This window comes from Pagrus pagrus (assembly GCF_965226575.1).
Source record: "Pagrus pagrus genome assembly, contig: HAP1_SCAFFOLD_31, whole genome shotgun sequence".
In the NCBI taxonomy this organism is placed as follows: Eukaryota; Metazoa; Chordata; class Actinopteri; order Spariformes; family Sparidae; genus Pagrus; species Pagrus pagrus.
Window position 1 is genome coordinate 118344 of NW_028175432.1, and position 72089 is coordinate 190432.

The 72089-nt window shown below is 42.1% G+C and overlaps 1 protein-coding gene and 1 long non-coding RNA gene across 5 annotated transcripts; one reads left to right on the forward strand and one right to left on the reverse strand.

Moving 5' to 3' along the window:
• Positions 1-22810: 22810 nt before the first annotated feature.
• LOC311253673 lies at positions 22811-26603 on the reverse strand. The gene is made up of 3 exons (XR_014621782.1): positions 26532-26603; positions 24949-25092; positions 22811-22968 (listed from the first exon to the last, which is right to left on the reverse strand). It is a non-coding gene; the product is annotated as an uncharacterized lncRNA (long non-coding RNA).
• LOC311253672 (uncharacterized protein) lies at positions 25790-53390 on the forward strand. 4 transcript variants are annotated; one of them, XM_084384172.1, is made up of 4 exons: positions 48913-49354; positions 50506-50651; positions 50774-51827; positions 52190-53390. In XM_084384172.1, the coding sequence occupies exons 3-4, from the start codon at positions 51732-51734 to the stop codon at positions 52715-52717; spliced, it is 624 nt and encodes a 207-aa protein (XP_084240298.1). In that variant the 5' UTR covers positions 48913-49354; positions 50506-50651; positions 50774-51731; the 3' UTR covers positions 52718-53390. The 4 variants fall into 4 exon arrangements, 3 of the variants coding, with proteins under 3 accessions (XP_084240297.1, XP_084240298.1, XP_084240296.1); XM_084384171.1 differs by lacking the exon at positions 48913-49354 and adding an exon at positions 25790-25802 and having other exon boundaries at positions 50506-51827; XR_014621781.1 differs by having other exon boundaries at positions 50506-51884.
• Positions 53391-72089: the final 18699 nt, after the last annotated feature.

Genomic DNA, 72089 nt, shown 5'->3' on the forward strand with positions numbered 1-72089 from the left:
ATTTTTGACATAAGCCACTTTTCACCTTTAATGAATGAAATTCCAGGTAAAAACTCCTTTGCCATGAAGAAGATCCAAATTCAACCAGTTCAGGCTAGTAAACCTGTTTGAAAGACCTTTTTTCAGTGAAATGCAGCTTAGTGCAAAAACAGGCTGCTCTCGCTCTGAAACGCTCATTTTTCACATAAGCCACTTTTCAGCGCTAAAACAGCCTCCAATCGCTCTGAAACGCTCATTTTTGACATAAGCCACTTTTCACCTTTAATGAATGAAATTCCAGGTAAAAACTCCTTTGCCATGAAGAAGATCCAAATTCAACCAGTTCAGGCTAGTAAACCTGTTTGAAAGACCTTTTTTCAGTGAAATGCAGCTTAGTGCAAAAACAGGCTGCTCTCGCTCTGAAACGCTCATTTTTCACATAAGCCACTTTTCAGCCTTATAGGCGACTGCACAGTGCAAAAACAGCCTCCTCTCGCTCTGAAACGCTCATTTTTCACATAAGCCACTTTTCAGCCTTAGGCGACTGTACAGTGCTAAAACAGCCTCCTATCGCTCTGAAACGCTCATTTTTGACATAAGCCACTTTTCAGCCTTAATGAATGAAATTCCAGGTAAAAACTCATTTGCCATGAAGAAGATCCAAATTCAACCAGTTCAGGCTAGTAAACCTGTTTGAAAGACCTTTTTTCAGTGAAATGCAGCTTAGTGCAAAAACAGGCTGCTCTCGCTCTGAAACGCTCATTTTTCACATAAGCCACTTTTCAGCGCTAAAACAGCCTCCAATCAGTCTGAAACGCTCATTTTTGACATAAGCCACTTTTCACCTTTAATGAATGAAATTCCAGGTAAAAACTCCTTTGCCATGAAGAAGATCCAAATTCAACAAGTTCAGGCTAGTAAACCTGTTTGAAAGACCTTTTTTCAGTGAAATGCAGCTTAGTGCAAAAACAGGCTGCTCTCGCTCTGAAACGCTCATTTTTCACATAAGCCACTTTTCAGCGCTAAAACAGCCTCCAATCGCTCTGAAACGCTCATTTTTGACATAAGCCACTTTTCACCTTTAATGAATGAAATTCCAGGTAAAAACTCCTTTGCCATGAAGAAGATCCAAATTCAACCAGTTCAGGCTAGTAAACCTGTTTGAAAGACCTTTTTTCAGTGAAATGCAGCTTAGTGCAAAAACAGGCTGCTCTCGCTCTGAAACGCTCATTTTTCACATAAGCCACTTTTCAGCGCTAAAACAGCCTCCAATCGCTCTGAAACGCTCATTTTTGACATAAGCCACTTTTCACCTTTAATGAATGAAATTCCAGGTAAAAACTCCTTTGCCATGAAGAAGATCCAAATTCAACCAGTTCAGGCTAGTAAACCTGTTTGAAAGACCTTTTTTCAGTGAAATGCAGCTTAGTGCAAAAACAGGCTGCTCTCGCTCTGAAACGCTCATTTTTCACATAAGCCACTTTTCAGCCTTAGGCGACTGTACAGTGCTAAAACAGCCTCCTATCGCTCTGAAACGCTCATTTTTGACATAAGCCACTTTTCAGCCTTAATGAATGAAATTCCAGGTAAAAACTCATTTGCCATGAAGAAGATCCAAATTCAACCAGTTCAGGCTAGTAAACCTGTTTGAAAGACCTTTTTTCAGTGAAATGCAGCTTAGTGCAAAAACAGGCTGCTCTCGCTGTGAAACGCTCATTTTTCACATAAGCCACTTTTCAGCCTTATAGGCGACTGCACAGTGCAAAAACAGCCTCCTCTCGCTCTGAAACGCTCATTTTTCACATAAGCCACTTTTCAGCCTTAGGCGACTGTACAGTGCTAAAACAGCCTCCTATCGCTCTGAAACGCTCATTTTTGACATAAGCCACTTTTCAGCCTTAATGAATGAAATTCCAGGTAAAAACTCATTTGCCATGAAGAAGATCCAAATTCAACCAGTTCAGGCTAGTAAACCTGTTTGAAAGACCTTTTTTCAGTGAAATGCAGCTTAGTGCAAAAACAGGCTGCTCTCGCTGTGAAACGCTCATTTTTCACATAAGCCACTTTTCAGCCTTATAGGCGACTGCACAGTGCAAAAACAGCCTCCTCTCGCTCTGAAACGCTCATTTTTCACATAAGCCACTTTTCAGCCTTAGGCGACTGTACAGTGCTAAAACAGCCTCCTATCGCTCTGAAACGCTCATTTTTGACATAACCCACTTTTCAGCCTTAATGAATGAAATTCCACGTAAAAACTCCTTTGCCATGAAGAAGATCCAAATTCAACCAGTTCAGGCTAGTAAACCTGTTTGAAAGACCTTTTTTCAGTGAAATGCAGCTTCGTGCAAAAACAGGCTGCTCTCGCTCTGAAACGCTCATTTTTCACATAAGCCACTTTTCAGCGCTAAAACAGCCTCCAATCGCTCTGAAACGCTCATTTTTGACATAACCCACTTTTCACCTTGAATGAATGAAATTCCAGGTAAAAACTCCTTTGCCATGAAGAAGATCCAAATTCAACCAGTTCAGGCTAGTAAACCTGTTTGAAAGACCTTTTTTCAGTGAAATGCAGCTTAGTGCAAAAACAGGCTGCTCTCGCTGTGAAACGCTCATTTTTCACATAAGCCACTTTTCAGCCTTATAGGCGACTGCACAGTGCAAAAACAGCCTCCTCTCGCTCTGAAACGCTCATTTTTCACATAAGCCACTTTTCAGCCTTAGGCGACTGTACAGTGCTAAAACAGCCTCCTATCGCTCTGAAACGCTCATTTTTGACATAACCCACTTTTCAGCCTTAATGAATGAAATTCCAGGTAAAAACTCCTTTGCCATGAAGAAGATCCAAATTCAACCAGTTCAGGCTAGTAAACCTGTTTGAAAGACCTTTTTTCAGTGAAATGCAGCTTCGTGCAAAAACAGGCTGCTCTCGCTCTGAAACGCTCATTTTTCACATAAGCCACTTTTCAGCGCTAAAACAGCCTCCAATCGCTCTGAAACGCTCATTTTTGACATAACCCACTTTTCACCTTTAATGAATGAAATTCCAGGTAAAAACTCCTTTGCCATGAAGAAGATCCAAATTCAACCAGTTCAGGCTAGTAAACCTGTTTGAAAGACCTTTTTTCAGTGAAATGCAGCTTAGTGCAAAAACAGGCTGCTCTCGCTGTGAAACGCTCATTTTTCACATAAGCCACTTTTCAGCCTTATAGGCGACTGCACAGTGCAAAAACAGCCTCCTCTCGCTCTGAAACGCTCATTTTTCACATAAGCCACTTTTCAGCCTTAGGCGACTGTACAGTGCTAAAACAGCCTCCTATCGCTCTGAAACGCTCATTTTTGACATAACCCACTTTTCAGCCTTAATGAATTAAATTCCAGGTAAAAACTCATTTGCCATGAAGAAGATCCAAATTCAACCAGTTCAGGCTAGTAAACCTGTTTGAAAGACCTTTTTTCAGTGAAATGCAGCTTAGTGCAAAAACAGGCTGCTCTCGCTCTGAAACGCTCATTTTTCACATAAGCCACTTTTCAGCGCTAAAACAGCCTCCAATCGCTCTGAAACGCTCATTTTTGACATAAGCCACTTTTCACCTTTAATGAATGAAATTCCAGGTAAAAACTCCTTTGCCATGAAGAAGATCCAAATTCAACCAGTTCAGGCTAGTAAACCTGTTTGAAAGACCTTTTTTCAGTGAAATGCAGCTTAGTGCAAAAACAGGCTGCTCTCGCTCTGAAACGCTCATTTTTCACATAAGCCACTTTTCAGCGCTAAAACAGCCTCCAATCGCTCTGAAACGCTCATTTTTGACATAAGCCACTTTTCACCTTTAATGAATGAAATTCCAGGTAAAAACTCCTTTGCCATGAAGAAGATCCAAATTCAACCAGTTCAGGCTAGTAAACCTGTTTGAAAGACCTTTTTTCAGTGAAATGCAGCTTAGTGCAAAAACAGGCTGCTCTCGCTCTGAAACGCTCATTTTTCACATAAGCCACTTTTCAGCGCTAAAACAGCCTCCAATCAGTCTGAAACGCTCATTTTTGACATAAGCCACTTTTCACCTTTAATGAATGAAATTCCAGGTAAAAACTCCTTTGCCATGAAGAAGATCCAAATTCAACAAGTTCAGGCTAGTAAACCTGTTTGAAAGACCTTTTTTCAGTGAAATGCAGCTTAGTGCAAAAACAGGCTGCTCTCGCTCTGAAACGCTCATTTTTCACATAAGCCACTTTTCAGCGCTAAAACAGCCTCCAATCGCTCTGAAACGCTCATTTTTGACATAAGCCACTTTTCACCTTTAATGAATGAAATTCCAGGTAAAAACTCCTTTGCCATGAAGAAGATCCAAATTCAACCAGTTCAGGCTAGTAAACCTGTTTGAAAGACCTTTTTTCAGTGAAATGCAGCTTAGTGCAAAAACAGGCTGCTCTCGCTCTGAAACGCTCATTTTTCACATAAGCCACTTTTCAGCGCTAAAACAGCCTCCAATCGCTCTGAAACGCTCATTTTTGACATAAGCCACTTTTCACCTTTAATGAATGAAATTCCAGGTAAAAACTCCTTTGCCATGAAGAAGATCCAAATTCAACCAGTTCAGGCTAGTAAACCTGTTTGAAAGACCTTTTTTCAGTGAAATGCAGCTTAGTGCAAAAACAGGCTGCTCTCGCTCTGAAACGCTCATTTTTCACATAAGCCACTTTTCAGCCTTAGGCGACTGTACAGTGCTAAAACAGCCTCCTATCGCTCTGAAACGCTCATTTTTGACATAAGCCACTTTTCAGCCTTAATGAATGAAATTCCAGGTAAAAACTCATTTGCCATGAAGAAGATCCAAATTCAACCAGTTCAGGCTAGTAAACCTGTTTGAAAGACCTTTTTTCAGTGAAATGCAGCTTAGTGCAAAAACAGGCTGCTCTCGCTCTGAAACGCTCATTTTTCACATAAGCCACTTTTCAGCGCTAAAACAGCCTCCAATCGCTCTGAAACGCTCATTTTTGACATAACCCACTTTTCAGCCTTAATGAATTAAATTCCAGGTAAAAACTCATTTGCCATGAAGAAGATCCAAATTCAACCAGTTCAGGCTAGTAAACCTGTTTGAAAGACCTTTTTTCAGTGAAATGCAGCTTAGTGCAAAAACAGGCTGCTCTCGCTCTGAAACGCTCATTTTTCACATAAGCCACTTTTCAGCGCTAAAACAGCCTCCAATCGCTCTGAAACGCTCATTTTTGACATAAGCCACTTTTCACCTTTAATGAATGAAATTCCAGGTAAAAACTCCTTTGCCATGAAGAAGATCCAAATTCAACCAGTTCAGGCTAGTAAACCTGTTTGAAAGACCTTTTTTCAGTGAAATGCAGCTTAGTGCAAAAACAGGCTGCTCTCGCTCTGAAACGCTCATTTTTCACATAAGCCACTTTTCAGCCTTAGGCGACAGTACAGTGCTAAAACAGCCTGCTATCGCTCTGAAACGCTCATTTTTGACATAAGCCACTTTTCAGCCTTAATGAATTAAAGTCCAGGTAAAAACTCCTTTGCCATGAAGAAGATCCAAATTCAACCAGTTCAGGCTAGTAAACCTGTTTGAAAGACCTTTTTTCAGTGAAATGCAGCTTAGTGCAAAAACAGGCTGCTCTCGCTCTGAAACGCTCATTTTTCACATAAGCCACTTTTCAGCCTTAGGCGACTGTACAGTGCTAAAACAGCCTCCTATCGCTCTGAAACGCTCATTTTTGACATAACCCACTTTTCAGCCTTAATGAATTAAATTCCAGGTAAAAACTCCTTTGCCATGAAGAAGATCCAAATTCAACCAGTTCAGGCTAGTAAACCTGTTTGAAAGACCTTTTTTCAGTGAAATGCAGCTTAGTGCAAAAACAGGCTGCTCTCGCTCTGAAACGCTCATTTTTCACATAAGCCACTTTTCAGCCTTATAGGCGACTGCACAGTGCAAAAACAGCCTCCTCTCGCTCTGAAACGCTCATTTTTCACATAAGCCACTTTTCAGCCTTAGGCGACTGTACAGTGCTAAAACAGCCTCCTATCGCTCTGAAACGCTCATTTTTGACATAAGCCACTTTTCAGCCTTAATGAATGAAATTCCAGGTAAAAACTCATTTGCCATGAAGAAGATCCAAATTCAACCAGTTCAGGCTAGTAAACCTGTTTGAAAGACCTTTTTTCAGTGAAATGCAGCTTAGTGCAAAAACAGGCTGCTCTCGCTCTGAAACGCTCATTTTTCACATAAGCCACTTTTCAGCGCTAAAACAGCCTCCAATCAGTCTGAAACGCTCATTTTTGACATAAGCCACTTTTCACCTTTAATGAATGAAATTCCAGGTAAAAACTCCTTTGCCATGAAGAAGATCCAAATTCAACAAGTTCAGGCTAGTAAACCTGTTTGAAAGACCTTTTTTCAGTGAAATGCAGCTTAGTGCAAAAACAGGCTGCTCTCGCTCTGAAACGCTCATTTTTCACATAAGCCACTTTTCAGCGCTAAAACAGCCTCCAATCGCTCTGAAACGCTCATTTTTGACATAAGCCACTTTTCACCTTTAATGAATGAAATTCCAGGTAAAAACTCCTTTGCCATGAAGAAGATCCAAATTCAACCAGTTCAGGCTAGTAAACCTGTTTGAAAGACCTTTTTTCAGTGAAATGCAGCTTAGTGCAAAAACAGGCTGCTCTCGCTCTGAAACGCTCATTTTTCACATAAGCCACTTTTCAGCGCTAAAACAGCCTCCAATCGCTCTGAAACGCTCATTTTTGACATAAGCCACTTTTCACCTTTAATGAATGAAATTCCAGGTAAAAACTCCTTTGCCATGAAGAAGATCCAAATTCAACCAGTTCAGGCTAGTAAACCTGTTTGAAAGACCTTTTTTCAGTGAAATGCAGCTTAGTGCAAAAACAGGCTGCTCTCGCTCTGAAACGCTCATTTTTCACATAAGCCACTTTTCAGCCTTATAGGCGACTGCACAGTGCAAAAACAGCCTCCTCTCGCTCTGAAACGCTCATTTTTCACATAAGCCACTTTTCAGCCTTAGGCGACTGTACAGTGCTAAAACAGCCTCCTATCGCTCTGAAACGCTCATTTTTGACATAAGCCACTTTTCAGCCTTAATGAATGAAATTCCAGGTAAAAACTCATTTGCCATGAAGAAGATCCAAATTCAACCAGTTCAGGCTAGTAAACCTGTTTGAAAGACCTTTTTTCAGTGAAATGCAGCTTAGTGCAAAAACAGGCTGCTCTCGCTCTGAAACGCTCATTTTTCACATAAGCCACTTTTCAGCGCTAAAACAGCCTCCAATCGCTCTGAAACGCTCATTTTTGACATAAGCCACTTTTCACCTTTAATGAATGAAATTCCAGGTAAAAACTCCTTTGCCATGAAGAAGATCCAAATTCAACCAGTTCAGGCTAGTAAACCTGTTTGAAAGACCTTTTTTCAGTGAAATGCAGCTTAGTGCAAAAACAGGCTGCTCTCGCTCTGAAACGCTCATTTTTCACATAAGCCACTTTTCAGCCTTATAGGCGACTGCACAGTGCAAAAACAGCCTCCTCTCGCTCTGAAACGCTCATTTTTCACATAAGCCACTTTTCAGCCTTAGGCGACTGTACAGTGCTAAAACAGCCTCCTATCGCTCTGAAACGCTCATTTTTGACATAAGCCACTTTTCAGCCTTAATGAATGAAATTCCAGGTAAAAACTCATTTGCCATGAAGAAGATCCAAATTCAACCAGTTCAGGCTAGTAAACCTGTTTGAAAGACCTTTTTTCAGTGAAATGCAGCTTAGTGCAAAAACAGGCTGCTCTCGCTCTGAAACGCTCATTTTTCACATAAGCCACTTTTCAGCGCTAAAACAGCCTCCAATCAGTCTGAAACGCTCATTTTTGACATAAGCCACTTTTCACCTTTAATGAATGAAATTCCAGGTAAAAACTCCTTTGCCATGAAGAAGATCCAAATTCAACAAGTTCAGGCTAGTAAACCTGTTTGAAAGACCTTTTTTCAGTGAAATGCAGCTTAGTGCAAAAACAGGCTGCTCTCGCTCTGAAACGCTCATTTTTCACATAAGCCACTTTTCAGCGCTAAAACAGCCTCCAATCGCTCTGAAACGCTCATTTTTGACATAAGCCACTTTTCACCTTTAATGAATGAAATTCCAGGTAAAAACTCCTTTGCCATGAAGAAGATCCAAATTCAACCAGTTCAGGCTAGTAAACCTGTTTGAAAGACCTTTTTTCAGTGAAATGCAGCTTAGTGCAAAAACAGGCTGCTCTCGCTCTGAAACGCTCATTTTTCACATAAGCCACTTTTCAGCCTTAGGCGACTGTACAGTGCTAAAACAGCCTCCTATCGCTCTGAAACGCTCATTTTTGACATAAGCCACTTTTCAGCCTTAATGAATGAAATTCCAGGTAAAAACTCATTTGCCATGAAGAAGATCCAAATTCAACCAGTTCAGGCTAGTAAACCTGTTTGAAAGACCTTTTTTCAGTGAAATGCAGCTTAGTGCAAAAACAGGCTGCTCTCGCTGTGAAACGCTCATTTTTCACATAAGCCACTTTTCAGCCTTATAGGCGACTGCACAGTGCAAAAACAGCCTCCTCTCGCTCTGAAACGCTCATTTTTCACATAAGCCACTTTTCAGCCTTAGGCGACTGTACAGTGCTAAAACAGCCTCCTATCGCTCTGAAACGCTCATTTTTGACATAACCCACTTTTCAGCCTTAATGAATGAAATTCCACGTAAAAACTCCTTTGCCATGAAGAAGATCCAAATTCAACCAGTTCAGGCTAGTAAACCTGTTTGAAAGACCTTTTTTCAGTGAAATGCAGCTTCGTGCAAAAACAGGCTGCTCTCGCTCTGAAACGCTCATTTTTCACATAAGCCACTTTTCAGCGCTAAAACAGCCTCCAATCGCTCTGAAACGCTCATTTTTGACATAAGCCACTTTTCACCTTGAATGAATGAAATTCCAGGTAAAAACTCCTTTGCCATGAAGAAGATCCAAATTCAACCAGTTCAGGCTAGTAAACCTGTTTGAAAGACCTTTTTTCAGTGAAATGCAGCTTAGTGCAAAAACAGGCTGCTCTCGCTGTGAAACGCTCATTTTTCACATAAGCCACTTTTCAGCCTTATAGGCGACTGCACAGTGCAAAAACAGCCTCCTCTCGCTCTGAAACGCTCATTTTTCACATAAGCCACTTTTCAGCCTTAGGCGACTGTACAGTGCTAAAACAGCCTCCTATCGCTCTGAAACGCTCATTTTTGACATAACCCACTTTTCAGCCTTAATGAATGAAATTCCAGGTAAAAACTCCTTTGCCATGAAGAAGATCCAAATTCAACCAGTTCAGGCTAGTAAACCTGTTTGAAAGACCTTTTTTCAGTGAAATGCAGCTTCGTGCAAAAACAGGCTGCTCTCGCTCTGAAACGCTCATTTTTCACATAAGCCACTTTTCAGCGCTAAAACAGCCTCCAATCGCTCTGAAACGCTCATTTTTGACATAACCCACTTTTCACCTTTAATGAATGAAATTCCAGGTAAAAACTCCTTTGCCATGAAGAAGATCCAAATTCAACCAGTTCAGGCTAGTAAACCTGTTTGAAAGACCTTTTTTCAGTGAAATGCAGCTTAGTGCAAAAACAGGCTGCTCTCGCTGTGAAACGCTCATTTTTCACATAAGCCACTTTTCAGCCTTATAGGCGACTGCACAGTGCAAAAACAGCCTCCTCTCGCTCTGAAACGCTCATTTTTCACATAAGCCACTTTTCAGCCTTAGGCGACTGTACAGTGCTAAAACAGCCTCCTATCGCTCTGAAACGCTCATTTTTGACATAACCCACTTTTCAGCCTTAATGAATTAAATTCCAGGTAAAAACTCATTTGCCATGAAGAAGATCCAAATTCAACCAGTTCAGGCTAGTAAACCTGTTTGAAAGACCTTTTTTCAGTGAAATGCAGCTTAGTGCAAAAACAGGCTGCTCTCGCTCTGAAACGCTCATTTTTCACATAAGCCACTTTTCAGCGCTAAAACAGCCTCCAATCGCTCTGAAACGCTCATTTTTGACATAAGCCACTTTTCACCTTTAATGAATGAAATTCCAGGTAAAAACTCCTTTGCCATGAAGAAGATCCAAATTCAACCAGTTCAGGCTAGTAAACCTGTTTGAAAGACCTTTTTTCAGTGAAATGCAGCTTAGTGCAAAAACAGGCTGCTCTCGCTCTGAAACGCTCATTTTTCACATAAGCCACTTTTCAGCGCTAAAACAGCCTCCAATCGCTCTGAAACGCTCATTTTTGACATAAGCCACTTTTCACCTTTAATGAATGAAATTCCAGGTAAAAACTCCTTTGCCATGAAGAAGATCCAAATTCAACCAGTTCAGGCTAGTAAACCTGTTTGAAAGACCTTTTTTCAGTGAAATGCAGCTTAGTGCAAAAACAGGCTGCTCTCGCTCTGAAACGCTCATTTTTCACATAAGCCACTTTTCAGCGCTAAAACAGCCTCCAATCAGTCTGAAACGCTCATTTTTGACATAAGCCACTTTTCACCTTTAATGAATGAAATTCCAGGTAAAAACTCCTTTGCCATGAAGAAGATCCAAATTCAACAAGTTCAGGCTAGTAAACCTGTTTGAAAGACCTTTTTTCAGTGAAATGCAGCTTAGTGCAAAAACAGGCTGCTCTCGCTCTGAAACGCTCATTTTTCACATAAGCCACTTTTCAGCGCTAAAACAGCCTCCAATCGCTCTGAAACGCTCATTTTTGACATAAGCCACTTTTCACCTTTAATGAATGAAATTCCAGGTAAAAACTCCTTTGCCATGAAGAAGATCCAAATTCAACCAGTTCAGGCTAGTAAACCTGTTTGAAAGACCTTTTTTCAGTGAAATGCAGCTTAGTGCAAAAACAGGCTGCTCTCGCTCTGAAACGCTCATTTTTCACATAAGCCACTTTTCAGCGCTAAAACAGCCTCCAATCGCTCTGAAACGCTCATTTTTGACATAAGCCACTTTTCACCTTTAATGAATGAAATTCCAGGTAAAAACTCCTTTGCCATGAAGAAGATCCAAATTCAACCAGTTCAGGCTAGTAAACCTGTTTGAAAGACCTTTTTTCAGTGAAATGCAGCTTAGTGCAAAAACAGGCTGCTCTCGCTCTGAAACGCTCATTTTTCACATAAGCCACTTTTCAGCCTTAGGCGACTGTACAGTGCTAAAACAGCCTCCTATCGCTCTGAAACGCTCATTTTTGACATAAGCCACTTTTCAGCCTTAATGAATGAAATTCCAGGTAAAAACTCATTTGCCATGAAGAAGATCCAAATTCAACCAGTTCAGGCTAGTAAACCTGTTTGAAAGACCTTTTTTCAGTGAAATGCAGCTTAGTGCAAAAACAGGCTGCTCTCGCTCTGAAACGCTCATTTTTCACATAAGCCACTTTTCAGCGCTAAAACAGCCTCCAATCAGTCTGAAACGCTCATTTTTGACATAAGCCACTTTTCACCTTTAATGAATGAAATTCCAGGTAAAAACTCCTTTGCCATGAAGAAGATCCAAATTCAACAAGTTCAGGCTAGTAAACCTGTTTGAAAGACCTTTTTTCAGTGAAATGCAGCTTAGTGCAAAAACAGGCTGCTCTCGCTCTGAAACGCTCATTTTTCACATAAGCCACTTTTCAGCGCTAAAACAGCCTCCAATCGCTCTGAAACGCTCATTTTTGACATAAGCCACTTTTCACCTTTAATGAATGAAATTCCAGGTAAAAACTCCTTTGCCATGAAGAAGATCCAAATTCAACCAGTTCAGGCTAGTAAACCTGTTTGAAAGACCTTTTTTCAGTGAAATGCAGCTTAGTGCAAAAACAGGCTGCTCTCGCTCTGAAGCGCTCATTTTTCACATAAGCCACTTTTCAGCCTTAGGCGACAGTACAGTGCTAAAACAGCCTGCTATCGCTCTGAAACGCTCATTTTTGACATAAGCCACTTTTCAGCCTTAATGAATTAAAGTCCAGGTAAAAACTCCTTTGCCATGAAGAAGATCCAAATTCAACCAGTTCAGGCTAGTAAACCTGTTTGAAAGACCTTTTTTCAGTGAAATGCAGCTTAGTGCAAAAACAGGCTGCTCTCGCTCTGAAACGCTCATTTTTCACATAAGCCACTTTTCACCTTTAATGAATGAAATTCCAGGTAAAAACTCCTTTGCCATGAAGAAGATCCAAATTCAACCAGTTCAGGCTAGTAAACCTGTTTGAAAGACCTTTTTTCAGTGAAATGCAGCTTAGTGCAAAAACAGGCTGCTCTCGCTCTGAAACGCTCATTTTTCACATAAGCCACTTTTCAGCCTTATAGGCGACTGCACAGTGCAAAAACAGCCTCCTCTCGCTCTGAAACGCTCATTTTTCACATAAGCCACTTTTCAGCCTTAGGCGACTGTACAGTGCTAAAACAGCCTCCTATCGCTCTGAAACGCTCATTTTTGACATAAGCCACTTTTCAGCCTTAATGAATGAAATTCCAGGTAAAAACTCATTTGCCATGAAGAAGATCCAAATTCAACCAGTTCAGGCTAGTAAACCTGTTTGAAAGACCTTTTTTCAGTGAAATGCAGCTTAGTGCAAAAACAGGCTGCTCTCGCTCTGAAACGCTCATTTTTCACATAAGCCACTTTTCAGCGCTAAAACAGCCTCCTATCGCTCTGAAACGCTCATTTTTGACATAACCCACTTTTCAGCCTTAATGAATGAAATTCCAGGTAAAAACTCCTTTGCCATGAAGAAGATCCAAATTCAACCAGTTCAGGCTAGTAAACCTGTTTGAAAGACCTTTTTTCAGTGAAATGCAGCTTCGTGCAAAAACAGGCTGCTCTCGCTCTGAAACGCTCATTTTTCACATAAGCCACTTTTCAGCGCTAAAACAGCCTCCAATCGCTCTGAAACGCTCATTTTTGACATAAGCCACTTTTCACCTTTAATGAATGAAATTCCAGGTAAAAACTCCTTTGCCATGAAGAAGATCCAAATTCAACCAGTTCAGGCTAGTAAACCTGTTTGAAAGACCTTTTTTCAGTGAAATGCAGCTTAGTGCAAAAACAGGCTGCTCTCGCTGTGAAACGCTCATTTTTCACATAAGCCACTTTTCAGCCTTATAGGCGACTGCACAGTGCAAAAACAGCCTCCTCTCGCTCTGAAACGCTCATTTTTCACATAAGCCACTTTTCAGCCTTAGGCGACTGTACAGTGCTAAAACAGCCTCCTATCGCTCTGAAACGCTCATTTTTGACATAACCCACTTTTCAGCCTTAATGAATGAAATTCCACGTAAAAACTCCTTTGCCATGAAGAAGATCCAAATTCAACCAGTTCAGGCTAGTAAACCTGTTTGAAAGACCTTTTTTCAGTGAAATGCAGCTTCGTGCAAAAACAGGCTGCTCTCGCTCTGAAACGCTCATTTTTCACATAAGCCACTTTTCAGCGCTAAAACAGCCTCCAATCGCTCTGAAACGCTCATTTTTGACATAACCCACTTTTCACCTTGAATGAATGAAATTCCAGGTAAAAACTCCTTTGCCATGAAGAAGATCCAAATTCAACCAGTTCAGGCTAGTAAACCTGTTTGAAAGACCTTTTTTCAGTGAAATGCAGCTTAGTGCAAAAACAGGCTGCTCTCGCTGTGAAACGCTCATTTTTCACATAAGCCACTTTTCAGCCTTATAGGCGACTGCACAGTGCAAAAACAGCCTCCTCTCGCTCTGAAACGCTCATTTTTCACATAAGCCACTTTTCAGCCTTAGGCGACTGTACAGTGCTAAAACAGCCTCCTATCGCTCTGAAACGCTCATTTTTGACATAACCCACTTTTCAGCCTTAATGAATGAAATTCCAGGTAAAAACTCCTTTGCCATGAAGAAGATCCAAATTCAACCAGTTCAGGCTAGTAAACCTGTTTGAAAGACCTTTTTTCAGTGAAATGCAGCTTCGTGCAAAAACAGGCTGCTCTCGCTCTGAAACGCTCATTTTTCACATAAGCCACTTTTCAGCGCTAAAACAGCCTCCAATCGCTCTGAAACGCTCATTTTTGACATAACCCACTTTTCACCTTTAATGAATGAAATTCCAGGTAAAAACTCCTTTGCCATGAAGAAGATCCAAATTCAACCAGTTCAGGCTAGTAAACCTGTTTGAAAGACCTTTTTTCAGTGAAATGCAGCTTAGTGCAAAAACAGGCTGCTCTCGCTGTGAAACGCTCATTTTTCACATAAGCCACTTTTCAGCCTTATAGGCGACTGCACAGTGCAAAAACAGCCTCCTCTCGCTCTGAAACGCTCATTTTTCACATAAGCCACTTTTCAGCCTTAGGCGACTGTACAGTGCTAAAACAGCCTCCTATCGCTCTGAAACGCTCATTTTTGACATAACCCACTTTTCAGCCTTAATGAATTAAATTCCAGGTAAAAACTCATTTGCCATGAAGAAGATCCAAATTCAACCAGTTCAGGCTAGTAAACCTGTTTGAAAGACCTTTTTTCAGTGAAATGCAGCTTAGTGCAAAAACAGGCTGCTCTCGCTTTGAAACGCTCATTTTTCACATAAGCCACTTTTCAGCGCTAAAACAGCCTCCAATCGCTCTGAAACGCTCATTTTTGACATAAGCCACTTTTCACCTTTAATGAATGAAATTCCAGGTAAAAACTCCTTTGCCATGAAGAAGATCCAAATTCAACCAGTTCAGGCTAGTAAACCTGTTTGAAAGACCTTTTTTCAGTGAAATGCAGCTTAGTGCAAAAACAGGCTGCTCTCGCTCTGAAACGCTCATTTTTCACATAAGCCACTTTTCAGCCTTAGGCGACAGTACAGTGCTAAAACAGCCTGCTATCGCTCTGAAACGCTCATTTTTGACATAAGCCACTTTTCAGCCTTAATGAATTAAAGTCCAGGTAAAAACTCCTTTGCCATGAAGAAGATCCAAATTCAACCAGTTCAGGCTAGTAAACCTGTTTGAAAGACCTTTTTTCAGTGAAATGCAGCTTAGTGCAAAAACAGGCTGCTCTCGCTCTGAAACGCTCATTTTTCACATAAGCCACTTTTCAGCGCTAAAACAGCCTCCAATCGCTCTGAAACGCTCATTTTTGACATAAGCCACTTTTCACCTTTAATGAATGAAATTCCAGGTAAAAACTCCTTTGCCATGAAGAAGATCCAAATTCAACCAGTTCAGGCTAGTAAACCTGTTTGAAAGACCTTTTTTCAGTGAAATGCAGCTTAGTGCAAAAACAGGCTGCTCTCGCTCTGAAACGCTCATTTTTCACATAAGCCACTTTTCAGCCTTATAGGCGACTGCACAGTGCAAAAACAGCCTCCTCTCGCTCTGAAACGCTCATTTTTCACATAAGCCACTTTTCAGCCTTAGGCGACTGTACAGTGCTAAAACAGCCTCCTATCGCTCTGAAACGCTCATTTTTGACATAACCCACTTTTCAGCCTTAATGAATGAAATTCCAGGTAAAAACTCATTTGCCATGAAGAAGATCCAAATTCAACCAGTTCAGGCTAGTAAACCTGTTTGAAAGACCTTTTTTCAGTGAAATGCAGCTTAGTGCAAAAACAGGCTGCTCTCGCTCTGAAACGCTCATTTTTCACATAAGCCACTTTTCAGCGCTAAAACAGCCTCCAATCGCTCTGAAACGCTCATTTTTGACATAAGCCACTTTTCACCTTTAATGAATGAAATTCCAGGTAAAAACTCCTTTGCCATGAAGAAGATCCAAATTCAACCAGTTCAGGCTAGTAAACCTGTTTGAAAGACCTTTTTTCAGTGAAATGCAGCTTAGTGCAAAAACAGGCTGCTCTCGCTCTGAAACGCTCATTTTTCACATAAGCCACTTTTCAGCCTTAGGCGACTGTACAGTGCTAAAACAGCCTCCTATCGCTCTGAAACGCTCATTTTTGACATAAGCCACTTTTCACCTTTAATGAATGAAATTCCAGGTAAAAACTCCTTTGCCATGAAGAAGATCCAAATTCAACCAGTTCAGGCTAGTAAACCTGTTTGAAAGACCTTTTTTCAGTGAAATGCAGCTTAGTGCAAAAACAGGCTGCTCTCGCTCTGAAACGCTCATTTTTCACATAAGCCACTTTTCAGCCTTAGGCGACTGTACATTGCTAAAACAGCCTCCTATCGCTCTGAAACGCTCATTTTTCACATAAGCCACTTTTCAGCCTTATAGGCGACTGCACAGTGCAAAAACAGCCTCCTCTCGCTCTGAAACGCTCATTTTTCACATAAGCCACTTTTCAGCCTTAGGCCACTGTACAGTGCTAAAACAGCCTCCTATCGCTCTGAAACGCTCATTTTTGACATAAGCCACTTTTCAGCCTTAATGAATGAAATTCCAGGTAAAAACTCATTTGCCATGAAGAAGATCCAAATTCAACCAGTTCAGGCTAGTAAACCTGTTTGAAAGACCTTTTTTCAGTGAAATGCAGCTTAGTGCAAAAACAGGCTGCTCTCGCTCTGAAACGCTCATTTTTCACATAAGCCACTTTTCAGCCTTAGGCGACTGTACAGTGCTAAAACAGCCTCCTATCGCTCTGAAACGCTCATTTTTCACATAAGCCACTTTTCACCCTTAATGAATGAAATTCCAGGTAAAAACTCCTTTGCCATGAAGAAGATCCAAATTCAACCAGTTCAGGCTAGTAAACCGTTTTTGAAAGACCTTTTTTCAGTGAAATGCAGCTTAGTGCAAAAACAGGCTGCTCTCGCTCTGAAACGCTCATTTTTCACATAACCCACTTTTCACCCTTAATGAATTAAATTCCAGGTAAAAACTCCTTTGCCATGAAGAAGATCCAAATTTAACCAGTTCAGGCTAGTAAACCTGTTTGAAAGACCTTTTTTCAGTGAAATGCAGCTTAGTGCAAAAACAGGCTGCTCTCGCTCTGAAACGCTCATTTTTCACATAAGCCACTTTTCAGCGCTAAAACAGCCTCCAATCGCTCTGAAACGCTCATTTTTGACATAAGCCACTTTTCACCTTTAATGAATGAAATTCCAGGTAGAAACTCCTTTGCCATGAAGAAGATCCAAATTCAACCAGTTCAGGCTAGTAAACCTGTTTGAAAGACCTTTTTTCAGTGAAATGCAGCTTAGTGCAAAAACAGGCTGCTCTCGCTCTGAAACGCTCATTTTTCACATAAGCCACTTTTCAGCGCTAAAACAGCCTCCAATCGCTCTGAAACGCTCATTTTTCACATAAGCCACTTTTCAGCCTTATAGGCGACTGCACAGTGCAAAAACAGCCTCCTCTCGCTCTGAAACGCTCATTTTTCACATAAGCCACTTTTCAGCCTTAGGCGACTGTACAATGCTAAAACAGCCTCCTATCGCTCTGAAACGCTCATTTTTGACATAAGCCACTTTTCAGCCTTAATGAATGAAATTCCAGGTAAAAACTCATTCAGGCTAGTAAACCTGTTTGAAAGACCTTTTTTCAGTGAAATGCAGCGTAGTGCAAAAACAGGCTGCTCTCGCTCTGAAACGCTCATTTTTCACATAAGCCACTTTTCAGCCTTATAGGCGACTGCACAGTGCAAAAACAGCCTCCTCTCGCTCTGAAACGCTCATTTTTCACATAAGCCACTTTTCAGCCTTAGGCGACTGTACAGTGCTAAAACAGCCTCCTATCGCTCTGAAACGCTCATTTTTGACATAAGCCACTTTTCAGCCTTAATGAATGAAATTCCAGGTAAAAACTCCTTTGCCATGAAGAAGATCCAAATTCAACCAGTTCAGGCTAGTAAACCTGTTTGAAAGACCTTTTTTCAGTGAAATGCAGCTTAGTGCAAAAACAGGCTGCTCTCGCTCTGAAACGCTCATTTTTCACATAAGCCACTTTTCAGCGCTAAAACAGCCTCCAATCGCTCTGAAACGCTCATTTTTGACATAAGCCACTTTTCACCTTTAATGAATGAAATTCCAGGTAAAAACTCCTTTGCCATGAAGAAGATCCAAATTCAACCAGTTCAGGCTAGTAAACCTGTTTGAAAGACCTTTTTTCAGTGAAATGCAGCTTAGTGCAAAAACAGGCTGCTCTCGCTCTGAAACGCTCATTTTTCACATAAGCCACTTTTCAGCCTTAGGCGACTGTACATTGCTAAAACAGCCTCCTATCGCTCTGAAACGCTCATTTTTCACATAAGCCACTTTTCAGCCTTATAGGCGACTGCACAGTGCAAAAACAGCCTCCTCTCGCTCTGAAACGCTCATTTTTCACATAAGCCACTTTTCAGCCTTAGGCCACTGTACAGTGCTAAAACAGCCTCCTATCGCTCTGAAACGCTCATTTTTGACATAAGCCACTTTTCAGCCTTAATGAATGAAATTCCAGGTAAAAACTCATTTGCCATGAAGAAGATCCAAATTCAACCAGTTCAGGCTAGTAAACCTGTTTGAAAGACCTTTTTTCAGTGAAATGCAGCTTAGTGCAAAAACAGGCTGCTCTCGCTCTGAAACGCTCATTTTTCACATAAGCCACTTTTCAGCCTTAGGCGACTGTACAGTGCTAAAACAGCCTCCTATCGCTCTGAAACGCTCATTTTTCACATAAGCCACTTTTCACCCTTAATGAATGAAATTCCAGGTAAAAACTCCTTTGCCATGAAGAAGATCCAAATTCAACCAGTTCAGGCTAGTAAACCGTTTTTGAAAGACCTTTTTTCAGTGAAATGCAGCTTAGTGCAAAAACAGGCTGCTCTCGCTCTGAAACGCTCATTTTTCACATAACCCACTTTTCACCCTTAATGAATTAAATTCCAGGTAAAAACTCCTTTGCCATGAAGAAGATCCAAATTTAACCAGTTCAGGCTAGTAAACCTGTTTGAAAGACCTTTTTTCAGTGAAATGCAGCTTAGTGCAAAAACAGGCTGCTCTCGCTCTGAAACGCTCATTTTTCACATAAGCCACTTTTCAGCGCTAAAACAGCCTCCAATCGCTCTGAAACGCTCATTTTTGACATAAGCCACTTTTCACCTTTAATGAATGAAATTCCAGGTAGAAACTCCTTTGCCATGAAGAAGATCCAAATTCAACCAGTTCAGGCTAGTAAACCTGTTTGAAAGACCTTTTTTCAGTGAAATGCAGCTTAGTGCAAAAACAGGCTGCTCTCGCTCTGAAACGCTCATTTTTCACATAAGCCACTTTTCAGCGCTAAAACAGCCTCCAATCGCTCTGAAACGCTCATTTTTCACATAAGCCACTTTTCAGCCTTATAGGCGACTGCACAGTGCAAAAACAGCCTCCTCTCGCTCTGAAACGCTCATTTTTCACATAAGCCACTTTTCAGCCTTAGGCGACTGTACAATGCTAAAACAGCCTCCTATCGCTCTGAAACGCTCATTTTTGACATAAGCCACTTTTCAGCCTTAATGAATGAAATTCCAGGTAAAAACTCATTCAGGCTAGTAAACCTGTTTGAAAGACCTTTTTTCAGTGAAATGCAGCGTAGTGCAAAAACAGGCTGCTCTCGCTCTGAAACGCTCATTTTTCACATAAGCCACTTTTCAGCCTTATAGGCGACTGCACAGTGCAAAAACAGCCTCCTCTCGCTCTGAAACGCTCATTTTTCACATAAGCCACTTTTCAGCCTTAGGCGACTGTACAGTGCTAAAACAGCCTCCTATCGCTCTGAAACGCTCATTTTTGACACAAGCCACTTTTCAGCCTTAATGAATGAAATTCCAGGTAAAAACTCATTCAGGCTAGTAAACCTGTTTGAAAGACCTTTTTTCAGTGAAATGCAGCTTAGTGCAAAAACAGGCTGCTCTCGCTCTGAAACGCTCATTTTTCACATAAGCCACTTTTCAGCGCTAAAACAGCCTCCAATCGCTCTGAAACGCTCATTTTTGACATAAGCCACTTTTCACCTTTATTGAATGAAATTCCAGGTAAAAACTCCTTTGCCATGAAGAAGATCCAAATTCAACAAGTTCAGGCTAGTAAACCTGTTTGAAAGACCTTTTTTCAGTGAAATGCAGCTTAGTGCAAAAACAGGCTGCTCTCGCTCTGAAACGCTCATTTTTCACATAAGCCACTTTTCAGCGCTAAAACAGCCTCCAATCGCTCTGAAACGCTCATTTTTGACATAAGCCACTTTTCACCTTTATTGAATGAAATTCCAGGTAAAAACTCCTTTGCCATGAAGAAGATCCAAATTCAACCAGTTCAGGCTAGTAAACCTGTTTGAAAGACCTTTTTTCAGTGAAATGCAGCTTAGTGCAAAAACAGGCTGCTCTCGCTCTGAAACGCTCATTTTTCACATAAGCCACTTTTCACCCTTAATGAATGAAATTCCAGGTAAAAACTCCTTTGCCATGAAGAAGATACAAATTCAACCAGTTCAGGCTAGTAAACCTGTTTGAAAGACCTTTTTTCAGTGAAATGCAGCTTAGTGCAAAAACAGGCTGCTCTCGCTCTGAAACGCTCATTTTTCACATAAGCCACTTTTCAGCCTTAGGCTAAAACAGCCTCCTATCGCTCTGAAACGCTCATTTTTGACATAAGCCACTTTTCACCCTTAATGAATGAAATTCCAGGTAAAAACTCCTTTGCCATGAAGAAGATACAAATTCAACCAGTTCAGGCTAGTAAACCTGTTTGAAAGACCTTTTTTCAGTGAAATGCAGCTTAGGCGACTGTACAGTGCTAAAACAGCCTCCTATCGATCTGAAACGCTCATTTTTCACATAAGCCACTTTTCACCCTTAATGAATGAAATTCCAGGTAAAAACTCCTTTGCCATGAAGAAGATCCAAATTCAACCAGTTCAGGCTAGTAAACCTGTTTGAAAGACCTTTTTTCAGTGAAATGCAGCTTAGGCGACTGTACAGTGCTAAAACAGCCTCCTATTGCTCTGAAACGCTCATTTTTGACATAACCCACTTTTCAGCCTTAATGAATTAAAGTCCAGGTAAAAACTCCTTTGCCATGAAGAAGATCCAAATTCAACCAGTTCAGGCTAGTAAACCTGTTTGAAAGACCTTTTTTCAGTGAAATGCAGCTTAGTGCAAAAACAGGCTGCTCTCGCTCTGAAACGCTCATTTTTCACATAAGCCACTTTTCAGCCTTAGGCGACTGTACAGTGCTAAAACAGCCTCCTATCGCTCTGAAACGCTTATTTTTGACATAAGCCACTTTTCACCCTTAATGAATGAAATTCCAGGTAAAAACTCCTTTGCCATGAAGAAGATCCAAATTCAACCAGTTCAGGCTAGAAAACCTGTTTGAAAGACCTTTTTTCAGTGAAATGCAGCTTAGGCGACTGTACAGTGCTAAAACAGGCTCCTCTCGCTCTGAAACGCTCATTTTTGACATAAGCCACTTTTCACCCTTAATGAATTAAATTCCAGGTAAAAACTCCTTTGCCATGAAGAAGATCCAAATTGTCGGGGTTCGATACTTTGAAACGCTGGTTTGGAAAGATGATGGCCCAGTCGGCAAACTTTAGTTTGGTGATTTTCTTTTTATTACACCAACAACCCAAAGACAAAAATACCCACAGGTGGCAAAGCAACAAAAAAAACGCAGGAATATTTACAATATGACAGAGTAAAAAAAATATTTACAAGGAACAGGCAGCAACTGTCATCCACATGCCACTCAGCCGAATCCTTCCTTCAAGTGAGCCGAGCTCTCTTTAAATACCCCCTTGGCCCCTCCCCCGGGCAAACCAATTAACAAAACACAGGGGTTAAGAAACATAAACTGGGAAACAACCCAGATAGCAAAATTCTTTTGGCCCATATCTGGCCCACACCTGACATGTTCATCCGGTCCACATACCGCATGGAATGATGTCACTTGGGAGGTCCGCTCCTGTTTGCCAAAAGTGGGCCACAACCAAGCCATCACAATGCCAGATGTCAACCAAAAACAGGCCAAATAAACCAGCAATCAACCGAATGTGGGCCACTGTACACTTTTATTCTGGCCCAAGTACGGCATGGGAAGATGGCACAAGGGTGGTCCACAGTTGTTTGCCAGAAGTGGGCCACAACCAAACCAACACAGTGCCAAATGTCAGCCGACACGCAATAAACCAGCACTCACCCAAATGTGGGCCACCACTGTACATTTTTATTCTGGCCCACATCCCACATGGAATGATGGCACATGAGTGGTCCACAGCTGTTTGCTAGAAGTGGGCCACAACCAAACCAACACAGTGCCAAATGTCAGCCATGACCAAATAAACCAGCACTCACCCAAATGTGGGCCACCACTGTACATTTTTATTCTGGCCCATATACCACTTGGAATGATGGCACAAATGTGGTCCACAGTTGTTTGCCAGAAGTGGGCCACAACCAAACCAACACAGTGCCAAGTGTCAGCCAAAAATAGACCAAATAAACCAGCACTCACCCAAATTTGGGCCACTATGCATTTTTATTCTGACCCACCTACCACATGGAATGACATGAGTGGTCCACACTTGTTTCTCACATATGACCCACAGCCTAGTCATAATGCTACATATTAACCAAGAGCTGAATACATCAGAACTGGTTTACAGTCTATGATCTTGTCTAGCCTGTACACATTGGAGTCACAACCAAACCATGACAAAGTTCTATGTCAAATATGAACACATCATATAAATAAACCAGAACTGGTCTGAATTTGTGGCTACTGTACATGTCATTATGGTACCTCCAGATACTGTGTTAAATGGTGGCAATGGTCCAGTCTTGTTGGTCTCAGTCAAAGATGAAGATACCTACTGAAGAATTGAAGAAAAAACCAGACACGAGAAACAACTTGTGAACAGTAGAGAACTATTTTATTTTTTTAACATGTGCCACAAACAACAACACAACACAAACAAAACAAACATGAAGATGAACATGAAAATTCTGACTGCGGAACACTGTTGCGGAACACGCTCACTCATGGCCCCACCATTGTCTCCTCTTCATCTGGCCCTTTAAGAAATGCACAAAAGAACATATTTTGTTGACTCAGTAAAGCAGTACTGTGGTTACTGTATATGGTTGCAGTGCAAAACACAAAACCTTATCAGGAGACCAAACAAAAAAGGCCCTGTAAAGTGATATAAAGTTATACAATATTGTGTTCATCAAACACTCTGACAAACTTCACATTTAACCTGAAGTTACAGTAATAAAACATAATGTATATTTGAGTTTGTCTTCATGTTAAAGGGGAATAGTGCACAGCCATTTGATTTTTTGCTATTTTGCTAACCTTTCCTCAGCATTTGTTGGTTCACTGAAGCCAGCCATAATGCAATTAATGGAGCATATCATATACATGTTGCAATGTGTGTATTTGTGTGGTTCTATCCTTTCATAAAAAGATAATGGATACAGGGTGTTTTGGTGTGTCATGATGCTGCCAGCACGAGAGCTGGGATACTGGGTCGGAGGGTCTGATCTTACAAGGTTGGTTTTCAGCCAAGTGACGCTAGGTGGAAGGCAGAGAGCCTCCATTCTCCCTGGAACAAGCCAGCAACATTACTCTGGAGCTGTTTCATTAAAGCATAAGTAAGCGGAATGTTTGTGTTAATATAAGTCTTATATAGTTATATCTTCCGACAGCAATCACTTATATAGAGTGTTTGGTCCGAAACACGGGTCTGTCAGTCACCCTGCTCTGCTGTAAGCCGAGGAGAAACCTTCCTTGTATCCTACAACCTTTATCCAATGAGGAGAGAGAACGGCATAAAGGGGCGGTCCTCTCTGTGTGTGCAGCCAAGGGATGCACGCGCATGTGTTGACGTAGGGAAGAGGGCGGGGACTGCTAACTCCATCCGCTGACAGGAAGTTAGCCAAAACGACCGGATCGCTTACTTCTGCTTTAAGTAAAAAGTAGGTAAAAATCTTGAATATTTCCTCTTTAATGACTCTCCATGGGGACCCCCAAGATAGCTGTCAGTCTGGTGGTGCGTAATAGGTATCCACAAAACTGGACATTTACTGGACCAGAGGTCTGTGTGCTATGGCACGGTGCTCTGGCAGAACACTGGGGCCATACTCAGATCTAAAAGCCCTCACAAGAGGAGAGAGTTGGGATAAAAGTTGAGGTGAGGTCTCTCTGTCCTGGTTTATTCTTTATATATTATGCCAAGGTAAGTATTATATTCCATTGCAACATGGCTGAGGCTCTCAGTTGGAAGCAACTCCATCCTACATATTAAACCTATCACATATCAAGTCTGAGATGACAATGAGTCAGCTAGCCTCACTCACACAATCGCTGTGTAGTTACATCAGACCTGCCCACATGGTGGAGCTGAAGACCATGAATGCAGCAGTAAAGGGAAAAGTTTGAGGTTAGATAAGACCACATCTTAAGACTCAAAACTTCATCCACTCATGTTAACATTAGAAGTATGTTTTTGTGTTTGATAGGGGGTTCTTTCATTCCAGCTCAATTTAGCAGGGAGATGGCATGTAATATTAATATATTTAAAAATATATTTCAGCTGTTGCTTCATATTCATTAATTTATTTTGTAGATAGAATATTATACTAAAGTCAAATACAGTTTTCATTAAAGATGTGTTTCTAACTGAAATGTGATTTCCCTACTTTTCAGACCCATGTACTGGCTTTTAAGAAAGGCAATGGGTGACAATTCCAGTTACAGTTTACATTACTGTCCCACCACTGCCAAGTGAAATCTTTACATTTACAAGAAAATGGCTATGCTTGCTGCATGGTGGCTGAACAAGCTTCTAATTCCTAAGTGACCATAGCGGAAAAAATGGCAAAAATCACAACACTGCCTTTTTTAATTGTATTTGCTCATTTAGAATTGGGGAGATTTGTTCTGTACTTTGCGCTCGTTTTTTTTTTACATATGCTGACAGCTTCATCTTGATTTCTGCTGTAGAACAGTATCACACATATATTGCAAAATAGGTATTGTAGCTGACTTACGTGCGAGCTGTGTGGCACGCCTTTTCTCCTCTCTCTCTCTCCTCCCACCATCCCTGTCTCCAGCGAGATGAAGCCACCTTTTTATATAAGCCTCCACCTCCTGGTCTGTTGCAGTGGCCGTCAATTGATTGTTTCTGACCGTTCCTAAAAATTGAGAAAACTGTAAAGCTTTGGATAGATTGCACACAATGGTGAGAAATGGCTAACTGCATGACATGCTATATCCTGCCCATAGTTGGGCAGCAATGAATGTAGTTTGAAAACAGTCTAGCCATGACCAGCCAATTACTAAAATTGTAGGAGGAAAACTCTCGCCTTCAGCTGACGAACTGATTGCAGACTGGTGCATCTTAGAGCAGGGGGCAGATAAATAGCTGGAGAAGATGGTGAAGCACATAGTTTTAGATATTTTTATTATGGTGCAGGTTGCTGACATTTCGGCACAGAGTATGTCTTCTTCAAAGCAAACAGAGCAATTTAAGAATGGCAGCTTTAAACTGGTGCCTTATAAAATGTGATTGGGTGTATATGTTGTTGTATTATAAGTATTTTATAACGAGTATTAGACTATCAGCATTTTTAATTAATTGTATTACTTAAAGCTATGGTCTAAGGTCTGAAAGACGATGAGAAGCCGCCATTAGCAGCACCGTGGAGAGCTCCAGAGCTGGAGGGAGACTCGTCGCTCTGGGCGACCCAGCACAGGGTGCTGTATGTGGGGGAGAGGAGTAGGAAGACCGGGGCCTGTAGCTCCGCGGCGCCGTAGTTCGCAGAGCGACCCCGCTCAGGTTGCCGCTGCGGCTAGAAGCGGCTGTGTGTTGGGGAGAGGATCAGGGAGACTCGACGCGGCACCGGTACCAGTAATAACGGCAGCAACACATTCTGTGCTTCTGTACTGTGCTTCTCTGAATCCTAGTGGGGCTTTCAGCGGCATGTGTTTAAACATGTACCCTCTGACTGTTATAATCATATGGATGCTGTTATAATGTGTTGTGATTGAGATCCTGACCCACCAAACAGCCTGGAAAGTGACAAAGTTACGTTTTTCGTACAAAATTACATAATCACCATCAGTAAACAGGACGCTGTCTGACTATTTCACTCGCGGGGAGGGATGCTGTTTTCTGGAGGGAAAGTTCACTGCCACAGAGATTTATTTTTCTTGTCTCACACAGAGTCGTTGAACATGGGTCGGCATGTTCTCTGACCACTTTGCCACCACTTCTCAACTGCCTGCTCTGCATTATAGTCCTCAACCTCAGGGAAATGCAATGATATACGGAGGAGGGAATTGAGCATTTTGTTTGAGAGTGAGCGTTTGACATTTTTTTTTTCACTGTCCCGTAATTGTCCCGGACAAAATATAAGTGTGTCCCAGCAGGAATTTTTATGGTCCCCGCCGGGACATCGTTAATTTCGAGCCCTGCTGCCTGGTCATATTAACCTTGTATAAAAACTGAATGTTAACTAGCTTACATTTTTCGCAGCACTGGCAACCTGACAAAACAATGTGAAGTTCCAACAATAAGAGCTGAATGTTTCCCACAGAAATTCATTCATTTATTTTTCGTTCAGGGACTCACCTCACCGTGACTTCTCTCCTCGATCTCCGGCTCGCGCACTTTTTGCTCCCTTGCTCCCTTTCGTCAATTCGAATATGATGCATTCAAAAGACTCGTAATTTGGAAAACTCCAACTTAAAGCGGAAAAAAACATAACGGAAAGTAGAGTTTGAATAAAGATACGATCCTTACAGACTTAATAGCGTTGACTTAATAAAAAAAAAAACACTGTCACTGTGGGTGATATGTTCAGGTAAATGTAGGTCAATACATTTTCCAATGTCGACCTGCCAGTCATTTTCTATGTGACACAGAGAGCAGGTGGGAGCGGTTTCTGTTCACAAATGAACTGTCACTCTTGGCCTAGGCTATGCTCTTATTGGCACACTCGGTCAAGGAATGTACAGTATGTTGTGAATTTAATGAATTGAATTGAATTTATTTATTTAAAACAGGGACAATGCACAAAAAAACATTAATCTTGTAAGACAAGAAGAGATGCTTTGAGCCAGGTTATAGTTCCGCCTGTAGTCCCTGGGCAGGTAAAGTTAAAGCAGATACAGTATTAAAATCATTGAAATATGAGTGACATGATGACCATAATATTTTAAAAATAGACAGAATACACTAGTAAAAGCAGGGAACAAGAGCACCAAATCATGAAGTGCACAACAGCACATACTCTCTTACTCTTATCACACATTCAAACAGATAACAGTCCAACTATCCTCCTCTAATAACCACATTCATACACATATTAATAACCAGACACGTATACACACATGTAACTCAACAATGTGTGCAAACTCGCTTCCTCAGTAACCAGCGCTTTGACAAGCATGAGAACATGTAGGGATTTGTACATACACTGAAAAAAGGAACATGTTGGATTAACTTAATTCAATGGTGGACATTGGTTGCACACAGATGTTTTGCTTTGGCAGCAACTTAAACAATTGAGTTAAATTAACACAAGTTATTCATGTTCAATAAACCTGTATATTTTGTGTTGATACAGTGTGATTAAAACATGTTTTGATAAAGTAATTTGAGCTCTTGGAACATTTAAATCCTTCACAATTTCATCACTTCATTTCAACACTATTCAATAACTTTTACTCCAATACTATTTGGTAGCGTAAATACTACACGTTATTTTCATTTTACATGTTCGTATTATAGTCTAGTGTCAATTACACAATTTTACAATGGAGGCCTAAAAACAGATTGTTTGTATTGTTCTCTGAAGATGGTTGCCTGTACCACTAGTAACCTTTCAAAATAAAATGTCTAATTTCACTGCAGTGACAGTAGGTAAAGAATTGAACTGACATTACTGTTCTACTGTAATACAAATCAACAGTGAACAAGTAATGTCAGTTTTTCAGTGTTTTACCGACTCAGCCACAGAATGGAAATTAGACCTTTTCTTTTGAAAAGGCTACAGGCAACCATCTTCGAAGAGAACAATACAAACATTATGTTCAAGGTCTCTATTGTCAAGATTAAATTAAATAACAATTGTAACTGTAAACAATTCGATTCAACTATAGAACTGATTTGAAATGCAAAAACGTTAGTTGCCATTGCCATTTCAACAATCATTTATTTTAATGCCTAATACCTTTCTATTAACTCTCTTAATCATTGACATTACCCATTTTTACCCCAATTAAAAACAGAAATGAACAGTTGCATGTCAAAGCCTTTATTCAAGAGCCATAGGATAAACAGCAATGACTGACCTCATTGTGACATCTTGGTTCAAAACAGAACAGTATCTTAGAAGTATTTAAAATTCCTTACTACAACTGAAACATCCCATGCTGTTGCTGATTGTTCACCTGGAAATTCAACCTCCAAAATGCAGGAGAGCAAGTGTGAGCTTTAATTGTCCTCCTACCTGGAGCTAACCGCCTCACGTGCACAACAACAGTGAGCTCTCCTTACTGGAACAGTTTTGTCTTTAAGCTTTGGGCTTTCCTCGAGAGTTGAGCCACATCCAACTCCATTACCACCTTTTGAATCACTTCAAAAGTATAGCGGAGCTGTGACGGATACCTCATGTTCAAAGAGTAAAAAAGTCCAAGGCTGTTGCAAGGGCTACATTATCCAGATCTTGAAGAACCACCACACCCTCGATGATGATGCCAACATCAGAAAAGTCATTGCCTGGCGTCTCTCTGGTGACATATTCCCACTGTCGTTTTCTCAATGGCACTCAGTGCAGTGGCCTCAGTCATGTCCTGGTTAAAGATAAAACATTTCTTGAAGCTTTTTAAAAATAAATAAATAAAATAAAAAAATTGATGCTTTTGAATGCAGCAATTCTAATGCAATAGTTTATTTAAACCCATGTAAGCAGCATAGCAGATTACTACAGCCAAAGATTGCCCTGCCATGCTGCCATTCATGGTCAATTTCTGAGAGAAAAAATAAAATACAGACATAACAAATTCCAGATCAAATGAAGAAGAGCCTTCAAGCTAATGTAAAGACTGAATTCTCGTCCTCATTTCTTCTGGAAGTTGTTTTCATGTTCCTGGATGATTTTTTATTATTAACCTTGATTTACTCCAGGGCTGTATCCCAGTCCCAATTCTGCCCTTGTCAGATGAGGGTCAGTGCAGTGTAAGAAGATGGTGGATTTTTCCTTCTTTCACTAGATTCACAAATTTGAAGTGTTTTCACACTAGTGTAATCCCTAATGTAAGAGAAACAATATTTTTTCACTCTGTGGCAGAGGGGTCAATATAGGTGGTTTTTCACTTTCATAATGGGGGATTATGGAGAAAAAATGGACTGTTTGGACCATTTGTTTTTAATCTCAGCACTGGAATCACTTTGCCAAGGTGATAAAGATGGCAAATGGACCTAAACGGTCCAAGTAGGATCACAGGGTTAACTGAATACGTTTGGAAATGTAGCAAAGCCACAATCTACTCACAAAACACCCACCATGTACTCCTGCACCAAGACGTCGGGATTCTCATTCAGATAGATGCAGAGTCCTTTAATGAGGGACTCCCTTCCGGCATCAATGTCATCCTTAAGAATTATAACAAAGACAATAGAGATATTTGAACTCAAATTTTCAGTAGCACAGAAGAAAGTGATCAAAGACAAAAACTCTGACTTTTTTAAACAGTCAGCATGTGACACCAGTATCTAAAAACCAACAGTAAAACTACCTGTTTGGACCTGACCTTTATGGACTGGACGTTATATAATCTCCGGAGATGATATAAAAAAAGATACATTTCTCATAGTGCAGTGCAGTGACAGTGAATGCATGATAAAAATGACTGGGTCCTTTCAGTGGAATCAGTACTCACAGGTTCTCACATGAACACCATATCTATGACACAACTAGTCAGGGCATCATTTTTTAAATTACCTCCATTGCATCAAAAAGAGCTGGCCATCTCTCTTGTACATTGCTGATCATGGGAGCATCACAAAAAAAACATAAAAGCTGCTGCCAAACTGTGCTCGATTACATCTGGGTGGTCATTTAGAACACCAGTACTGCTACCTGGTTGAGCATCCTCACCAATGTCATCATCAGACGTATTTGAAGCAGATTCTGGGGAAGCGAGGGTGGCTGATACTACAATTCCTGGTTTAAAATCTTTTAGTGAAAAAGACCTGTGTTTTCTGCTCTTGTGGGATTTAAAAGATCCTAAGATGTTTGTTTGAAATTTGCAATCCAAGAACATGCACGTTACAACCTCATTTATCTTCAAATGTGCATTAACGTGAGTCCAGTAATCCCTCTCAGACACAAGATCCTTACAAGGACACAAATGGCAACTAAATGTACATTTCTCTGACTGATGACGACTAGTTTTAATAACATCTATTCAAATGAATTAACAATGCATTCCACGTTCTAAAAGTGCATGGGCAGCTTGCATGCACACATGGAATACGATTGTTATTCCCATAATGTCTATGTCTGACTCGATAGTACTTCAGAATATGGGACCTACTTGGAAAAACTGAAGGGCAGGTCTTGCATTGCCACATTCACTCTGTCACTGGAACACTTCTAGCACCATTCACTGTGGAAGTAAAAACAAAGAAGGATTAAAGGTAGGGTTGGAGATCCTGGAAAAACAGTTTGAGCAGGACACATTTTAAAAATACACAGACAAAAGTCCAAGCCTAAATTAAGGCTTTAGCTAAATTAATTACATTAATCACCTGTCTGACAATATATACAGGTAAAAGTTGAACCTATGACAGAGTTGTCGTATAAGATACCACAGATGTATTAATGAGGTGGCCAGTGTCTGTGTATGCATGTGCTGAGGGATTCATTAAAATCTGTAATGCATTAACTACTACTAATTACTACTAATTACGGTAATAATAAGAGCAAATACAACATCCTGGTCTCACCACAAAAACTTGAGCCCATGATCCATCAGCTGACTCCAGGTGATATGCAGACTTGAGTTTGCATTATGAGGCATTATCTAGGCATTATGAAAACTGTATTTTAATAAACATACATTAGATGTACTCTCACCGGCAACTTTATTTAGGTACACTGCATAAACCATTGTAAAATATCAAATAATTAATGTGATTCTTCTCTGATGAGAACAGAGACTAATCATGTTCCATGTTCAAACACTGGGCTGACTGTGCAAAGCCAGCAGCTTGTATCCAAGAAAAAGTTAAGTTGCCATTATGAACATTAGGCAGTGGCAGGCCATGGCTACGTGATTATTGCTACCACTGCTCAGACAGAGCAGACGCACACCAGTTAATGTGTCCTTTTTTGTTTGAATTTCCTCTCCTTCTGCTCATGTTGTCATTACACGGTGTTTGGGGGGAGGGGGGTCGCTAACTTAATGCCGCTGATGACATTAGCTTTGTCATCAGCGGTGTTAGCTAGTGTGTTAGCTAGTTAACACAATGTAACTGAACAGTCAGTTGGCAAACCAATTCAAACAGAAGACTAAGGAGCGCCGCAAAGTTAAGTTGAATGTAACATGGACGGCTCCCGCTCAAAAAACAAATTCAAATAAAACATAGTGATAAAATAGCGCGAGCAAATAAGCTCATGGGACTTTACCGAACTCACTTAGTTCAACGTTAACGTTACGTAGTGACTCTCAAGACATTAAACTACATTTGGCTGAGATTTCGACAATATTTAATCAGAAAATCCAGACTTACCGACCGAATCGTGGCGTGGCGTGGCGGACCGTACGGCGAGCTCTTGGACGTGACTGTAAAGTGCGCAAGACGAAATCGCGTGCGGTATCGCGATAATTAACATCGCTACTTTATTGACTCACTTCATCCCAACATGATCTGAACAAATTAATGTACCCTCTCTGCATATTATGTAGTTTCTACACTATATAGTTACGTTTAACTTTAAAACATGAGGCAATTGTGTTCAATACACCCAAGATGCTGACATAAATCCAAGAGTTGGCCAGTCTCCTTTTTTCAGTGTAGAATAAGTTCTGGAAGGACATTCCATTGGCCACACATGAAAATGCATATACTCAAATCAGAGAAAACACAGAATTGTTGGTCAATATATATATATTTTTATAAATTAACTTTCATCAACAAACAACAAATTCATCACAGTCAGCATATTATTTATACTGACAGATAATATTGCACTAAGAGAAGAACAAGTTAAACTTGACTATGCCTACTGTATGTAATTCCTGCTGGTATCAGACGGATAACAACTCTCAGAATTCACCATCCGCTTGTTGTGTTAACTTTTTTCTCTCAGATTTTTATGAACGGTTTTGTTTCTCTTTGTATCATGGGTGCAACATCCGGGCTTGCCATGGGGATGTGTTGTTCATGATAGACATTAGCTTGGATAAAATTCTCACCTCCATAGTGGAGAACACAATTAAGGCAGTTCAGGCCTAAAAGTCTTCAGTCCTCTAACTGCTTCAAGCTCCAGCAAAGAAGCTGGACGGGGGCTCCATTAGTGGCGAGCTTCTTCCAGAATGAGTGAAGGATCAATATTGCAGGTCGTTCATGCTGCAACATTGCCAATCATGCCCATCATGGAACATTTCCACCGAAAAAGGAATATCTACTTGCACTTTGCACTTTGGATTCCTTGTTTTTTCCCCTGTCCGAGACTTAGGCTCGTTGACTCTTTTGTTGCTACTTTATTTCTGTTTGACTTTGATTACCTGTTTATTTACCTCTTTCTAAAATAATAAACTGTTCCATTTGAGTCTGCATTTGGGTCCTGTTATCCCCTATACCCTGAATAGTGGACAGCGGTTCAATGAGAGAAGCAAACTAACTTAACTTAACTTGTCTTGTCTTTTCTTGTCCTGGCACATTTGTACTTCACAAAGTATGGACCCCACAATGTTACTGAACCATATGTGGGCCACTTTAGGCTCACATCCAGATTAGTCGATGCTAACTTGCCGTCTTTCGGCCAAAAATGGCCCAAATGTGTTTCAACAAAGGTGGGCCACCTGTGTGGAACCACATGTGGGCCACTTTAGGCTCACATCCAGATTAGTCGATGCTAACTTGTCGTCTTTCAGCCAAAACTGGCCCAAATGTGTTTCAATAAAGGTGGGCCACGTGTGTGGAGCCATAAGTGGGCCACTTTAGGCTCACATCCAGATTAGTCGATGCTTACTTACCGTCTTTCGGCCAAAACTGGCCCAATTGTGTTTCAACAAAGGTGGGCCACATGCGTTTTCTCATAAGTGGGCCACATAGGCTCACATCCAGATTAGTCGATGCTAATTTGCTGTCTTTCGGCCAAAACTGGCCCAATTGTGTTTCAGCAAAGGTGGGCCACTTGCGTTTTGTCATATGTGGGCCACTTTAGGCTCACATCCAGATTAGTCGATGCTAATTTGCCGTCTTTCGGCCAAAACTGGCCCAAATGTGTTTCAACAAAGGTGGGCCACGTGTGCTAAACCATATGTGGGCCACTTTAGGCTCACATCTAGATTAGTCGATGCTAATTTGCCGTCTTTCGGCCAAAACTGGCCCAAATGTGTTTCAACAAAGGTGGGCCACTTGTGTTTTCTCATATGTGGGCCACTTTAGGCTCACATCCAGATTAGTCGATGCTAATTTGCCGTCTTTCGGCCAAAACTGGCCCAAATGTGTTTCAACAAAGGTGGGCCACGTGTGCTAAACCACATGTGGGCCACTTTAGGCTCACATCCAGATTAGTCGATGCTTACTTGCCGTCTTTCGGCCAAAACTGGCCCAATTGTGTTTCAGCAAAGGTGGGCCACTTGTATTTTCTCATATGTTGGCCACTTTAGGCTCACATCCAGATTAGTCGATGCTAATTTGCCGTCTTTTGCCCAAAACTGGCCCAAATGTGTTTCAGCAAAGGTGGGCCACGTGTGCTGAACCATATGTGGCCCAGCCTTGGTTCACTTAAGGAATAACCATTCCCTACTCTGCCACGTATTTGCCAAAGATGGGCCATATCTGTTTTGTGATATAAGGGCCGAATGTAGCATTTACCACATGGGCCAGTTTAGGCTCACATCTGTTTTGTGCGGGCCAGAAGAATGCCTACAGTGCCGGATTGTTGCCTGAAGTGGCCCACATCCGTATGCTATCTGGGAAAGCACAAAACTAACAGAACCCCTTTAAATCTAACCCCAGTACTGTGGCACTAATAACCCCTCATATAGCTGTGCCACTTTTCCCACAGAACACATACATTAACAATATTTCAAAACAATTAACACACATAGTTTAGTCCATGGTCACCTGACCCATGGAAGCGCGCCACAGTGCGCTACTTATGACGTGGCCCGGAACTGCCTCGGTTCGGCCCGTGAACCCGAGACAGACCTCTGCAGCAACAGCAGGTGAGCGTGTGTGTAGGTGTGTGTGTGTGTGTGTGTGTGTGTGTGTACGTGTCGCGTAGGCGCCGAGTGTGCACCCTCGACGACCCACGGAGGGGAGAACAGAGTTCAGGGTAAAAAGTTTATGTCACTGCTGGACCGCGAGATGCGGCCGGCGGGGAAACAGGTGATAAGGAGCTTGGCTCCGCCGGAACAATGAGGGCGCAGCGCGCCCCACCGGCACTCTCTGACAGAGAGAGCGCGCCGGTCAGGAAATGACGGGCGTTCAACAGCGCTCCGCCACATTATCCCCCTCCTCCCCGAGGTTGACGATGTGCGGCAACCTGGAGAGATAGTCTGCCACAACATTGGTCTTGCCCGCTCGGTGTCGGATCTGGAACTGGAACGGCTGGAGAGAGAGGTACCAGCGGGTGAGACGACTGTTGTGGTCTTTCATGGAGTTAATCCAGGTCAGAGCCCTGTGATCAGTCTCTAAGTCAAACTCTCTCCCCAGCAGGTAGTACCTCAAACTCTCCAGGGCCCATTTGATGGCCAGGCCCTCCTTCTCCACAGTGGAGTACCTGGTCTCCCGTGGCAGCAGCTTCCGGCTCAGGTACAGCACCGGTCGCTCGTCACCAGGCTCACCTTGGGCCAGGACTGCCCCCAGTCCCACCGCTGAGGCATCGGTCTGAACCAGGAACCGCTGGCTGAAGTCAGGGCTCCTCAGAACTGGCGAAGAGCACAAACAGGCCTTGAGAGCTTGGAACGCCGCCTCGCAGTCCTCGTTCCAGATGACCGGGTTCCTCTGGTCCTTCGCCGTCAGTGCTGTCAGAGGTGCTGCGAGGGTGGCGAACTGTGGGACGAACCTCCTGTACCAGCCGGCCAAGCCCAAGAAGGACCTCACCTCCTTCTTCGTGCGAGGGCGTGGGCAGCTACGGATGGCCTCGACCTTGTCCACCTGTGGTCGGACCTCCCCTCGTCCAAGCCGGTACCCCAAGTACTTCGCCTCCTCCCAGGCCCATTGACACTTGGCTGGATTCAGCGTCAGGCCTGCCTGCTGGATCTGGCCCAGGACTCGCTCCAGATCATGCAGGTGCTGCTCCCAGGTGGCACTGAAGATGACCACGTCATCGAGGTAGGTAGCACTGCAGTCCTCACACCTCCGCAGGACACGGTCCATCAGCCTCTGGAAAGTTGCTGGTGCTCCATGTAGGCCGAAGGGCATCACCGTGAACTGGAAGAGGCCAGCAGGTGTCTGGAACGCTGTGCAGGGACGACTGGACGCTTCCAGGGGTACCTGCCAGTACCCTTTACAGAGGTCCAGGGTGGTGATGAACCTAGCCCGACCAATCCTCTCCAGCAGGTCGTCGATCCGGGGCATCGGGTAGGCGTCGAACTCTGACATGGCGTTGACCTTCCTGAAGTCCATGCAGATGTGCAGGGAACCGTCCTTCTTCCCCACAATGACCACCGGGCTACACCACTCAGACTGCGACGGCTCGATCACCCCCAAGCGCTGCATCTCCTCCACCTCCTTCTGAAGTTTGGCCACCAGGTGCTGGGGCACCCGGTAGGCCCTCTGACGAACCGGCCCCTTGTCTTTCAGCCGGACCACATGCTCCACGAGGTCAGTCTTCCCCGGGTTGGCCGCGAAGAGCTTGGCGACCCGCTGGAACACCTGGCACAGCTGGCTGGACTGGGCGGCAGAGAGGTGCCCGAGAGCAGGCTCCGCAGACTGGCTCAGGTCGGCGAGGGTAGACTCCTCCTCCCCCGCGCTGTCCACCGCCGTCACCAGCAGAGACGCCACGGGAACCCGAGCCTCCCTCCACTCCTTCAGCAGGTTGACGTGGTAAACCTGCTTTGCCCTTTTCTTGTCCGGGTGGTGGATCTCGTAGGTCACCGGGCCCATCTTCCTGAGGACGGTGTACGGGCCCTGCCATTTGGCCAGCAGCTTGCTGTTGGAGGATGGCAGGAGGAGTAGGACCTTCTGGCCAGGCTGGAACTCTCTGTGCCTGGCCTGTCAGTCGTACCACGCCTTCTGGGTCTGCTTGGCCTCACGAAGGTTGACCTCGGCCTCGTCTCGGTACCTTGCCAACCGGTCCCTCATCTCCAGCACGAACTGGACCACACCACGGTCACTGGTGCCGGTTGCGGGAGACTCCCAGGTCTTCCGCAGCAGATCCAATGGCCCCTGTACCTCCCAGCCATACAGAAGCTCAAACGGGGAAAACCCTGTGGACGCTTGGGGAACCTCCCGGTAGGCGAAAAGCAGGTAGGGCAGCCACTGGTCCCAGTCTCTCCCAGTGTCGGCCACAAACTTCTGCAGCATCTTCTTCAGGGTCTGAATGAAGCGCTCTACCAGGCCGTCCGTCTGAGGGTGGTACGGGGTGGTCTTGATCGCCGAAATCCCCAGTGCCGACGGAAGAGCTGCAGGAGTCTGGAGGTGAAGTTGGTCCCCTGGTCTGTGATGATCTCGTCCGGTACACCAACCCTGGAAAACAACTGAACAAGACAACGCAGAACAGCAGGAGCAGTGACCGTGCGCAGGGGGAAAGCCTCTGGGAACCGTGTTGCGTAGTCACAGAGCACCAGGATGTACTGGTGCCCCCCACTGCTCTTCACCAATGGGCCCACAATGTCCATGGCCACACGCCTAAACGGAGTGGAGATCATGGGCAGGGGTTGTAGGTAGGCTCGGTCGGACTGGCAGACATAGCAAGTTTTCTGACAGGTGGGACAGGTTTTGCAGAAGGTTTGCACATCAACATACATGGAAGGCCAATAGAACCTGGGGGATATGCGCAAATAGGTTTTGTTGCGGCCAAGATGACCTGCCCAAGGCAAGGTGTGTGCCAGGTGCATTATCATCGGCCGGCATGACACAGGAACCACAAGGCGTTTGACCCCCTCCGCCACTGCATACAAAACATCACTGTCAACAACAAAACATTCTTTCTCCCCTTTTGACATATCCAGCCCCCCAACCACCTTGGCGAACAAGGACTTCAGAGTCCCATCCTCCCTTTGCAGGGCCCCAATGTCCTCTGGCACCTCCCACATGCCCTTTGCCAGTCCCTTTGCACAGTCCGGCTCCCGGGACTTCAGCCCCTTTTCAAACCGCCGCTGGCGGCGAGACTTCCTGGGCCCCTTCATGGGCCCCTCAAACAAACTGCTGTCCAGGGTTGAAAAGAGTTCTGGATCGGGCCCCTTTTTCGGCCCTGGGTCGGCTGTCACCCCCGCCCTGGCCTGGGTGCGGGTGATCACATAACCGGACAAACCCTTCCCCAGGTCACTGTCTTTGGGGCCGGCCTCCAGCAGCACGTCCAGCAGCACAGGTAAGTCCCACCCCAGGATAGCAGCAACAGGTAACCTTTCCACCACCCCGACCGTCAGCAGGTAAGGTTGCTCATCCACCACCACCGTCACCTCAGCTGTGGGGTAGGAATGGCTGTCCCCGTGCACACACAAAATGTCTTCCTGTCTGCTATAATCCACCACGCCCGTTGGCACCAACTCCCTTCGGACCAGCGTCAGGAAGCTCCCCGAGTCAACCAGAGCAGTCACAGACTCACCATTAATGGTAACGTCCTTAAAACGCTGTTGCCCTCCCCCAGCACTTGCAACCTCAGCCCGAGGAGTGTAGCATGCCCCGCTAAGCTTAGCTTTTCTGATGGGGCACAACGAAGCCTTGTGCCCTGCTTGCTGGCAGTAGAAACAGATGAACTCCTTACCGGGGCTGCGCTGGCGAGGTGTGGGCCGGGATTCTCCAGGCGGATGCTGGCTGGCTCTGGCTGCTGGTCTGGGCTGCGACGAAACCTGGCGACTGGGACCACCGTGATAAGCAGGCGGGCCTCCCCTCCGTGCGTTGAGGTACTGCAGCGCTAGCTTGCCTGCAGCTAACCCATCCGTTGGCTTGTGCTCCTTCACCCAGGTGCGGATGTCTGTTGGGAAGACTCGCAGCAGCTGCTCCAAGATGACCTGCTCACCGATCTGCTCCTTGGTATGCTGCTCTGGCCGAATCCATCGACGGTAGAGACCCTTTAAGCGGTGGTAAGTTTCTGTTGGGTTCTCTCCCGGTGGAACTGCCATGGCCCGGAACTGCTGGCGATACGTCTCCGGTGAGATGTCAAACTTGGTCAGGAGTGCCGCCTTCAGGTCCGGGTATGAATGAGCCCTCTCCTCGTCCATAGCGGTGTACGCCTCTAGCGCCTTCCCAGTGAGTAGCGGCACCAGGCGACACGCCCACTCACCATCTGGCCAACCACACGTTCTGGCAATCCGCTCGAAGCGAAGCAGGTAATTTCCAATGTCCTCCCCAGCCAGGTACTGGGGAATCTTGGGGTCACCAAAGGGTCTGCTCTCCGGCCTCGGAGGTTCTGTCCCACTGCTCACCCCAAACCTTGCCGCCCTTAAGGGTGAACTGCGGCGCGGTGCAGCAGGTGTAGGTAAGTCCATTCTAAGGCTCATCAGCGACCTCTCAGATGGTGATAGGGACCCAGGTGCAGGGACAGGTGCTACCGGCCTCGGCCCTGCCACTGCCTGATCCAGTTGCGGGGCTGGCCACGAAGCCTGGAGTCCCCTGAGCTCTGCCAGGAACCCCTCCTCTCTTCTCTGCTGTCCCTCCAGGAAGGTCCTCATGACCGCCACCAGCTCCTCTCCTGGACTTGGAGCTCCAGGGCCGGCCTGCCGGACTGGGGCCGCCGCACCCCCTTCGTCCTCCTCGGCTGTGGACCAGGCTCCCTCCTCGCCATCTTTGTCCTGCACTGGTTCCTCCTTTTGTGAGCGCAACCCAGTACCCGTCTTCCTGTGTACCGGATGCGCCCTCGTCGACTGGCCATCCCACTTCTGACACCAAATGTCGGGGTTCGATACTTTGAAACGCTGGTTTGGAAAGATGATGGCCCAGTCGGCAAACTTTAGTTTGGTGATTTTCTTTTTATTACACCAAAAACCCAAAGACAAAAATACCCACAGGTGGCAAAGCAACAAAAAAAACGCAGGAATATTTACAATATGACAGAGTAAAAAAAATATTTACAAGGAACAGGCAGCAACTGTTATCCACATGCCACTCAGCCGAATCCTTCCTTCAAGTGAGCCGAGCTCTCTTTAAAAACCCCCTTGGCCCCTCCCCCGGGCAAACCAATTAACAAAACACGGGTTAAGAAACATAAACTGGGAAACAAAGCACAAAACTAACAGAACCCCTTTAAATATAACCCCAGTACTGTGGCACTAATAACCCCTCATATGGCTGTGCCACTTTTCCCACAGAACACATACATTAACAATATTTCAAAACAATTAACACACATAGTTTAGTCCATGGTCGCCTGACCCATGGAAGCACGCCACAGTGCGCTACTTATGACGTGGCCCGGAACTGCCTCGGTTCGGCCCGTGAACCCGAGACAGACCTCCGCAGCAACAGCAGGTGAGCATGTGTGTAGGTGTGTGTGTGTGTGTGTGTGTGTGTACGTGTCGCGTAGGCGCCGAGTGTGCACCCTCGACAACCCACGGAGGGGAGAACAGAGTTCAGGGTAAAAAGTTTATGTCACTGCTGGACCGCGACATGTGGCCGGCGGGGAAACAGGTGATAAGGAGCTTGGCTCTGCCGGAACAATGAGGCGCCCCACCGGCACTCTCTGAGAGAGAGAGCGCGCCGGTCAGGAAATGACGGGCGTTCAACAGCGCTCCGCCACACAAATTCAACCAGTTCAGGCTAGAAAACCTGTTTGAAAGACCTTTTTTCAGTGAAATGCAGCTTAGGCGACTGTACAGTGCAAAAACAGGCTCCTCTTGCTCTGAAACGCTCATTTTTCACATAAGCCACTTTTCACCCTTAATGAATTAAATTCCAGGTAAAAACTCCTTTGCCATGAAGAAGATCCAAATTCAACCAGTTCAGGATAGAAAACCTGTTTGAAAGACCTTTTTTCAGTGAAATGCAGCTTAGGCTACTGTACAGCGCAAAAACAGGCTCCTCTCGCTCTGAAACGTCTATTTTTGACTTAAGCCAGTTTTCACCCTTAATGAATTAAATTCCAGGTAAAAACTCCTTTGCCATGAAGAAGATCCAAATTCAACCAGTTCAGGCTAGAAAACCTGTTTGAAAGACCTTTTTTCAGTGAAATGCAGCTTAGTGCAAAAACAGGCTCCTCTCGCTCTGAAACGCTCATTTTTGACATAAGCCACTTTTCAGTCTTAATGAATTAAATTCCAGGTAAAAACTCCTTTGCCATGAAGAAGATCCAAATTCAACCAGTTCAGGCTAGAAAACCTGTTTGAAAGACCTTTTTTCAGTGAAATGCAGCTTAGGCTACTGTACAGTGCAGAAACAGGCTCCTCTCGCTCTGAAATGCTCATTTTTGACATAAGCCAGTTTTCACCCTTAATGAATTAAATTCCAGGTAAAAACTCCTTTGCCATGAAGAAGATCCAAATTCAACCAGTTCAGGCTAGAAAACTTGTTTGAAAGACCTTTTTTCAGTGAAATGCAGCTTAGGCTACTGTACAGTGCAGAAACAGGCTCCTCTCGCTCTGAAATGGTCATTTTTGACATAAGCCAGTTTTCACCCTTAATGAATTAAATTCCAGGTAAAAACTCCTTTGCCATGAAGAAGATCCAAATTCAACCAGTTCAGGCTAGAAAACCTGTTTGAAAGACCTTTTTTAAGTGAAATGCAGCTTAGTGCAAAAACAGGCTCCTCTCGCTCTGAAACGCTCATTTTTCACATAAGCCACTTTTCAGTCTTAATGAATTAAATTCCAGGTAAAAACTCCTTTGCCATGAAGAAGATCCAAATTCAACCAGTTCAGGCTAGAAAACCTGTTTGAAAGACCTTTTTTCAGTGAAATGCAGCTTAGGCTACTGTACAGTGCAGAAACAGGCTCCTCTCGCTCTGAAATGCTCATTTTTGACATAAGCCAGTTTTCACCCTTAATGAATTAAATTCCAGGTAAAAACTCCTTTGCCATGAAGATGATCCAAATTCAACCAGTTCAGGCTAGAAAACCTGTTTGAAAGACCTTTTTTAAGTGAAATGCAGTTTAGTGCAAAAACAGGCTCCTCTCGCTCTGAAACGCTCATTTTTCACATAAGCCACTTTTCAGCCTTAGGCGACTGTACAGTGCAAAAACAGGCTCCTATCGCTCTGAAACGCTCATTTTTCACATAAGCCACTTTTCAGCGCAAAAACAGGCTCCTCTCGCTCTGAAACGCTCATTTTTGACATAAGCCACTTTTCAGTCTTAATGAATTAAATTCCAGGTAAAAACTCCTTTGCCATGAAGAAGATCCAAATTCAACCAGTTCAGGCTAGAAAACCTGTTTGAAAGACCTTTTTTCAGTGAAATGCAGCTTAGGCTACTGTACAGTGCAGAAACAGGCTCCTCTCGCTCTGAAATGCTAATTTTTGACATAAGCCAGTTTTCACCCTTAATGAATTAAATTCCAGGTAAAAACTCCTTTGCCATGAAGAAGATCCAAATTCAACCAGTTCAGGCTAGAAAACTTGTTTGAAAGACCTTTTTTCAGTGAAATGCAGCTTAGGCTACTGTACAGTGCAGAAACAGGCTCCTCTCGCTCTGAAATGCTCATTTTTGACATAAGCCAGTTTTCACCCTTAATGAATTAAATTCCAGGTAAAAACTCCTTTGCCATGAAGAAGATCCAAATTCAACCAGTTCAGGCTAGAAAACCTGTTTGAAAGACCTTTTTTAAGTGAAATGCAGTTTAGTGCAAAAACAGGCTCCTCTCGCTCTGAAACGCTCATTTTTCACATAACCCACTTTTCAGCCTTAGGCGACTGTACAGTGCAAAAACAGGCTCCTCTCGCTCTGAAACGCTCATTTTTCACATAAGCCACTTTTCAGCCTTAATGAATGAAATTCCAGGTAAAAACTCCTTTGCCATGAAGAAGATCCAAATTCAACCAGTTCAGGCTAGAAAACCTGTTTGAAAGACCGTTTTTCAGTGAAATGCAGCTTAGTGCAAAAACAGGCTCCTCTCGCTCTGAAACGCTCATTTTTGACATAAGCCACTTTTCAGTCTTAATGAATTTAATTCCAGGTAAAAACTCCTTTGCCATGAAGAAGATCCAAATTCAACCAGTTCAGGCTAGAAAACTTGTTTGAAAGACCTTTTTTCAGTGAAATGCAGCTTAGGCTACTGTACAGTGCAGAAACAGGCTCCTCTCGCTCTGAAATGCTCATTTTTGACATAAGTCAGTTTTCACCCTTAATCTATTAAATTCCAGGTAAAAACTCCTTTGCCATGAAGAAGATCCAAATTCAACCTGTTCAGGCTAGAAAACTTCTTTGAAAGACCTTTTTTCAGTGAAATGCAGCTTAGACAAAAATAGGCTCCTCTCGCTCTGAAAGGCTCATTTTTGACATAAGCCAGTTTTCACCCTTAATGAATTAAATTCCAGGTAAAAACACGTTTGCCATGAAGAAGATCCAAATTCAACCAGTTCAGGATAGAAAACTTGTTTGAAAGACCTTTTTTCAGTGAAATGCAGCTTAGGCTACTGTACAGTGCAGAAACAGGCTCCTCTCGCTCTGAAATGCTCATTTTTGACATAAGCCACTTTTCACCCTTAATGAATTAAATTCCAGGTAAAAACTTGTTTGCTATGAAGACAAGGGCGCAATTTCCACTGGGGACAGGGGGGACATGTCCGCCCCACTTTTCAAAATCATGTTTTTGTCCCCCCCACTTTTTACACTTTGAAAACTAACAGTAGGCACAGGCTGTAATTGCAAAACAACAAGAAACCCTGCGTAAACTGACCGCTCGGAAGCCCCCCTCACACTACGTGCTCAATCAAAGACACAGACAGGACGCGGCACAGCAGCAAAAAGATGAAAAGGAGCCGACAGCTCAACTTAAAGTCCTTATTTGGAACGGGACTAAAAAGGAAGAAAGAAAATGTGGGTTGATTAGTCATTACTGGTATTTCTAACTTTACTCTATACACTATTGTAGCTAACGTTAGCTAACTAATATGTTAAACCAGGCGCTTAGCCATCTCTGTTTAAAACGTGTATGCAGCGCATTGATCACACAAGGAAGAGAGGAGGTGAAAAGAGACAACAACACCGTTACCTGTTGTATACTGGCCTCAGGCTGTACGATCGCTAAAACGCTGACGACCAGTGAGTAACGAGTTTGAAAGTAGCCTCTAACTTAATCAATCAATCAATCAATCACATTTTATTTGTATAGCACTTTACAATAGCCAGACGGTACCCAAAGTGCTTTACATCAAAAAAATAAAATAATACATAAAAGCAATACATAAAAAACACAGGAAAGTGCTACAGTGCTGCAAGAAAACACAAGAAAGTACTACTAGTGCTGCAGGGTGTTAAAGGCCCTCCAAAAGTGCATTAAGTAAAAAACAGGCAAAATAAGTACACCTAAGAGCAGGACTACCCTAGTCAGAGTTAAATGCCAATCTAAAAAAGTGTGTCTTCAGCTTCGATTTAAAAAGGCTGAGGTCAGTAGTGGTGCGAATGTCAGGGGGCAGTCTGTTCCACAGCCTGGGAGCTGTGACAGCAAAAGAACGATCGCTCCACTGTTTAAGTCTTGACCTTGGTACCTCTAACAGGAGCTGGCCGGAAGAACGGAGGGCCCTGCCATGATCGCGGACAGTTAAAATCTCTGACAGGTAGGAGGGAGCCAGGCCATTAATGGAGTAAAAAACAAACAATAAAAGTTTAAAATCAATTCTAAAACGAACTGGAAGCCAGTGGAGTGACGACAGCACAGGGGTAATGTGTTCACACCTGGACGTGCCTGTTAAAAATCGGGCAGCAGCGTTCTGAACAAGTTGGAGACGCGAGATTAAAGACTGGCTTCATGAACGCAGCTCAAACCAACCCGGTGCCTCAGCAGGATGACCAAGCCTTGATAAATACACCGGATCCGCGCATCCTCATGCATTTCAGCCGGGTCGCTACCGGAGCTAAATTAAAAAAATAAATAAAAATAAAAATAAAAGCGCTCCTTGCGGTGGAGCTGAGAACAGCGGAGTTTCCTCTACTACAGCTGAACAGCTGACATGTGGTCAAGACGTACAGACCTGTCACAGTCTCACGGTGCATTTCATAATTATAAACTTCAACCTCAGAGCTCTCTGTCCTCAGACTGTCCTCACCTGTCCTGAACATCACACAGGGACAACATGGAGCCATGGAGCTGCTTGTGTGATTGGTTACTGAGTTGAGTTGATTTGTGTCTGACTGTCAGTCTGTGACCAACACTGTCTATGGTGCTGAAAGCTCAAGCAGGTTGATGTCTGGCTGAGTCAGTAGCTACCATGTCTTTGGTACAACACAAACATTAAATGGACACAGACAGTCTACAATTAACATGGTAGCTACATGGCTTAGACATGGTAGCCACTGACTCAGACAGTGACCTGTGTGTGTGTGTGTGTCAGAGGGGGTGATCTGTGGCATTGTCTTCTGCAGAAATATTTAGTGTGACTAGCATGTTTAAATAATGGAATAAATGCAATGTTTAAATAACTATCACAAGGGCCCATCGAGAATGCTCCTCCCTCTCTGTGCTGAGACCCACGCTCCGCCACTGGCAGTATGGCTAATGACAAAATAGTAGGCTAGGGTTAAATAGAAATGGCATGATTTAAGCTCTACGCAGGCAGAAATCGAGCGCACTGTGGTGTAGTGAAGAATGAAAACCAACTTGTAAGCTCAAGGGACTTTACTCAACATCTTCAGCAGGAAGTACAGCTTCATAACAACAGCTCCTTCTTCTTCTCTTCACCTACATACATAGTCCTGTCTTATTCAGTGGTGCCATCTAGTGACACTCCAACGTAACAGCGTTACAGAACACAACACGCGCTATGCGTACACAAATTTGCCGTTCCTACTTGTGTCCCCCCCACTTCTGAAACTAAAGTTTCGCCCATGGTTAAGTATATTTCTCCAGGAAAGTTTCTTCTGCCTCTCAAGTTTATAATTACAGTTTATAATTCAAGAGAAGGTCCGAACAGTCTGATGACATTATTTTGCATATGAATTAGCCATGTGCTTCTGTTCCTTCGCAGACCATGTCAATAACACCCGAAGACATAGTGTAGTCGGATTCTCTGAGCACCGCAGACAGTTCAGTCCTTTTGAATTCTCATTCACATCTTTCTTTGACCTCATGACGCTTTCCAACAAGGTCAAGGTGTGGTTTGGTAAACACTAGGAGGTCATTTTTGACTATGCGCGTTCCTCCCAAAACGGCGCTGACGTCCCCTGCAGAGTTTAATCTTGACATTTTCAATACGTCTTTGTATAAAATCACAATCGAGTAAGTCGACATTAAAAAAAAAAGCGTTGAGCATGGAAATGTAATTTGTTACATACTGGTTGAAATAAAATCCATGGTGACTACAGCTGTGGCTAGTGGTTGTGGCTAACCTTGCATGCCACCATATGCACAAAGGATTGTGCCATGAGAACAGCTCATGGCAGTCTATCACAGATGTTAATCATTAAAATCTGAATCACTTTCACTGTTTGTTTCAATCTCGTAATTTATGTATTTTGTAACTTTACAATCGACCTAATACGGCTTGGCTTTATTCGCGGACTTCATGCTACGAGGATACAATAGACGATAGTAATTAAGGTTTCAAACATTTAGTAAATGGGGTAATTTGAATGTCGACAAGATAACATGCAAAAATTAATTAAAAAAAAATAGTATCGCAAACATACCTCCAGTCCTCAGTCAACTTCTCTGCACGATCCGCTTCTCCGATTGCATTCACAGGCAGTGGGAAACTTCACTACTGTTATGGCCTCAAATTGAAAGGAAACTTTTATCAAATGTTTCAATGCAAAAATACTACAGATTGAGGTAATTACTCCCATATTAAATAATTACTTCAAATATAGTTTTAAGCAGAGTGAATACTACGAAAACTGCCTATTAAAAATGAAATAATCTTAATATTCTCAGTCATGCAAGCCATGGGATGGTTTTGATTAGTAAAAATGAGTTAAAATATTTTTTTATCTTCAAATAATTTCAAATCATAAAGGGATTAAGAAGTTAAACATGTATTAATAATCATTATTTATTCAGTTCCAGGAAATCAGTAATTCCTGCCTGCCTTGAACGCAGCAGTGTTTTTGGAGGGAGTTTGGAGGTGCAGGTGCATTGAAAGCTCCCCTCCCCCACCCTGACTTGCACCTGACCTGACTGTGAACTTTCAGAGGAGCATGTAGTATGGCACTTATTCAATCTGAGATACAGAGCAGCACAAGTCTGAACTTTTTAAATGCTGTTTATCTTTAATAGGGATTTTCACATATTTTATACCAGATATGTATATTTAAATTACTATTGAAAATAAAATAAAAAATACAATTAGAATTTTTCTTTTCTATTAAATTTTGTAACTTGTAAGAAATGACTTATAATGGAAGGCTGAATATTGAGACAATATTTAGGAAAGACTGATATTTTAGCTCTGGCAGCTCATTGTAGTGACACTGAAGGTCAGTTTCTAAGCCTGTTGAGTGGCATCCTATGGTGGCATCCCCTCCCCCACCCTGAGTCCTCTCTTAACAGCCTTAGCTTTGAAGTCTGTCTTCTCCCTCTCACTAGAGAGATTTCTGATGCTGCTCGGGAAATTGCCTCCATACAGAATTGGGGGAGCATACGTCAGTCCGACCACCCAAAAGTCCGACTACCCATTAATCCGAGTTACTTTACAGTGTTAGGGTTAGGCTAAGGCAAATGTAATCAAATAATGCCCTATTTGCATATTTAAATATATATTCATGGAAACCTCCAATACAAAGGATGTTCTTATTCATGTCAGTGATCAACCTGTGAAGTTTCATGGATATATCTCTTAGTTTAAATTTTTGCCCTATTCACCTCAATTATACTGGGGCTAATATTGTGGTGGCCATATTGGATTTCCAGCAAAAAATTAACTTGCTTGTCCATATAGGTTGTAATCCTACTGGGTCATAGATATTTTTCTGGTGGCCAACCTTTTATAACATTGCAAATGCAGCACCCCGGGTGGATCATCTTATTTGTCCTCCAACATGTCAATCATTCTGAGGAAATGCTCACGTCACGCTGTCATGCATGCTCTTTCCTGGCTCGTTTCCACTAGCTGCACGTGCACTTTGATTATTTATGTGTCCCATGAAATGTCTGCGAGGACTTTTACCCCAGTTGGTGTGACAGTGGAGCATTACCGGCGGCCCGGTGGATGGTGCAGCGGGGGCTCCACCGGCCGGGACCGCACAGTAAAGCCGGGGGCATGGAGGGGGTGAAAGGGGAGGCTATACAGTAGGATATACAGTAACATGTTTTAATAAAAGTATTTTAAACATGCACAGAACAGTAACACTCTTGCATAAAAGGTATGCCCCAGTGGTCAGCATAATCCGACTCGAAGCAGACTGGTGCATTTGTGTGCAGATTAAGAGGAATAACAGAGTTTGTCATCCTGAATGTGTACAGAGTGTTTTGAATAGGAAAGCTAAGTAGCTTTAGAAAGCTCTAATCATTATGGGACAAAAATATTTTTGTATGACACTTATAAGTGAGCAACATAAAAATCTGGCTAAATCCCTTCAATCCTGTTTTTTCACCTTTAATACCCCCTGTCTCTTTGGCTGCCATGCAGCCCCCTTTCACCTTAGAGACCCCAAAATTTGCATGGAGGTTGTCTTGGGGCCCCTACACAAGAATACGAAAGCAAAATATAAGTCATTTAGAAAAAAGGTCCTTTTCAAAAACCCAAGGGTGTTACACCCTCTGACATACTGACAAATTTATAGCATTTTTTTTATAGAGGTCGTGGAAGTCTGAGCTTTTGATATGTTGTTCTGTAGCCCCAGATGAGTAGATAAGCATTGGTTTGGCTTTGATTAAACATCTACTTTTTGGTAGGCGGGCCTTCAAACTTTCACATTTTTAAACCAAATGAGGCTCACCATTCCAACAAACTGAATGACTTGAAACTTGTTATCTATTCCAAAAGCTCACAACTGCTGGCCACTAGGAAAACGAAGAACGCTCCAATTATGGGACCAAAATGTTCTTGTATTACAATTTTAGCTGAGCAACATACTCAAATCGTATTCATTTAGAATAAAGTTTTGATATTTTTGTTAAACAGTTTTACATGTCTTTTTTGGCCTTAAATGGCCCCCTTTGACCCTAGAGACCCTAAATTTTGCACGGTGGTTGACCCCCCAATACAAGTGTGCCTAAGGATTTTTCATATTGCAGGTTATACTGGTTTACAAAATAAATGTAATGTGTGAAAAATACCATTTGAAAAGTTGAGTGAGGATTTGAAATGTTTTTTCAAGACACAAGAGCACAAATTTAACCGAAAAAGTGAGCACAGCGCCTAAAAACTCTCTCTGTCTCTCTCTTTTTTTTTTTCCAACATCGCGTCATATTACGTCACAAGAGGGAGTTGTATGCTAGCAGCTGCCATAGCTTAGTGTGGGAGCAGATGGCTATTTGTCAGAGCGGTCGTCTTATCATGAGTCAGTGTGTTTACAGCAGGTTTGGATTGCGTTATCATGGACATGGTAAATTATTCAGTTTGTGGTGGTTTCACAAACTCCAGCCTGTCACGACATCGAGTCCACCGGTCCACCAGAAAAAAAACGGTGCTATCTTCCGTGCCTGGGTGCGTGTTGTGCAGCTGAAGAGACGGGGCTTGACCTCTGCGTCAGCTACGAAAAACTCGGTTGTGTGTCGCTCAGTTTAAACCAGAGGGTTATCACTCCAGCGATCTGATGGAGTTCAACTGGGATTCCGAAGCAAGAACTGTGCGACCCCCCGCCCCCCTCTCCCCTCCAACCCCCGGTGCGGTGCGGTGCCTTCGGTGCCGACAGCCTCATCCGGACCGCTGTCTGTCAGCAGCTGCTGGTGCTGCCGCCCCGGCAGGAGACAGTAACGGATCAGACAGAGACTCAGCTGAACGTGAACAGCCACTTGTAAGTCTTGTTTTATAACATTTGCGTGAGCTAGAGTGGGTGACATCATCGCTAGAGTGGAGAGCAGCTGCAAAAACTTGAGAAAAAACTCTCTTCATCTTGATTTGGGTCCCACAGCTTTTACTTCACATAGACAATATATACATAGAAATGTAGGAAATCTTGTTGGCTTTCAGGTGATGTTCTTATTTCAGATGTAGGACTTAAACTTTTGGCTGTAGAAGCCCTCGAGCGACAAGCACTCCAGCAACTCCCCCATAAGCTGCAGTGTTAACTTTGAGCCTAAATTTCTGGAGTGGAGCAGACGGTACCGGTTTTGTCTCTCGCTCTGGCTCCCTCATTTTTCACTTTACAGAAATAAAAAAGACATCACATGGTTCAGCAATGTCTCCTGTTACTCACTGTATACATATTTTGGCCATAACCATTACACTTTTTTCTAAACCTGCAGGAGTTTGGGAGGTGTTTTCCCATTCATTCTTATGGGGACATTTTCAACTTTGGTTCTGCTATTGCTCCAGCATATGCAGCTACAGAAACTGTTTGGCTGTCAAACTGTTCAGCTTTTTAAGCTCTTTCAGCCTATTACTTTTCAGCTTTTCAGCCTTTTCATCCTTTTCAAATATTCAGCTTCATGTTCAGCTAGAGAAACCATCCAATTATCAAAATGTTCAGCTTTTTAAGCTCTTTGAACCTATTACTTTTCCGCCTTTGACTTTTCAGCTTTTGAAAAAAGACAGCTTTTTCTGCAAATTCTTGACCATTCATTCTCATAGTTGTATGCATTTTTTATGCATTAGGCAAGTGTTTTCCAGCACATTCAGCAGATTTCCGAAATCAATTCAGCCGTCAGCATTCACGCTGTATTTTCGCAGGAAATACAATTTTTCGAGTTATATATGCTATCTATATGCATACAGGCGGTACAACTCCAACACTATCTGACCTCCATTTTTAACACACTTGAACACATTCTGTGACAGAGCTGTTGTATGGGATTGCAGGTTGGACAAGGGTATATGTAGTAAACCAACCATTGAATGTATTAAGTTACATATTTGTATAAAGATTGACCTCTTATTATCCTAGCTTTCCAGGCACAGCCCAAGATGTGTCATGGTGCAAATTAATAGGTAATTTTCTTTTTTCAGGGCTACTGACAAGTTCATTGTGTGCCAAAGCCAGCTTATGTCTCTATTTACTAACTGCTCAGCCTGTTGTGGAGAAACTGAAGTAAGTAACTCCAACGGAAAGAAACATTGAGACGCAGGAGGGAACTTGTGCAAAAATAAAGCAGGTAAGGGTCTTCTTGTGATTTCTGATGAAAAAGTATCATAACTTGTATTTCAGTTTGTATATCTTGTGTTATTTATGTACTGTAATCTTCTGCCTTTCACATATGTCTTTCATGTCTGTCAGCATTTTTGGCTCCTCATGGATTCTCTGAGAGTGCGAGAGTGCAGCACTGTCCTGTCCTCGTCTGCTGCGGCTCCCCTTTCCAGATCCCTCCAGAAGATCAACAAGGAGGAAGCTGTTGGCATATTCACTGCCAGCATTCATGATTTGATACAGGACATTGATAACTCTGAGGCTTTTCATACTCATAACACTGTTTTTTTTTTTTTTTAAATGGGTCAGATGGTTTATTTCTTTTGATTATTAATGGATAATAACCGTTTTTTACAATCTGGACCTTATTTCTAGCATAAAATACGATCATTTACTCACCCAGATAACTTTGGTGTCATTACAAGTCGTTCCAACGAAATTAGATCCAGCTGAGAGCCGCGTATATCTGTATAATGCAAGTACACAGGGCAGTGCAATGTAGCCTCTAAATAACACATTATCTGCCGCAAAATTCGTTAATTTCACCAATATTTTGTTATGATACGCTACTGCTATTCCCCTCTGAGTCCGGGGTTAGCTGTTGGTCTGTAGGTTGACCTACTAACCTCTGATCTGGATGATGTCATCTCCGACTGCGGCGCGCCTTGTTGCTATCGCTAATGCTACGGTTCGTTTCTGCGTGTGTCCGACTTGTCTGAACAAAATGAGCAGCTGGACGAAGTTCAGCTTCCTCTCCGCAACCTAGACTTACTAAAGCTCTGGCTAGTTGCACTAAAAATGGACCCGAATGCCGAAGCGGAATGATTATTATCAGAATGAGCCGGGCAGCGGTCGGAGATGATATCGTCCAGGTCAGAGGTCAGTAGGTCAACCTACAGACCCCGGGTGTTGATAACCGCTAACCCCCGGACTCAGAGGGGAATAGCACTAGCGTATCATAACAAAATATTGGTGAATGAAAGAGTTTCGCGGCAATTTTTTATTACTTACTAGTATTACTTTTTTTTAAAGAGAGTAATTATTGATAATGGCATTGACATACTGTCATCATATTCTCACACTTTTGATCTGTCTCCCTTCAGGGACCAAAGCTCCTCTCAACAGCAGCAGCAAGAAGCACCAGGTACCACAAGATCAAGGAGAGCCTTATGAACAAGAGTAGCAGAGGCTGTCAAAAGAGGTATCTGCATTCACTACTGACCAATGATGTAGGCATACTCAAGTGTTGGAACCAAGTGATAAAGTCACAATCTCTTTTTCAGTAATTCAGTAATGGATGGTAGTCATTTGTTTTACTCACCCATTACTTGTCCATTATACTCACACAAGGATACAGTAATAAGTCTGCATGAATAATAAAATGCATACTTTGGAACTGTGAGACAGTAGATACAGTAGATCATGGCCACATTCATGCCAACACCAGTAGAATTTTTTTTTTTACAATTGTGTGTTACTGACTATACATTTTTATCATTTTAACAGATCTGTGAAACAATCCTGGGCCATGCCAAAGACAGGTTCTCCTTCACCAGCTACCTTGTGAGTGCCGTGCTGCTAGAGGCAGAGCTGTTTGACCGGCATCTGAAAACATTCCCTGAAGAGGCTCTGAATACCACCATGAGGGCATACCCCATGCTACACAAGGAGAGGCTCAGGACTGAGCTTTCTCTCATCTACGAAAGTCCAGACTTCAGGGGCTCCTGCAGTGCACTGGCTCTGTACCAGGTTCTACAGAGCTACAACCTCCAGGAAACCTTCTCTGAGACTGTGGCGCTGTTGAACATCCTCATAATCACTCCAATGACAACAGCTGAAGCTGAGAGGTGTTTCTCCACCTTAAAGAGGTTCAAGACATTCCTGAGAAATACAATGGGACAGGAACGTCTGAATGCATTGGGCCTGCTTTCCATGGAGAGGGAACTTGTCAGGAACATGCCTGATTTCAATGAGAGGGTGATTGATCGCTTTGCTTGCTTGAAAGAGAGGCGAGCTAAATTCCAATACAAGTGATGAGTGAGTGTGTTCTTAAATGGTGAGTTGTGTTATGTTGTACTCTCCAAATGTTGAATTGTAAATAGTTGTATTGATTGCATATTGCCAGCCAAATATAAACTGAATATGTTCTGGAAAATTTTGATTAATTACAGTTTTGATGATAGTGTAATTTGATTTGATTATCGCTATGGCATCCATGATGGCTATAAATTGTAGACTGTGCTAAATGTGATTTCATGGGCAAACTATTAGATGACAATGTATCTGTTAATGTGTGTTTTATTGTGGAACCAAATTTATTGTATTTGAGACATTTAAATAGCCTAGCTATACAAAAAATACTGAATAGTATGAATATTTTATGTCTGGTGTTGCCATCTAGTGGTTGAACAGGAACACCAAATTAATCAATGAAATGTGACACTGTAAAGCTGGCTATCTGACTTTTATTTATTATTATTTTACCCATTGAATGGGTCACCTTAGCCATCATTGCAACTTTTGCCTAGTGGTGGTGAAACCGAAGCTTTCTGAAGCACTGAACCACTTTGACAAAGTTGCCTGGAAAATGATGCACTGCTTCGAAGCATTCGATACAGTCAAAATAGTGACATCTGCTGGCTGTTGAGGGGAAGAATTGACGTCATGACTTTCATGAGTCAGTTTTTAATAAAATGTATGTTCTCTCACCAAACTTGTGTCATAATGTTACTGTAGTCAATCTAAATATTCTATATATTCTGTCATTGGTAAGTATCAGTACTCCGACATGTATTAGATAATCAATACTAGTTTTTTTATTGCATGATACATGGTAGTAATCTGTACGATGTTGTGATGTAAGCATATCCGTAGCTAATGCGTATACAGTAAGCTAAGCCACCAGTCTCTGACCAACTCTGCACTGACTGTCCTGACACCACAGCTCAATTTCTCTCTCCTCTGGCCATCAATTCTCCTCCTGGTGTCTCTCTGCTCTCTAATGTGCATAATGGACTCCTAGTTATACGGTTGTGGTCTGTCGTATTTGTAATTATACACATGTAAAGTTCCCTCGGGGTCAGAACCAGCACCACAATCCATTGTTTTCCTATTGTTCAAACCGACCGCTCTCCCTCTGCCTACGTCACTTCCGTTAAGGGTTTTTCGATGCGGAAGTAAAATTTTCTCCCAAAAACGGAAGTCTTATTTATAAATTTATATTTATAAATATAATTTTAAGAAAAACTTGTTCCTACATTATATTTCTAAGCATTGGTTTAAGGGGGGGGGTCTAACCTGCAATATGCTCTTTAAGTCTTTTAGAATGTGAAAATTTATAAAAATAAAGGGGTTTATTTGAAGACCTCACATGCACCAGGATGACCTTTCAAGTTTCTGAAGGTTGTATGGGCTGGGGACTTTACAAACTGCAGAGGCCATGTCAGGATTTCAGCCTTCTCGGACAAAGCTTTGATCATTTATTAAAGAAAAGGGACTGTCCTGCCTTTTTAAAATTCAAATGTGTTGGGGCGGTGTTTAGTTCAGTTGGTAGAGCACCCGCCCCATGTGTAGAGCAGGCGGCCCTGGTTCGAATCCCACATTCAGCGGCCCTATCCTGCCTGTCATTCCCCCTCTCTGCCTCCCATTTCCTGTCACTCTCTGAACTGTCCTATCAATTAAAGGCATAAAAGCCCCAAAAATATACTTAAAAAAAAACCAATTCAAATGTGTAAAACCTGTCTCTTTTTTTTTTAACCTTAAATAGTCCCCTTTGACCCTAGTCAAAGTCACTCTAGGGTCTAATAAACTCACACACAATTGGCCCATGTATCGCGTACCATCACATAAACGGTATCATCATTGCCAGACTTGGCCCACATCTGGTTAACATACTATTTGCCTTGTCAGAAATAGACAAGAAGTGCCGGCTTGATGCCAGATCTGGCCCAGACCTGTCTGCTACGTATCTGGGCCACATACAACTAACCACAAATGGCCCACATTTGGCATGCCATTACATAAACGGTGCCATCATTGCCAGACCTGGCCCACACCTGGCTAACATACTATTTACCAGGTCAGAAATAGGCCAGAAGTGCCGGCTTGATGCCAGATCTGGCCCAGACCTGTCTGCTACTGTACAGACCTGGGCCACATACACCTAACCACAATTGGCCCACATTTGGCATGCCATTTCATAAACGGTGCCATCACTGCCAGACCTGGCCCACATCTGGCTAACATACTATTGCCATGCCAGATGTAGGCCAGAGGTGCCGGCTTGATGCCGGATCTGGCCCTGACCCGCTTGCTATGTGGGGCTGGCATTTCTAACAAGAAAACGGCTTGAAAACAATCTCACTGCACACACCTCTGCTGTGTGTGTGACTGCGGGCACAGCGGGGTTGGTTGCACCATGAGACATGAGAGGGGGGGATTCAATTACATTTTATAAAGATTAAAACACTTTGTTTTATGCTCTAGTCGACTGCCTATACCCCCTATGCCAAGAGCCGGCCCTGCAACCTCCTCTAGGACAAGTATCCAACATTTTAAACTGCCTCATTAAAACAGGTAACACACAACTGAACACCTGCTAGGCTTGCTAGCACAATGTTTCCTTCTGGAAGCGTGGCAAAGCACATAAAAAATAGGGACCCGCCATTTCTGCTATTTTTTTCGACACGCACCCAAAATACAACTAAATGTTAGTATATTAACAATATATGAACATTCAAAACTTACAGTAAGTCCAGTGAGGCTGACTGTTGCCACGTAGGTCCAACTTTCTGCAGTCCTCCGTGCTGCCTGTCTTCGGTGCTCCCCCCCTTTTATTGCATTTTAGCATGTACAAGGCCTATTATTAAATTCCACCTATTTGAAATAATAGAAATAAGAAGACTTTACCATTCTTATATGTAGGCCTTAATTCTATTAACTTGTACTTAAGTTGTGTTTTTAATTTATGCTTACTTAATAAAGAAATATTTCAATTTAATCAAACATTATTAGTATAAATTACTCAAAAAGAAAGAACATGTTACACAAACTTGACATAATTAAGTTAGTAGAACTTTTTTAAAACTTTGAGTATGCAGTACTTAATCTATTTAATTAATTTGAACGTTCGGGTTTACAGTGTAGCATAAGCTGTATTTGACTGAAAAAAGGTCTTTCACTGAAGTTTCCTTGCCTGAACTGGTTAAATGTGGATCTATTTCATGACAAACAAGGTTTTACCTGATCTTTAATTCATTGAGGGTGAAAACTGGCTTATGTCAATTTTTAGCATTTCAGAACAATAGTAGCCAGTCCAGGCTAGGAAACTTGCTTGAGAAACCTTTTTGCAGTCAAATACAGCTTATGCTACTGTACAGTGCACAGAGCACACAGTACAAATACACATAACAAAGTAGAAATATACAGAAAACTGTAGAAATACACAGTGGAAATACACAGCACACAGTATAAATATACAGTAGAATTACACATCACAGCAGAATAACTCCTCACAATAGAAATACTCAGTCGAAATACAGAGCAGACAATAGAAATGCACAGTAGAAATACTTATCACAGTAGAAATACACTGTAGAAATACAGAGCACACAGTAGAAATGCACAGTAGAAATACACATCACACAGTGGAAGTACACAGCACACAGTCGAAATACACTTTAGAAATACAGAGCAGACAATAAAAATACACAGCAGACATAAACATCACAGTAGAAATACACATCACAATATAAAAACACAGTGGAAATACAGAGCAGACACTAGAAATACACAGTAGAAATACACATTACAGTAGAAATACACATCACAGTAGAAATACACAGCACACAGTGCAAATACACTAGAAATACCACACAGTCAAAATACACAGTAGAAATACACAGTAGAAATACACAGCACAGAGTCGAAATACACTTTAGAAATGAAGAGCAGACAATAGAAATACGCAGTAGAAATACACATCACAATAGAAATGCACAGTAGAAATACACAGCACACAGTCAAAATACACAGTAGAAATACACAGCACACAGTGCAAATACACTAGAAATACATAGCACACAGTTGAAATACACAGTAGAAATACAGAGCAGACAAGAGAAATACACAGTAGAAATACACAGCACACAGTAGAAATACAGAGCAGACAAGAGAAATACACAGTAGAAATACACAGCACACAGTAGGAATACACTAGAAATACATAGCAGACGGTAGAAATACATTGTAGAAATACACATCATAAAGTCCAAATACACTGTAGAAATACACAGTAGAAATACACATCACAGTGGAAATACACAGTAGAAATATAGATCACAGTAGAAATACACATCACAGTAGAAATACACAGCACACAGTACAAATACTATAGAAATACATAGCACACAGTCAATATACACAGTAGAAATACAGAGCAGACAATAGAAATACACAGTAGAAATACATATCACAATAGAACTACACAGTAGAAATACACAGCACAATAGAAATACACAGTAGAAATACAGAGCAGACAATAGAAATACACAGTAGAAATACACATCACAGTAGTAATGCAGAGCAGACAATAGAAATACACAGTGGAAATACACGTCACAGTAGAAATACACAGTAGAAATACACAGCACACAGTACAAATACACTAGAAATACATAAGACACAGTCGAAATATACAGTGGAAATACACATCACAATAGAAATACACAGTAGAAATACACAGCAGACAATAGAAATACACAGTGGAAATACACATCACAGTAGAAATACACATCACAATAGAAATACACAGTAGAAATACACATCACAGTAGAAATACACATCACAATAGAAATACACAGTAGAAATACACATCACTGTAGAAACACAGAAGAAATACACAGCACACACTGCAAATACACAAGAAATACATAGCACACAGTCAAAATACACAGTAGAAAAAAGGAGGAGACAATAGACATACACAGAGAAATAGAAATCACAATAGAAATACACAGTAGAAATACACAGCACACAGTGCAAATACACTACAAATACATAGCACACAGTCAAAATACACAGTAGAAATACAGAGCAGACAAGAGAAATACACAGTAGAAATACACAGCACACAGTAGAAATACACAGTAGAAATACACAGCACACAGTAGAAATACACTAGAAATACATAGCAGACAGTAGAAATACATTGTAGAAATACACATCATAAAGTCCAAATACACTGTAGAAATACACATCACAGTGGAAATACACAGTAGAAATATAGATCACAGTAGAAATACACATCACAGTAGAAATACACAGCACACAGTACAAATACTATAGAAATACATACAGTAGGTACTACTTCAAAGTGGCCATTTCACTCGCGGGGAGCGAGATTCACGCAACGCGTGAAATGTCAGTGACAACTGTAGCCACTAGGTGGAAGCATAGTACTGAATTGCAGCTGAAACGATTTTGGGACAATTCCACATTTGACCACAATGTAGCTGCAATGGAGAGTGGCGCTGTTTTAGGCTACAGGTAGAGTGAATGGAGAGGGGGACTGCTAAACCGTATCATATTGATTCAGACTGATTGTTTCACAGCGGTGGGACACCTCAGTTATCTGGGTGACCTTGGATAATCACTTGTGCTTTCTTTGTTTTACAGTAGAGCTAAACTACATTAGTCGTTTTTTAAGGAACATTTGTTTACTGGTAAAATTGCCGACCTGAATTATTGTCCCAGTCCGCCCCCGTGAGCATATATCACGGCCTGACTGGATGTTGCTTAAATATAAGAATAGCCAATAAAAATATCTGATACCCTAAAGACATCTGAGGTTGTGATTTCGCTTGCTCGCTCGCTGCAGCCATGGCTAATAAGCGGAGGCAGAAACAATTACGCACAGCCTACAGAATTTTCTACGTCCATACAAGCATTTAAGAAATTATTCTTATCAGTTCCATAATTCAGAGAGGATTTTTACTCAACGAAAAAATTTATAAAGATCATCTTTTAGGTTGAAGACACGACAGCAGCACGTATGTCCAGACGCTGGTGTGTGTTATGACTGACGTATAGCTCCCCTGGTAGAGCAGCTCCCTCAGAAAGCAGAATCTGCCGCTAGTGTGAATTCGAATCTCAGTTTAGGCTGTAACTTTAGTTAATGTGTTTTCTTTTCTCATCATCATCATCATCATTATGATCACATATAGCTCCAAGTTTGAGCAAATAAATGAGCAAATGAGCATTAATTCTCTGCCGGGCCGCGGCACCAGCTTTCCTGCTTGTGTACATAAAATACATTAAATTCTGACACCACAACTGTAGCGTACCGAATATCAATAGATGATAACCAGAAAAAAACGTTCTATTGATCTGATTCACCGGCTTCATGGACGTCGGAACTATTTTCTGAGAGGGGGGGCGGGGGAAGCACGCACTTTTATCAATGATTAAGGATTTGATTTTAAGTTATTTTATAATGGCGTGCAGTTATAAGAGAACTAGATGGATGAACACGGCATCTTTATTGTTAAGAAAATGAAACTCCAGGAAGCTCCCCACTGCGTAAAAACGCAGCGCAGCCAGGAGCTGCACCTCCGGGCTGAGGGCAAAATTGCAGCGGGTTGCTCTCTGGATGTGTGGAGACAGAGTGATCAGCCGTTGGATCTCCGCACGGGGCAGCCGGTACTTTGCCTGGACAGCCCGGTCTGACAGCACGTCCAGTGGGGAGAAGTGCTGACGCACGTATGCATTTATGTAAACCGTCTGGCTTCGCGCACGGCGACGCTGTTGGTTCGCAGCGAGAATGTGCTGTATTGTAGCCATCGTTTCTCACACGCGCGGACTTTGGCAACGCATTTATATACTGTAGAGTAGCAGGTGAAGCCTCTCTGGATGAGGTTCAGTTGAGTTTAATTACATCTGTTTCCTTGATATCTGTGAAATGCCACAGGGTTGTTGTATTTTTATGTGTAGCAGCCTACTATAAACTCATATGCAGATATGTGTGGAAAACTTAAACGTGTAATTCAATAACAAGGTTTTTTCTTCTTCTTCTATTAGCCTATGTTTCTTGCGCCAGTGGTCCGCAGCTATGAGCGCATTTCAACATTGAGCATTGTTTTATTATTTCGAAAAGTGGAGGATGTAAATTTCCCTGACGCGGCTTGATCACTGAGCATTTGGCTGTAAGAAGGCTGTTAAGAGTGGGTCAGCTCGATCTTACATTTCCTTCTTAGTGAAAGATCTTCTTAAGCTAAGAGCGACTCTGGAAAACACATCCTTCTTTCACAGCGTTCTTAAGAGCGCTCCTAAGAAGATCTTAGCACTTAAGAGCTCCTTAACGAATCTGAGAAACGCGGCCATTGGCAGGGCCAGACACAGCTTAATGAGCTTCTCCACCTCCGAATGCAGGATGGACACATCCTGGATGGTGCTTACTTCTCGTCCCCTACACACATTCCTCAGTATGGGGGAATGCAAATGTTAAGGCATCTGGAACAAGTTGCTTAACTGGAAAGACCACATCCATCCCCCACACTTTTGAAAAGCTTGCTACGCCAGCGCCCCCACCCCCACCTCGCGCGCTGAGGACAGCAAAGAGGTCTGCAACAAATACATTGATCACTTGGCCAAGGGATCTCCTCCTGCAGGGAGACGGCTTCAGGGACTCAGTCCGCTTTAAATAACCTTCTGTATATCCGACTACTGTGAAGCTGCTGATTATGTATTTTAATAAAGCTAGAGAAAACTGTCTGACATGACGTGGCGTCGTTCTTCTTTCTATAAGCCTGTTGTAGAAAATATAAGGAATAGAAAGCACAAATATTTGTGTTAAATTCTGACACCACAACTGAAATAAAGAAAGCCGGTCATAGACGTCGGAACTCACGCACCCCATCAGCCACCCTACCCACGGGAAGATACGAGAAGTAAGCACCATCCAGGATGTGCATATGGACCTGGTGCGCTCCGAGGCGGAGCGGCGTTTTGATCAGGAAGGACTCCGCATAGCTGCAGGGCGAGAGCAGGCAGTTCTTGAGGCGGCTCAGGGGAAACGAGTGGATGTGGGTTCCTCGGAACTGACCCCCTTTCCACGAGAGAGGTGGAGAAGCTCATTAAGCTGTGCCTGGCCCTGCCAATATCTGTCGCGGCATCCGAGCACTCTTTCTCAGCCTTGCGCAGGCTGAAAACCTGGCTGCACACCATGACGCAGGAGAGACCAACACATTTGACCGTTATGAACGTTCACAGTGACCTTATGGATGAAAGCGATGTCTCGACCCTGCTTAAAATCTTCATCAGTGGGTCAACTGAGAGAAGGTCCACTTTTGGATATGCATGAAAGCCCTGAGTCAGGAGCGCAGACTTTTCTTTTTTTCATTCAAGGGTACAAATAATGCCGTTATGTTCCTTAAATGGCTTGATTTAGTGATCAAAGTTTCATTTTCTTAACAATAAAGATGCCGTGTTCATCCATCTAGTTCTCTTATAACTGCACGCCATTATAAAATAACTTCAAATCAAATCCTTAATCATTGATAAAAGTGCGTGCTTCCCCCGCCCCCCCTCTCAGAAAATAGTTCCGACGTCCATGAAGCCGGTGAATCAGATCAATAGAACGTTTTTTTTCTGGTTATCATCTATTGATATTCGGTACGCTACAGTTGTGGTGTCAGAATCTATGTACACAAGCAGGAAAGCTGGTGCCGCGGCCGGTGGAGAATTAATGCTCATTTGCTCATTTATTTGCGCAAACTTGGAGCCATATGTGATCATAATGATGATGAGAAAAGAAAACACATTAACTTAAGTTACAGCCTACACAGAGATTCGAACTCGTATCAGCGGGTGATTCTGCTTACTGAGGGAGCTGCTCTACCAGGGGAGCTATACGTCAGTCACAATGTTTTCATGTGCCTTATCTTTCACCGACCCGCTGCCCCAGCTGACACACCAGCGTCTGGACATACGTGCTGCTGTCGTGTCTTCAACCTAAAAGCTGATCTTTATACACTTTTTCGTTGAGTAAAAATCCTCTCTGAATTATGGAACTGATAAGAATCATTTCTTAAATGCTTATATGGACGTTGAAACTTCTGTAGGCTGTGCGTAATTTAAAAGGCTTCATAGTGAAAAAAAATCATTCATCTCATCCGCCATCAACATCATCAACAACTCACTAAGTTTGTCCTTGCTAGAGGGACCCTGTAGCGACAGGCTGAAGGAAGGAGTTGGAATGAGGTGTGGAGTGGGTGAGGTATTATTAGCTACATTCTTGTATTTAAGCAACAATGAACAGAAACATAAATCAGGCAACTCTGTCCATTCCCGTTCATGGTCACTGCTCCCTGCTGCTGCATGTTGTCGTCCTCCTGCTCACAGATGCCACCTGGTGGTTGTTTGGGCACATTGCCGCTTCTCATGAAAACACAATTTATCCGCCACTAAAAAGGTGTGTGATTCTCGCGTGATTCACGCGAGAATCACGCGTGAACTCGGCCACAACGAAGTAGTACCTACTGTAGCACACAGTCAATATACACAGTAGAAATACAGAGCAGACAAGAGAAATACACAGTAGAAATACAGAGCCAACAATAGAAATAAACAGTAGAAATACATATCACAATAGAAATACACAGTAGAAATACACAGCACAGAGTTGAAATACACTTTAGAAATACAGAGCAGACAATAGAAATACACAGTAGAAATACACATCACAGTAGTAATACAGAGCAGACAATAGAAATACACAGTGGAAATACACGTCACAGTGGAAATACACGTCACAGTAGAAATACACATCACAATAGAAATACACAGTAGAAATGCACAGTAGAAATACACAGCACACAGTACAAATACACTAGAAATACATAAGACACAGTCGAAATATACAGTGGAAATACACATCACAATAGAAATACACAGTAGAAATACACAGCAGACAATAGAAATACACAGTGGAAATACACATCACAGTAGAAATACACATCACAATAGAAATACACAGTAGAAATACACATCACAATAGAAATACACAGTAGAAATACACATCACTGTAGAAACACACAGAAGAAATACACAGCACACACTGCAAATACACAAGAAATACATAGCACACAGTCAAAATACACAGTAGAAAAAAGGAGGAGACAATAGACATACACAGAGAAATAGAAATCACAGTAGAAATACACATCACAATAGAAATACACAGTAGAAATACACAGCACACAGTGCAAATACACTAGAAATACATAGCACACAGTCAAAATACACAGTAGAAATACAGAGCAGACAAGAGAAATACACAGTAGAAATACACAGCACACAGTAGAAATACACAGTAGAAATACACAGCACACAGTAGTAATACAGAGCAGACAATAGAAATACACAGTGGAAATACACGTCACAGTAGAAATACACATCACAATAGAAATACACAGTAGAAATGCACATCACAATAGAAATACACAGTAGAAATACACATCACAGTAGTAATACAGAGCAGACAATAGAAATACACAGTGGAAATACACGTCACAGTAGAAATACACATCACAATAGAAATACACAGTAGAAATGCACATCACAATAGAAATACACAGTAGAAACACACAGCACACAGTAGTAATACAGAGCAGACAATAGAAATACACAGTGGAAATACACGTCACAGTAGAAATACACATCACAATAGAAATACACAGTAGAAATGCACATCACAATAGAAATACACAGTAGAAATACACATCACAGTAGTAATACAGAGCAGACAATAGAAATACACAGTGGAAATACACGTCACAGTGGAAATACACATCACAATAGAAATACACAGTAGAAATGCACATCACAATAGAAATACACAGTAGAAATACACATCACAGTAGTAATACAGAGCAGACAATAGAAATACACAGTGGAAATACACGTCACAGTAGAAATACACATCACAATAGAAATACACAGTAGAAATGCACATCACAATAGAAATACACAGTAGAAACACACAGCACACAGTAGTAATACAGAGCAGACAATAGAAATACACAGTGGAAATACACGTCACAGTAGAAATACACATCACAATAGAAATACACAGTAGAAATGCACATCACAATAGAAATACACAGTAGAAATACACATCACAGTAGTAATACAGAGCAGACAATAGAAATACACAGTGGAAATACACGTCACAGTGGAAATACACATCACAATAGAAATACACAGTAGAAATGCACATCACAATAGAAATACACAGTAGAAACACACAGCACACAGTACAAATACACTAGAAATACATAGGACACAGTTGAAATATACAGTAGAAATACACATCACAATAGAAATACACAGTAGAAATACACAGCAGACAGTAGAAATACAGAGCAGACAATAGAAATACACAGTGGAAATACACATCACAGTAGAAGTACACATCACAATAGAAATACACAATAGAAATACACAGTAGAAATACACATCACAGTAGAAATACACATCACAATAGAAATACACAGTAGAAATACACATCACTGTAGAAACACACAGAAGAAATACACAGCACGCAGCGCAAATACACAAGAAATACATAGCACACAGTCAAAATACACAGTAGAAAAAAGGAGGACACAATAGATATACACAGAGAAATACAAATCACAGTAGAAATAGACAGTAGAAATACACAGCACAGTCGAAATACACAGTAGAAATACAGAGCAGACAAGAGAAATACACAGTAGAAATACAGAGCCAACAATAGAAATAAACAGTAGAAATACACAGCACAGAGTTGAAATACACTTTAGAAATACAGAGCAGATAATAGAAATACACAGTAGAAATACACATCACAGTAGTAATACAGAGCAGACAATAGAAATACACAGTGGAAATACATGTCACAGTAGAAATACACATCACAATAGAAATACACAGTAGAAATGCACATCACAATAGAAATACACAGTAGAAATACACAGCACACAGTAGAAATACACTAGAAATACATAGGACACAGTCGAAATATACAGTAGAAATACACATTACAATAGAAATACACAGTAGAAATACATAGCAAACAGTAGAAATACACTAGAAATACATAGCACACAGTCGAAATACACAGTAGAAATACGCATCACAGTAGAAATACACAGTACACAGTGCAAATACACAAGAAATACATAGCACACAGTCAAAATACACAGTAGAAAAAAGGAGGAGACAATAGACATACACAGAGAAATACAACTCACAGTAGAAATACACAGTAGAAATACACATCACAATAGAAATACACAGTAGAAATACATAGCAAACAGTAGAAATACACTAGAAATACATAGCACACAGTCGAAATACACAGTAGAAATACGCATCACAGTAGAAATACACAGTAGAAATACACAGCGCACAGTACAAATGCACTAGAAATACACAGCACAGTCGAAATACACAGTAGAAATACAGAGCAGACAAGAGAAATACACATCACAATAGAAATACAGGGTAGATATACACCGCACACAGTACAAATACACTAGAAATACATAGCACAGTCAAAATACACAGTAGAATTACATATCACAATGGAAATACACATCACAGTAGAAATACACAGTAGAAATACACAGCACACAGTGCAAATACGCTAGAAATACATGGCACACAGTTGAAATGCACAGTAGAAATACACAGTATTTAATAACAACCAAATTGTGATAAGACAGAGGCCCATTACTTTTTCTCAGTGGGAGAAGAAAGGCATTCACACCTTAGGGGATGTTTATAATGATACTGGTCTTCGCTCATTTCAGGATCTGAAAGACTGTTATGACCTGCCAGGCTCATCTTTCTTTTTTTATCTTCAGCTTAGGGCGGCACTTAAGGCCTATGGAGTCCCGTGGGGTTAGCCACTGAAACAACACCCCTTTCACAAACTTGTTACGAGCAGAGGAACCTCCCGGGGCTTTGTCTCTACTTTTTATACTTTTCTACTGAAGTCCTCTTACAAGGACCTGCTCTTAGACAAATAGTGGAGAAGTGATTTTGATTGGGACACGGTTTGGTCTGACATTTTGTTGACTTCACGTAATCCAAATCACCAACAAATCCACCTGAATTATGCTCATAGAACTTACCTAACCCCACGAAGATTGCACTTAATGGGTCTGGTGGCTGACTCCCGGTGCACCCTGTGTTCCCTCGGGGCTCCTGGTACATTTCTTCACATGTTCTGGCAATGCCCTCCTGTCGCTAGTTTTTGGAGCCGTGTATCTTCTCACTTATCAAATATTTTTTCTTTGACAATTCCGGTGTCAATAACTACTTTACTCCTGAATGATTTATCTCAGTTTTCAACATCTGGACAGCAGAAAAGACTTATTTTTGCTGGCCTTACTGCAGCTAAGAAATTAGTAGCTATGAGGTAGAAACAGCCCGATAAGCTGTCAGTGAACAATTGGATCCTCACATTTCTTGATATTATTTACCTGGAGTTGTCCACTGCTCGTGTGATTGGAGTCAAGGAATCCGAGATTGAGCTGTGGGTCTCAGTGGCAGGGAAACTAAAGGAGCGGATCTAGCCACCTAATTTGCTAGTAGCTTTTGGTTCTGGGGGGCCCAGGGGTGGTGGTGGTGGTGGGCGGGTGGGGTGGTTATTTTATATGTTGTTTTTTTTTTTTTTTTTTACTATTGTGGTTTTCTCATTCTTATGTCTGTCATCATGTTTTGTATTTGTTATTAAAATGCACTGCCTTTTTCAAAGTTTGGAAAATAAAATAAAAATTTCATCACAAGAAAAAAGAAATGCACAGTAGAAATACACAGCACACAGTCAAAATACACAGTAGAAATACACATCACAGTAGAAATACACAGTAGAAATACACAGCACACAGTGCAAATACACTAGAAATACATAGCACAAAGTCGAAATACACATTAGAAATACAGAGCAGACAAGAGAAATACACAGTAGAAATACACAGCACACAGTAGAAATACACAGTAGAAATACACAGCACACAGTAGAAATACACTAGAAATACATAGCAGACAGTAGAAATACATTGTAGAAATACACATCACAATGTCCAAATATACTGTAGAAATACACAGTAGAAATACACATCACAGTAGAAATATAGATCACAGTAGAAATACACATCACAGTAGAAATACACAGCACACAGTACAAATACTATAGAAATACATAGCACACAGTCAAAATACACAGTAGAAATACAGAGCCAACAATAGAAATAAACAGTAGAAATACACAGCACAGAGTTGAAATACACTTTAGAAATACAGAGCAGACAATAGAAATACACAGTAGAAATACACATCACAGTATATATACAGAGCAGACAGTAGAAATACACAGTAGAAATACACATCACAATGGAAATACACATCACAGTCGAAATACACTTTAGAAATACACAGCACACAGTGCACATAGACTAGAAATACATAGCACACAGTTGAAGTACACAGTAGAAATACACAGCACAGAGTCCAAATACACTTAAGAAATACAGAGCAGACAATAGAAATACACAGTAGAAATAGACATCACAGTACAAATACACATCACAATAGAAATACACAGTAGAAATACACATTACAGTAGAAATACACATCACAATAGAAATACACAGTAGAAATACACAGCACACAGTACAAATACAGATCAGACAATAGAAATACACAGTAGAAATACACAGCACACAGTGCAAATACACACTAGAAATACACAGCACACAGTGCAAATACACTAGAAATACATAGCACACAGTTGAAATACACAGTAGAAATACACATCACAGTAGAAATACACATCACAATAGAAATACACAGTAGAAATACACAACACACAGTACAAATACACTAGAAATACATAGCACACAGTCTAAATACACAGTAGAAATACAGAGCAGACAAGAGAAACACACAGTAGAAATACACATCACAGTAGAAATACACATCACAGTAGAAATACACAGTAGAAATACACAGTACACAATGCAAATACACAGTAGAAATACACAGCACACAGTGCAAATACACTAGAAATACATAGCACACAGTTGAAATACACAGTAGAAATACACACCACAGTAGAAGTACACATCACAATAGAAATACACAGTAGAAATACACATCACAGTAGAAATACACATCACAATAGAAATACACGGTACAAATACACAACACACAGTACAAATACACTAGAAATACATAGCACACAGTCTAAATACACAGTAGAAATACACATCACAATAGAATTACACAGTAGAAGTACACAGCACACAGTAGAAATACACAGCGCAGAGTCAAAATACACTTTAGAAATACAGAGCAGACAATAGAAATACACAGTAGAAATACACATCACAGTAGAAATACACTTCAGAAATATAGAGCAGACAATAGAAATACACAGTAGAAATACAAAGCCTCGTTTGCCATAAAGAAGATCCAAATTCAACCACTTCAGGCTAGAAAACTTAAGTGAAAGACCTTTTTTCAGTCAAATACAGCTTATGCAAATCAAAAATCAAATCAAATAAAATTTTATTTGTATAGCCCAAATTCACAAATCACAGTTTGCCTCAGAGGGCTTTACAATCTGTACAGAGACGACACCCTCTGTCCTTCGACCCTCGATTCGAGTGAGGAAAAACTTGCCCCCCCAAAAAAGGACCTTTTAACAGGCAAAAAAAATGCGGAAGAAACCTCAGGGAGAGCCACAGAGGAGGGATCCCTCTCCCAGGACGGACAGACGTGCAATAGATGTCGCATGTACAGAGCAGATCAACGAGATCACAATGTATTCAATTATAAGCGATGGTTGACAGGAGTGAAAGTACATAAAGATGTATTACAGCAATAATAATGAAATGCACATGGAAATGTGATTACTAGTGATAACAGTAGTAGTGATTAATGGTAAGGATGGTATGTAGTAATGCATTACAATAATAGTAGTGGAACGTATGTAACAGAGATGTGACTGTAGGGAAACATGCCTAATGCTCTCATGTGGACCTTTGACCTGCTGAGGCCCTGTTTTTTCATTATTAACACTTTCCATCTGTGTGAGGACGTTATCAAGATGGAGACGCCGGGATGTCTCCCCGTGTTATCTCTAAGAGGGAGAACAACACTCTCTCGTCATAAAACCACCAGAGGGAATCAGTTTGAATTAATTTACGATGGTAACCTCTGTACGAACTATTTTTGACCTAACAAACAGGAACATTCCTTTCACACAGGTCAAACGAAGGAAACATATGAAGTACTTCTCCTTTAAAATCTCAACCAAAGGAACCGGGATTGTTTGTGATAAAATTGTTTGTGATATAATGTCTTTATAATTGTAATTAGGTAACACGTCTGATGGACCGATCGTGCTATCTGTCCCTCAAACGTGTTCTTCTTCTCCCTACTTTCCAATACACACACTAGAGAAAAGGACGGTGGAAAACCCCCCCTTTCTCTACCTCCTCTCTTTGAAGAGATTAACGACACATCTGGTTCAGTGTTATCTGGTACATTCCAAACAAATGGTCAGAGTTTCCTCTAGACTTCAGAAGCATTTCCAATTAACAATTAAATCAGAGTCTCACCTGTTTAATTCTTACAATTTGAAATCCAGTAAAATAAGCTCATCAAACTGAACCAATTCCTAAGTTTCTGTGATGAACATGGACTGAGATCCTGCTTAATGCTCACTGGTGTCTGGTGTTTGGTGGAGTCACAATGCCATCTAGTGGTAAGTTATGGTTAACTGGATTAGACTGTCGGAGATCTTTTTAGTTTTCTAACGTGTTTATAAACTACAATTTAAAAGTCTGTAAAATGTTTTTCTTCACAAGCCTTAAGCTAACACTAGAAGGAACATGTATAAGCGACCAGTTTCATCAGTCCTACGTTGTTTTCAAGTGTATTCTTATGTTCTGATCCAGTGTTGATTTCATTTAAGTGTTCAATGATTTTAATCAGATCATATTGTCTTATTGTTTCACAAAAGTCCATCTACTTTTGCCATGGTAAAGTTCTGAGAAAGGCTAAGCGCGATTTCGAAGCGTTAACTTGATAGTTGGAATTAATCAAGTTTAAAGGTGTGGAATTAAAACATCCACACTAGGAGTGTGGTCGGTACGCCCCTTTTGGTCCGCCTGCAAGCCGGGACTACTAAAGCCAAGGGACAGAACTCCCTCGCTCTCTCCTCTCCTTCTCTCTTTCTCTTCTTTGCTAAATTTTTCAACACTTTACTTTGCTTCTTTTTGTAACAAGCTCCTAGGTATAAAAATCTCCGTACAATCGACCACGTGCGATAATCTTTAAGAGCTTTTATTTTTGTTAGACGTTAATAGAAGTAAGTTCCGTCCTTATTATTTTTGTTAAGTATCACTATTTTATTCAGTGGAACAGAATTCAGTTTAATTATTCTTGTATTGAGAAACAACTGAGGAAACGCCAGGCCAGCGTCATCCTTTCGTTATCCTCGTCAGGAAAGTTAAATATCAGTTGAATTAGAGTTAAAAGTCGCCACTCAGAGTGTGAAGATAAACAACAGTCTTTTTTTAAGACTAAAACGCCAAGCAAAACGCGCAGTGTCACTGCCTGTTTCAAGGACTTTGTGCCAAGCTGAAGTTAAGCTGCCCTCTACGCTCACGAGCGGTACCATCCCGCTGGGCAGCGAACCGGACCATCCTCGGCTGAGCGCTGGACCAGCTGATCTCTCTCCGACACCTGGACGAGAGAGAGCCGCCTGCTGTGAGGTCGAACCGGACCATCCTCTGCTGAGCGCTGGATCAGCTGATCTCTCTCCGACACCTGGACGAGAGAGAGCCGCCTGCTGTGAAGTCGGATCGACCGCATCTTCCCTCATTCTTCGGGACCCGCAGCTACCGCGAGCCAGCAATCCCTCAGACGAAATCCGGCAGAAAGATCGAAGCGAAAGGCTTCTCCACTCTTCAGACGAAGTAGGCTAAGCATCTTGCACACGTTTCACTAAACGTTCATGAGTTGGTGTTCTTTTAATTCCTAATTCATAATAATCTTTTCACAAGACAAGTCCGGTTAGGGTCTCGTTAGTATCAAAATTACTCTCGTAACATTTGAATGCTGCCCAGACTCACGACTTTACCATCGCTCATCCACCTTAAATAATCCTGTCACTTTAACCATATAGTCTTCACATTTCTGTTTGTTTTATTGTTGTCTGAATCATCATTTCATTTATTCACCTTGATTTATTTAGTAAATAAACATATTTAACCGTACGTCGTTGTCTGTGCTTACTTGCTTTGATGTGGAGAATCGAGGAAACTGTATAAAGAAGTCACTAATTCAGCTATGAGACTAACTAAATTGATTTAAATTGATACAAGTTAACCTTGTTTAGTCGGATTTGATTAATTACCTCCGGATTATTCAAATAGACAAAACATCGGAGGTGGTGCCCCATTAACGAGTGTTTTATTAATCTTCAGTGATTAATACATTGCCTTTAATACAGTGTATCTCCTACATGACTAATATTAGCGACAGTAGTGGTGGGTGTCAGGCAGGGTCATGGCAGTAGGCGCATCCACGATCAGGCAGGGCCATAGCAGTAGGCGCATCCACGATCAGGCAGGGCCATAGCAGTGGGCGCATCCAGTGGGCGCATCTATGCTACTGTAAGTGCAAAAAAAGCGACTTTCTCGGTCTGACACGCTGAAAATTGACATGAGCCAGTTTTCACCCTTAATGAATTAAATTCCAGGTAAAGCCTCGTTTGCCATAAAGAAGATCCAAATTCAACCACTTCAGGCTAGAAAAGAAGTGAAAGACCTTTTTTCAGTCAAATACAGCTTATGCTGTTGCCCAGCAGCCAGCAGCCAGTCAGCCCAGCACAGGTGCTGGCAATGATGACGACGAGCAGCCCAGCTGTTCCACATCATCATCTACTCTGCCTGAGTATTAGAGGAGGCTGAGAGGGGGCGCCCGTTGCTTGAACGTCGACTATTGTGGTCAGGTTAGCCGGCTGTGTACTAGCAGCACTCGTAAATCTTCGAATAGACTGTATTGTATATCTTTGCTAATCCTGTTCTCCTCTTTGTTTGTTCCAGGCTCCCTCCGTTAAAACCAGTGTCTCCTCGCTCCGTCCATGCCTTCCAGGCCCCTCACCTTCACCCTCACCTAACCACCACGTGGACCCTCCACCCTCTCTCCTCTCCCTGGATACCCAATCTCTCCCTCCTCTGCTCCACTCCCACGTAAAGTTGTTTAATAAAGTTGTTAAACTTGAAGCACGGTTCTGTGTCTTTGTCTCTGGGGTACCTGGCACATTTGGCTACTGTAACTTTAGAGC

What these genes read in the sequence shown, in the direction of transcription:
- LOC311253672 (XM_084384171.1), top strand. Translation starts at nt 51,732, where the DNA reads ATGGCATTGACATACTGTCATCATATTCTCACACTTTTGATCTGTCTC. An exon ending in GCAGCAGCAAGAAGCACCAG is followed by an intron (nt 51,828 to 52,189) that starts GTACCACAAGAT and finishes TCATTTTAACAG; the next exon opens with ATCTGTGAAACAATCCTGGG.